The sequence below is a fragment of the Miscanthus floridulus genome, chromosome 9, assembly GCF_019320115.1.
Source record: "Miscanthus floridulus cultivar M001 chromosome 9, ASM1932011v1, whole genome shotgun sequence".
Lineage (NCBI taxonomy): Eukaryota > Viridiplantae > Streptophyta > Magnoliopsida > Poales > Poaceae > Miscanthus > Miscanthus floridulus.
Window position 1 is genome coordinate 59,196,730 of NC_089588.1, and position 71,247 is coordinate 59,267,976.

Consider the following 71,247-nt stretch of genomic DNA (forward strand, 5'->3'; position numbering starts at 1 on the left):
CGTGCTTAAGTCTGTCCACTCGACGATGAAATCGACGAGTGCCTGGGACTTGATTGTAGTACGGCTTGCAAATTCCAAGGAGAAGGGGCATAGCTCCATTGCCTATTTGATGATGCGCCCGTTCGCATCCTTATTGCTAATGATGTCTCGCAGAGGGTACTCAGTCATGACCACCACACGATATCCGTCGAAGTAATGTTTCAACTTTCGGGATGTTATTAGTATGGCATAGATCAACTTCTGAATCTATGGGTACCTAGTCTTGGATTCATTGAGTACCTCACTGATGAAATAGATTGGTTGCTGTACCTTGTAGATGTGGCCGGGCTCATCGCGCTTGACCACCATGGCCGTGGAGACCACTCGATTAGTAGCTGCAATGTAAAGCAGGAGTGTTTCGTCTTCTCTAGGAGCAGTCAGGATCGGAGGTGATGTAAGGTATTGTTTCAGCTATGTGAAGGCAGTGTCTGCTTCCTCCGACCACTCAAACTTTTCGGATGCTTTGAGCCATTTAAAGAATGGTAATCCTTTTTTGCCTAATCTTGATATGAAACGGCTGAGGGCGGCCATGCATCCGGTAAGCTTCTGAACATCCTTCACCTTTTTGGGTGGCTTTATGTCTAAGACAGCTTTGACTTTCTCCGGGTTAGGGCGTATGCCATTGTGGCTGACGACGTTGCCAAGTAGTATGCCAGAAGGAACACCGAAGATACACTTCTTTGGGTTTAATTTCCACTGGAATGTGTTAAGGGCTGCAAAGGTGCGTTCTAGGTTGTCAACAAGGGTATGTGCTTCCTTGGTTTTGACAATTATATCATCAACATAAGCCTCGACGAGGTCGTCTTTTATCTCTTCTTTGAGGCAGGCCTGTATAGCGTGTTGGTAGGTAGCCCCAGCATTCTTGAGCTCGAACGACATGGTCGTGTAGTAGTAGGCGCCGAAAGGCGTAATAAAAGATGTCTTGATCTGGTCGTCCTTTTTGAGAGCAATATGGTGATAACCAGAGTAGCAATCGAGAAAGGAAAGTAGCTCGCAACCGGCGGTTGAATCTATGACCTCGTCTATGTGAGGTAAGCCGAAGGGGTCCTTAGGACAGTGTTTGTTGAGATCAGTGTAATCAACGCACATTCTCCATTCATTATTCTTTTTGTGTACAAGAACCGGGTTGGCTAACCACTCCGGATGATACACTTCTTTGATAAATCCGGCTGCCAAAAGCCACGTAACTTCTACCCTAATCGCCTCCTTTTTGTCGCGAGCGAACCGTCGTAGCTTCTACTTGATAGGTTTGGCCTTGCTGTTGACATTCAAGGAGTGCTCGATCAAGTTCCAAGGTACACCGGGCATGTCAGCAGGTTTCCATGCGAACACACCCACGTTGCTCCTCAAGAACCTGACGAGCGCGTCTTCCTATTTGGGATCCAGGTTGGCCCTGATAAGGGCCATTTTGCTGGGATCACCGTCGACCAGCTGGATCACCTTGTGCTCCTTAGACTTAATGTTCTTGCGTGGAGCCTCGAGCTCTGGGATCTCCAGGTGGTCGGTCGAAGTCTTCTTGGCATCGAGCATGGTCTCGCCCATGCGAATAGAGAGGTCATGAGCCTCTGCTATTTTGAAACTGTCATCCTCGCAGGTATAAGCTGCGTACACATTGCCTCGGAGGGTTAGGACTCCTTTCTCGGTAGGCATCTTGAGCACTAGATACCTGTAATGAGGTATGGCCATGAACTTAGTGAGCGACGGTCGACCAAGAATAGCATGGTAGATGCCGTCGAAGTCAGCGACCACGAAGTTGACATAGTCAGTGCAGAAGTGGTCTGGGGTCCCAAACTGCATAGGTAGCGTGATCTGCCCGAGAGGTGTAGAGCTCTGTCCGGGGAGAACACCCCAGAACTGTGCCTTGTACAGCTTGAGGTCCGCCTGGGTCATCTTCAGGGCGAGCAGACTATTCTTGAATAGTATATCGATGGAGCTGCTGCCTTCGATCAGTACTCTGTCGAATTGAACCTTGTTGATACAAGGATCAAGGACTAGGGGAAAACGTCCTAGCTCAGGTATTGTGGCCCATTGGTCCTTTCTGCTGAAGGAGATTTCGTGGTGAGACCACGGAGGGAGCCGTGGATCGGTGAGGAGGTTGTCGATGTTGGCCATGTTCAAACAAGCGTGGGCGAGCAGCTTTCGTTCTCGTTTGGTCTCAATGGACACTTTGCCTCCGATGATGGTGTGCACGCGATCGGTTGGCTTGACGTACTTGTGACGAGGATCTGCGTCTTTGTCATCGTTATCCTCGTTACGCTGTTCCACTGCGTCGTTAGGCTTGTCGGACGTATCCGGAGCCTGTTGACGCGTGTAGATAGACTTGAGAACGTGGCAATTCTCCATGGTATGGTTTGACTTAGGATGGAGCTAGCAGGGCCCTTTCAATGCTTTGGCATAGTCGTCTTCGTAGTTACGACGTCCGCCACCCTTTTTAACGGTGTTGACCTCGCCGTCGTCTTCCCGAACACGCTTGCCCCTGTAATCGTCATGGCTGTTACGTAGCTGATTACGTTGGTCGCGGTGGTTGCAGGAGTCATTGCGCTGGTTGCGGCGGTCAAAATTGTCGTTCCGACCATGGTTGCCGCGGTAGTCATCGCGGTGTGGGGGGTGGTCGGAGCGTGGAACCCTTGCTGCTTCTTCAATAATTATCTTTTTAGCGTTGTCGGCGTCCGCATATTTCTTAGCGGTGGCCAGGAGCGCTGTGACCGATTCAGGTCTCTTGCGGAGGAGCTTGTCCCCTAGGGCATCGTGGAAGCAGAGGCCAGTGATGAAAGCCTCGATTGCCTCGTTGTCGGAGATTGATGGGACCTTGATGCGCATCTCCGAGAAACACCGGACGTACTCGCGCAGTGGCTCATCTTTTCGATCTCGAATCCATTGTAGATCATATTTGTTGCCGGGTTGCTCGCAAGTAGCAATGAAGTTGTCGATGAAGGCTTGCTTGAGCTCTTGCCAGGAATCAAAGTAGTTCGCCGGCAAGCTGACCAGCCATTGGTGACCTGCATGGCCAACAGCGACTAGGAAGTAGTTAGACATGACGCGCTCATCAGCCATGGCTGATCTGCACGCAGTTTCATAGAGCATGACCCATAATTCGGGGTTCTCCTTGCCGTTGTACTTCTGAAGTTTCTCGAGCTTGAAGTTCTTGGGCCATATGACTTGGCAAAGGTGTGGGGTAAACTGCTTCAAACCCGGCGGGCCATGGGCAGTGTCATATTCCATACGGTGATAACTTTCGTGGGATGCTCGATCATTGGCTCTCTAGTTGATGCGATCGCGCAGATCACGTTCCCCAAGGTAGCGGCGGAGATCGTTATTGCCATCACGGCGATCCCGGTTGCCATCCTGATTAACCCTGCGACCGCGGCGATTGTCATGGTTATCTCGGCGGTTGTCATCCCGAACGTCACGGCGGTTGTCCTCCCGACAGCGATTGTCGTCCCGACCACCATCATGACCACTGTTTCCACCTTGACGGTTGTCTGATGGGTCGTTGTTGCGTGAGCCACGTTGGTTGGGTGGCTGTGAGCGACTTGAGTATTGGCGGCTGTGGCTTGATTCGACTAAAACGGATGGAGCCCGGGCTTGATTCACCATCTCTGCGGTCTGAGCCATAGCAGCTGTCAGATAAGCTTGTATATCATCGTGAACTGCCTGGGTTTCGGGGGTGTTGGGTAGCCGTTGCATTGTCGCCATGGCGATGGCTATGTTGGCGCTTGGAGTCCTAAAGACCTGCTTGTCCCCCACCCTGTCGAAAGCATTGTTGAGGTCGCGTGGCTGGACCCTTATGCGTCGTGCCTCCTCTTCTGCTTCAGCTTCGATTTGCCAGCGATTAAACCGGTCAATATTGCGTGCCTCGCGTGCAATCCTTTCTTGTTCCGTTTCGCCAACCACTGGCGGTTCGTCATTGTTGACAACATTGATCAAATCCCCTCGCCTCGGTGGGAAAGACGGGAATTGCGGGAACCCCGGGGCGTGGTCTAGGATATCCAGATCATATTCAACGTCTTCATCGTCGTGGTGCTGGAGCTTGGTGTGGACGGAGGCATTAGATGCGATGCCAGACAAGGAGCTGGAGTCACCCTCTTGGACCGTGTGGACGGATCCTTCTTGATAATCCTCAATCCGGATCATGTTGACGAAGTTGCTTGGCCTCGGCCGAGGCTGATGTACAAAACACAGATTCGAGCAGCGTTGTATGTTATACGTGTAGTTGGAGGCAGCGTTTCGCAGGCCATAGAGCTGGGCCTGGTAGTTCTCCGTCGAGGCTTCGTACTCGGAGAGCCAAAGACCCATCGCGGACGCTGGCCGGCGACGAGCGGAGCGCCCTTCAGGAGTAGATATGACCACGAGATCTGTACCAAGTCGTGCAGGACGACTGCCCCGAGTTGGTCGGGTAGATCTGTTGTGGGGGGTAGTTACCTGCTCATTAGGTTGACTTTGAATTGTACTTACCAGAGCTAGGGTTTCAGCGAGTTTGGTGCCGACCCGATCGATGGAGTCGAGCAGGTCGGTGTTGTCGATCTGCTTCCCTTTGTAGTGGGGAAGCGGATGACGGGTTGTCAGCGTGGCTGAAGATGATGCAGGCGTGGTCAGAGCCAGATGTACCATGGTCGGAGCCAGATCCATTGTGGTCAGAGCTGTATCCACCGTGGTCAGAGCCGTATCCACCGTGGTCGGAGCCGTAGCCGATGCAGGCGAAGCAGTGGTTGACGCAGATTGAATCCGCGCTTCCTCCGTGGTCATGGCGATGAAGTCGTCGGAGCCGGTGGTCCAGGTGATCTGGCCGATGGTGAACGTGAGGCCGTTCGGCGTAGCCACGGAGCCGGAGATGATGACCATCTTGTTTGCTTGGAGAGCAGTACACACCCCCCCTACATGGCGCGCCACTGTCGATGAAATATGGTCGGCAGTTTACCTAGGGGTATGCCCAAGGTAGTAGATTGTCGGCAGACAGATGCGCAAGTCACAAACAAGACGGTGACGCAAGACAAACACGAGGTTTTATCCAGGTTCGGCCGCCAAGAAGGCGTAATACCTACGTCCTGCGTCTGATTGTATTGCTGTATGTCAATGAGAGATGTTTTTTAGGGGGTCCCCTGCCCGCCTTATATAGTCCGGGGGGCAGGGTTACAGATCTGGAAACTAATCCTAGTCAGTTACAATTGCCATAGGTGACCGGATAAGGATTCCTATTCTAACCGACCAAGATCTTGCTCGATCGCCAAATCTGTCTTGACTCCTTGCGCGGGACTCCGAACAGGTTGGCCGGGCCGCACGTCGTCTTTTGGTGGACCGGACCTACTGATCCGGGCCGGCCTAAGCTTAGCCGTAAGGGTATAGGGGTTAATACCCCCACATGATGTGAGCTGCTCGTGAAGGCACTCGATATCGGCTAAAACAGCCGATTTAGGCATAACGCACAGTTAAAGTCATGCCTTATCAAGAATAGATCTACCGAATAACGATCCCCACTTCACGGTGCTAACAGTGGGGTGTGAGGCAGAATCACATAGGCCGTAATAATGGGCCATGGAACGGTTTTTGCTACCTAATAAATCTACTCAAGACGCAACATGCTTTAACCGCACACTATGTACGATCAAGATTGATGTAAAACAACCGATATAACGTAACTCATCGTTTAATGTACAGATTAGATCAGTTTTAGATTAACAAACGATGGGCTAAACAGGATATAAGGCCGATCTAGATCAATCACAATTGGACAAAGTGATATTGTTGTAATTTAGATAAATAATGAAAGCAAGAAGCAATATCAGTAACTTAATGAATCTACCAAAGACTGTCATTCTAAGGTAGAGCCGATAACTTGACCTTGATCTAGTTCATGCAGTGGGGGTCGACCGGATCGATGCAGCCATACTTGAACTAGGTAAGAATTGATAACAAACTTATATCAGAGTCGCAGTGGAGGTCGATCAGATCGATGCAGCCGTACAAACAGAGGTATAAGCCATGACGGTACTTACAACAAGCAGTGGAGGTCGACCGAATCGATGCAGCCATACTTGCTGAAGAACTCACCGAGATCTACTCCACTCCTACTCCTAAGGGGTGGCCGGAGCCGAAAAAGTAAATGACTTATATATTGGATTGATTGTTGTTTCTTTACAATAGCCAGGGGTTTGATATTTATACCCGGGCTCTGTACATGACTCTTGTCTAAGCACGACTCATTACAATTTTTGAACCTAGAGAAAATATTTCTAATTTAAGACAACTTGAACTCTAATCTTTTCTTTTTTGTAGAGTCCAACATGTCTCGTCCTGGCGCCAATCATAACCTTTGTCATTATCCGCTGGCGCTATCTGAAGAAAGCCGATTTCAGTTTCGCGTTCGAATCAGCTGGTTCCGATCATGCAATTAATTTCTTGATGACATGATCTTTGGAGCTTTCGAGTCCTTGTGACCCTTCTTCCAAATTTTGGTGTAAACAAAACCATACAAATGGATGGACTTGAAAGTAGACTTATTTTTAGTCCAGTCAAATTAGTTTTCAGTCCCTCTCAATAATTTATGTATCTAAAGAATATATATGACTAAACTTTAATCGCCTAAACTTAAGCCATCCAAATTTTTATCTAAAAATTTTAGTTGTACTAACAACCACTCCCTCTATCCCATAATAAATGTACTTATAGAGTTCAAAATTTATATCAAAATAAGTGTACCTTTAGATATGGATCACTAACTCTAATTGTTTTTTTTCTACTTTTTCTCTTCTCAAAGTACAATGATTACATCTTTACAGGGAGCATATGTAATTTCTCATTAATGTTGATCTCTTCATTCAAAATCTAAAAGTGCACTTATTTTTTTTAATAGAAGTGTACTTATTTTAGGGACGAGAGGAGTAATCAACGAGATAAACATGTCCTTTAGTCCCTGGCCCCACATTCAAAAACAAAAAAAAAGAGAGAAAAAACATCAACACCGGCACGGGCCCAGCCCAAAGCGTGCTCGCTCTCCAGCCCAGTACTCCAGTCCCACGCAGCTGCTCTGACCGCGGCGACGGCCACCCCCATGCCGCCGGCGCCCACGCGATGGCGGCGCGGGGGCCGCTCGCCACCGCGTCTCCTTCAGGGAGTCCTCCTCGTGGCCGCCTTCTCCGCTGCGGCCCTCATGCTCCTCATACTACTCCAGCACAGCCACGGCCCTAACCCCCCAAACCCCTCCGCCGCGTCCCGCGCCCGCGACTCCTCGGGGGAGCTCCTCGACGACTCGCCTCCCGCGGAGCGGGATCCGGAGGCTGGTGACTCGGCGGTCGCCGCTGACGGTTCCGCGTGCGCGACGGTGGAGAGGATGGGGGAGGAGGCCGCTGGCGCTGGGCGGGGCTCTCCGGAGCAGGCCAGCCTGCGGGTCCGCGAGATGATCCGGCGCCACTTCGAGCTCCACGGTGCGTTCCGATCACGAAGAGGGACGCCAGCTTGATTTTGATCTCTCTTTTTATTCCCCTGGAAATGCTGCGTGTTGGACCCATTGAATTCTGAGAGATGGTTTGTTAGTCATGCGTCGTGTATGTGAATTAGAATATGATGCCTAAATCGTTTGATGGGATGCCATACGCTGTCAATACAGTAGTTGCTTCTGTGATTTATTAAGGAATTGAATTGGGGACTAGCCTGAAAAGTGATGAAGCTGCCGACAGGTTGGCAATGTCCAAACACTAGTAGGTCGCCGCTTCTATGAACTTTGCAACAACTAATGTATGGTCTAGTTGTCTACTATTATTTTTTACTTTTCTGTCTGGGATGCATTTCTCAAGTGTTTATGTTGCTGGGGGTGGCAGAAATCGACAGTGGTCGAAGTAATGTTCTCATAACCACTTACTTCCATCATTTGCCCCACTACATGTGGTCGTTTCTAGCAATTCGCATTAGGATTGTGTATGACAGAACGTTGAACCAAACTGAATTTTGGTACATAACCAGTCCACTACCATTCTTCTACATTATGCACCATTATATCCATTTGTGACTGCAGTGTCTAGATAGGTTGTTTATTACTCCTTGGGCTTCCAGTCACCAGGGGCGGATCTAGGATGGGGACAAAGGGGGGGCTAAACAATGAAGATTTAGGGCTAGAGCTAGAGATTAATGGTGATTTGAGGTTAAGTAACAGTGATTTAAGGTAGAAAGTCATGCTCAACGAGGGGGGCTGCAGCCCCCCCCGCCCCCCCCCCCCCCCCCCCCCCCCCCCCCCCCCCCCCCCCCCGCCCCGGATCCGCCCCTGCCTGTGACAATATAGTGTCGCTGTGAACATCAACAACTAACAAACAGAACATTCTGTGTATGATCATTTAGACAAAATTGAAAGATGATCGCCTATCTTCTACTACTAGTTTATTGAAGTGTTTGAGGCATTGGTTTACTTGATTCAACAAAATTTCCATTCACATGATACAAACTTGTTCAGGAGAGAGACGGACATAAATTAAAAGCTATCAAGTTTGTGATCTATCACATGCATACGAAATGTAAATTAACATGTGCATCACATAGTTCAGTCATAAGTCAACTGTGATGTCTCCAATAGCTTTGCATGGAGAATTACACTTTGTAGTTATGCACAGGAGCCCAACGTTTACATCTTCAATTAACTTGCCAGGAGCAGAAAGAGTGAGAACGCTTCCTGCCCATGAATTCTGCAAACAAGGCTTTGTGTTGGGGAAAGCATCTGAAGCTGGATTTGGCAATGAAATGTACAAGATCTTAACAGCAGGAGCCTTGAGTGTCATGTTAAACCGATCTTTGATCATCGGGCAAACAAGGCATATGCATTTACACTCAGCTACTTTTCATCTTTATCTTTGATTTGACTACTATGCGATAGGTCGGAAGCACCGAGTTCTATGAAATTGCTTCTTTTCCTGTTTTCATTGCTAAATATACTTGAAATTTTGTGTTGCTTATATAGTGTTGACTTTTTACATGATGTTTAATTGTGATTTTTTGCGTATTATCATGGCTGTGAACCCATGATAAATAGAATCTGTAGTTTAGAAGTAGTGGTGATTGATATTCATTATCCACTTACAAATTTTTGTTCCTCTCTGTCAAACAGGGGACTGTATCCTTTTGGGGAGTACGTTTCTTATACCAACCAGTCATTCACTATTCATGAAATCAAACATTTGTGGAGGAAACATCGTTGTGCTAGGACATACGGTAGAGATCTGAATATCAGAGTGGACATTTTTGACAATCCAGCTGAGACGAATGTTCTGTGTAGTGACTGGAATAGCTGGAAAGATCCAATTATCTGGTTAGTACTACAGTTACAGCCTAGAATAAGTTTTATGTTTTACAATATTTCTCTTGGCATGACCTGCATATGTTATTGATAGGAAGAAGTGCAGAAAATAGTAATGGTGATAAGTTTCCTAATTTACTCTAGAGGCACACTAGATGATAAAGATATCTGTCACATCTTGCACTTACACAAGGCTTAGGGTTTAGACTTTAGAGATCAAGTTCTGTAATGTTAAATTTTTATTTCTTAAGCCTCAGGTGACCACTAACCAGTCATTTCCGTTAGTGTACATTTCTTATGTAACTAATCATTTGCCGTAGTGCATTTATTCTTTCTTGCTTGTTCAATTTTTTACACACTAAGTGCAGTTCATTTGCTTTCTTTCCTTGAGCCATTAGTTTTCATACAAAAGCTATGTGTAAAAAGCATGCTGATTGGTGCTACTTATTTACAATTCTAGGTTCGATGGTGCAACAGATGCAGTTGGGATTCAGTTTTTTCTGAAGAATGTTCATCCTAAAATGAAGGCTGCTGCGTCGGCTGTTTTTGGATTGCCAGACTCATTGTATGCCAGGCCTAATACATTTGGTGAACTTATGCGAGCTATCATATCTCCATCCAGCAAAGTCGAAGAAGCAGTTGACTGGGCTTTGAAGGGTGCGAATCCAGATATTGTTTTGCACACGCGCATGATGGCGAATAGGTATGGCACACTATTTGTGGATGCTTGTGTAAATTGAAGTAACTATATAGATTGTCCCATCAGTTGAAAAAGGCAAAAGTGCAGTATAGTGGAATATTGACATCATGCAATTTCACCTGCCTACATATCTGGTTCATCAGTAGTCACTGAAAATGCTGCTTTGTAGCCGAAATCATTAATGTAACCTAAGTTAGCTTCGCATATTTCTTTTATTTCTGTAATATAATCTTCAAACTTAAGTTTGAATCAGTAATGGTCAATTTCAATATTTACTCAATATCTTTCAGTTTGAGAGTGTCCACCACCTGTATCATGCAGATGTTAGCAGCACTTGCTAGTGTTGTACAACATATCAGCAAGCTAAAGAGCTAATCAGTAATGAGGCGATAGTTGGCTATGCGCCTATGTTTTAGAACAGTCTCTTCTACACTATATGTTTTGAACAGTTGAAGATTAACTCCTATTATTACTATAGGCCAATCCGAGCAAGAAAAGCTGCAGTTCTTTGTATTAAGAGAGCTCTACAGATTAGCCATATCAAGGGTACACCTCTGGTGGCATTGGTCTCAGACACACCAGCATTTGTGAAGGAGATAAAGTCAGACATCAGTGAGTTTGCAGAGGTTAGCTGCTAGATTGAATTGAATACTACAGGGTGAACTTAGCACCATATTTCAAGCAACATGGAGATTGATTATCTATTTGTTGAAATATTAGAAAGTTGGATGTTCATTCTGCAATTGTTTTCAGGTACTTTATTTTGATTACAAGTTGTTTGCCAAGACTTCTGGTCTGGAGATAGTTGGAAGTGATAAGGTATTATTCACTCTCATGGCCCCATAACTGTTACCGTTTCCTCTATAGCTTTCTGAGTTCTGAACCTTATTGGGCTCTTTAGGCGTAATTTTTATGCTATATTTGTGTCAAGGACGTTACAGTTTATATCAGGAAATGAGAAAAAAATACATAATTCCTAAAGTTGCTATGTTAGTAATGCACAACTCTATTTTGCTAGTGTGGAGCTGTCTCTCCAAATTTGGCAGGATTTTCTTTCTTTGTTTTGTTCTCATGTCTATATGTTGTGTTTTCTATTTTGAAGCATTCTTCCATACACATGTGAAATTAAGACAAGCCATACATGTATATACAGTTCTTACAACATCGTAGCAATTCTAGGACAAATATGTAGCCCTCTTTTAACTATAGAGGGATCTTGTGCCTACCATATTTTGAGCCAGGTAGTAGACATTAATAGCAGGTATGTAAGTGATTTGTGCTTTGGTGGAGTTAATTCACCTAGAATACCTTATAATTTGGGACAAATTTGGAATGCTTCAGTGCCTTATATTTTAGGACGGAGGGAGTAGCTCATGCATAAAACCACAAGTACACAACATAATATTTATTATCTTTATAAGAGATTTACCTGTTTTAGAAAACATATAATGCAGTATTCCTTTGCTAATGAATAATAATAGGATTGGCATATGTGCATTACCTGCAAGAGGTGCCTGAGGACAGCCTTAAACTGTGGATGTCTTGTTGAAGTGTTCCACTTACAGTTCAAAACTATCAGTAGGGCACTATTCATTAATGTAAGATTTTGTTTTATTCTAAGAACACAAGTTGTCACTACATTTATTTTGATCAACAACGGGCAACTTATGGCATTTGTGGTATTTCTGTGGATACTTCTGCATCTATCTTGTTTCACATCTTGTTCCCTGAACTCAAGACCGTTTTTTTTGTGTGCAAGCCTTTGGATTTTCGTTCAAGAGACTGGGGATCAGCTCCAAGGTGGGTGGCGTTTGTTGATTTCTTTATAGCTGCACAGGCCAGATATGCAGTTGTCACTGGAGCACACCGTCGTGTGGGGACCACCTACGCACAACTCATTGCAGCATTGGCTGCGGCAAACAGACATGGTACATATGACTTGTCTTTAAACATGTCGTCGCTTTTTGCATTTAGTCCAGTCTTGAACCTTCAACCTAAATCAGCCTACCCTTTTCTTGTATACTTAGGTCGAGAGCCTTCAGGCGCCAACTTCACGTTCCTAAGCAGCGTCCACAGTAACTTGCTGGTCGAGGGGCTCTTGACGCAGGTTGGATGGGGTCATATCTGGAACAGATACGCTGGTCCTCTAAGCTGTCGGCACCAGCCACACCAATGCGCCTTGACCCCGCTCCTCCCTCCTGCTTGGTGGGACGGTCAGTGGCAAAGCCCCATTCCCAGGGATGTGAGGAGGCTACTGGAGTATGGCGTCCGGTTATCGAACACTGGGGAGGTGGACGAGAGGCGCCTCGTGTTGCACTGCAGGTCAAGGAAAGATCATGTAAAGAGGTACCATGTCCTTCCACCATACAAGAACCCGGCATCATCATAGGCTGAGGTCGGCGAGGAACGCCTATCGTCATGCTCTTGGAGAGCTCAGTTTTGCATTAACCACTTACGACGGGTGTAGGTTGAGTGGCCAGGCTTTTAAATTGGCCATGCTGGTAAGTTTTGTGTCGTGCCACAAATGGTCCCAGTTTTGGTATTCTGCTGCACAGGTGTTCAGGTGGTAGTATATCATGCATCATACATTACTGTTGTTGATCCGTGATAAGACCGTAAAGCAGATAGCAAATCCATAGATGGGGAGGCATAGCCTTGCATTGCCCAATGAGTTATGAGCTAGTGGTCTACTCTAATCTGCCATTAAACTGGATAGCAGAGCACCCACCCAGAATGTAGAGTGATTTGCGATCCGTCTACTGATGCGATTTATGTCTTTCGTTCTCCTGTCTACTCGTATGCAATGCTATTCATCACACATGAACACGTGACGTCACGCTTTGGCCTTGTTTGTTTCAGCTTGTGATTGTATTCAGCTGTCTTTTACTACTAGCTTGGGATTGTTTTCAAGGCTGAAACAAAAAGGTTCTTGAAAGATGCGTGGGTGCACGCCAGTTTGGTGCCGAGCCATGCTGCGCAAAGTGGACATCTAGTAGGCCTGTGGCGACTGAGTGACTCAACCTAACGCATGACCAGCGACGGTCGCCCTGCACCTTGGGCAAGCGCTCCGTATCTCTATTTTAAACACTGATAACTATGGTCGAGCAGCCAATTGAAGGCACCATGTTTTACCCATCATATCTCAGATTTGTTTTTTTCATTTTGCTCAATGTTGTCAGGTTTGTGACTTTCGGCTTTTTCGCTACAACTGCCAGGTTTGTGACTTTCGGCTTGTTCGCTACAATTTTCCTTGTTTCTTTAGGTTCTTGTGAGGTGGCACCGAAATCAAAACTAGCGGTACCTCATGTTCTACAAGGAGGGCATGGAAATTTGTACAAACGTTGCCTTCTTTGTTACAAAGTGGTATCAAAATTTACACGAGGTGACTCTCCAACCCAAGTAACTAGAAGAGAACCCATCGCAGCCCCCGTTCCTATCGGGCAACACAACTCGATGCGTTTCCTCGGCTTCCCGCAGGAGAGATTCCTTGGCAACAGAGCACCGCAACCCTGCTGCTCTGCTTCCTTGTCGTCGCCGAAGGGCAAGAAGTCACTCACTCCTACTACCTGTTCTGTTACGTATTTAACTCTCAGCAGCGATCCGGTGGGCGATGCTCACATGGACGAGGGCGAGGCTCATCGTCGTTCTGCTCTGGCCACCGCACGCCACGTAGATACGCTTGACGGATATACTCCTGCATCGCAGTCGCGCATGGCAGGCCGCCGCTGCTCAAGCTAGGCCCTTCTTGCTCGTCGTGCTCGTCTCCACGGCGTCGCTATTGCCTGTGGCTCGCCGGGACATCCACAGAAGCAGCAGCTGCCGGCCGTGGTGTTACGCTACGCGTCGACCCGCGCCAGGTACGAGACAGCAGCCGAGCTTATTACGCTGGCGTGGCACTGCTGGCGCGATGACCGATCGGTTTGGTTGTCCATTGATGATTCGTTCCCGTTCCCAGGTGGTCGTGGACAATGGCGCGGTGCAGGTGGCGCTGTCGGCGCCGGAGGGCCGGATCACCGGCGTCAGCTACAGCGGCGAGCCCAACCTGCTGGAGTACGACGACGGCGACGGAGACTACGGAGGGTAACTGACGAGTGCATGCATATTACAGATTGTCCGTGCTGGCTCTTCTTTTATCTGCGCTCTTCTCTCTGCCATTCAGAATTTGTTCCTTCTCTTGCAGGTACTGGGATTCAGTGTGGAACTATCCCGGCTTCTGGTCTCCCAGGACTGTACAACACGTGAGTGATTGCTGGATTCTGTATTCTTGCCAACCTCATAAGCATTACTCACAACTTGATTAAACTGATACAGATTGGATAGTACAGAGTTCAACGTAGTATCCTCAAGTGAAGATCAAGGGGAGCTTTCGTTCAGGAGTACATATAACCCATCACATCAAAATAGCATTCGGCTAAACATCGACAAGAGGTGCCAAATTCTTCATGTTGTTCAGTTTGTGTAATTACATGTGTTGGCCATTGTTTCCTCGTCTGAGATAGTACCAAACTATCTCGATCCGGATTTTGCTAAGACCACTGGTTCAGGCTTGTGATGCTCAGAGGTAGCTCTGGGTTCTACTGCTATGCCATCTTTGAGCATGACAGGGCCTACCCTGCTCTCAACATCACCGAGGCTCGGCTCGTCTTCAAGCTTAACACGGCAAAGTGAGTATGATTCCTTTTTTTAATTAAATGTTGGAACATAATGGATCATCCCTATGCGGCTTTGCATTGTTTGCCTATGTGAAATCTGTGCTACTAGGTTCAATTACATGGCTATTACAGACGACATACAGAGGTACATGCCCAGTGCGGTGGACAGAGAAGAACCTCGTGCTGTCCCGCTGGCTTACAAGGAGGCTGTTCTGCTGGTTGACCCCAAGGAACCCCAGTTCCGAGGAGAGGTAATATAGAGTAGTAACTTAGCTAATGATAACATACTCGAAAACCAAAATTACCTCCAAATTAATTCATGTGCATTCATGTGCAGGTGGATGACAAGTACCAGTACTCGCTGGATAACGAGGACAACGTTGTTCACGGATGGATTAGCGACAGCGATCCGAACCCCATGGGTTTCTGGGTCATCACTCCCAGCAACGAGTTCAAGAGCGGCGGTCCTCTCAAGCGGGAGCTCACCTCCCACGTCGGCCCTACATCCCTCACCGTAAGCCCCCTCCCAAGCACCATCCAAATCAAAGAGTCTCCATCAGTAGACTGAAAAGTTTGTAAATTATTAATCTGAAAAGTTCATATGATCTTACTATTATTGTTTTCACGCGTCAGATGTTTATGGGGACGCATTATGTCGGGAAAGTACATGTTGGCCAACATCGACGACGGCGAGGAGTGGAAGAAGGTCCTCGGCCCGGTGTTCGTCTACCTCAACTCAGGTCCCAGCAGAGGCGACCTCTGGGAGGACGCCAAGGCGCAGGCGGAGGCCGAGGCGAGGAACTGGCCCTACAGCTTCCTGGCGTCACCGGACTTCCCCAAGTCAGCCGAGAGAGGGTCCGTTGCAGGGAGGCTGTTGGTCAGGGACAGGCACCTGAACAAGAAGCACGACATGCCTTCTGGGACGGCGGCCTACGTCGGCCTGGCCTCGCCCGGCCAGCCGGGCTCCTGGGCGACGGAGAGCAAGGGCTACCAGTTCTGGACGAGGGCCGCGTCCGACGGTACGTTCACCATCGCCAACGTCAGGGAAGGAGTGTACGATCTGTACGCGTTCGTTCCGGGGGTTCTTGGAGACTACGGCCGCTACGGATCGCCGCTGAACCATAGCGCCTGGTCCGTGCCGTCGCCGTCGGTGACCTTGTGTTCGAGCCCCCGAGGTCCGGCCCGACGGTTTGGGAGATTGGCGTCCCCGACCGGACGGCGGCCGACTTCTACGTACCGGACCCGGACCCCATGTACGTCAACAGGCTGTTTGTGGACAGAGACAGGTACCGGCAGTACGGTCTGTGGGAGAGGTACGCCGACTTGTACCCGGACAAGGATCTCGTCTTCACGGTCGGTGAAAGCAACGAGTCCAAGGACTGGTTCTTTGCTCACGTCACAAGGTAATAATGCCGCCTTATATTACTTTAAAAAAAGTAAAACACAAACCAACTTTGGTAATGGTAACTATATATGTTGATCTGCAGAAAGGTTGGCCAGGAAGCCGTGCCAACAACATGGCAGATACAGTTCAGTCTGGACAGCGTCGTGGCAGACGGCGACTACACGCTGCGGATCGCCATTGCAGCTTCTGAAATGTGCAGATTGCAGGTGCAAGTGAACGGGGATGCGAGGAGAGGCGGGGTGTTTACGACGCCCGACATGGGGGACGACAACGCGATCACGCGCCACGGGATACACGGCAGCAGCGGAGCCTCGAGTTCGCGGTCGGTGGCCACCTGCTGCGCCAAGGCGACAACACCATTGGCCTAAAACTCATGCCACAGCAAGGACCGGAAGGTCCGGCCATGGTGGCCGGGGTCATGTATGACTACATCCGCCTAGAAGGGCCGCCGTCCAGCGGCGCTGCCTCACGCGGCGTTCCAACGTGGCCATCCCTTGACCGGATTTTGGTGGAGATTTTGTTTCTGTTGGCCTTCCTAGTCGTCATGTCGTAGTCTAGTTATGTGGCGATATGGCATGTAGTGGAAGCGTAGGATGGATGGAGGTAAGTCACAGCGAGGTGAATAACTACTCTCGCGAGGTCAACCAACAGTGACACCATTTTCTATTTCTTGATATAATACTTCATTATTATAATTAAATAGCGGTTGTTATCTAATATTTTACCTTTGACATTACTACTTATAATGCATTACATATATCTCAATGCCATCACATTTCTCAAAAGATTCAATTAATAAATACTTTACTGTTCTAAATTATAAGATGTTATGACTTTTGTACGTAGGTACATAGTTTTTGTTAGCATCTTGATATATATTGTGCAGCAACAACAACAATAATATAGTCTTTCAGTCCCAAGTAAGTTAGGGTAGGCTAGAATTAAAACCCACCAATAGCTCTAAGTCACGTTTCAGGCACTTCAATAGCTGCTTTCCAAGCACTCATATTCAAACATAGATCTCTAGATATATCTCACGCTTTCAAATATCTTTTTATTGCATCTCTCCATGTCAATTTTGGTCTTTCTCTACCTCTTCTCATATTATTAGTTTGGCTTAGGACTCCACAATGCACTGGTGCCTCTGTAGGTCTCCTTTGGACATAGTCAAACCACCTCAACTGATGTTGGACAAGCTTTTCTTCAATTGTGCTACTCCTAGGCGATCGCATATATCATCGTTTCGAACTCGGTCTATTCTTGTGTGACCATAAATTCATCGCGACATACACATTTCTGCAACACTCAGCTGTTGAACACGTTCGAATCTTTGTAGGCCAATATTCTGTTCCATACAACATAGTTGGTCTAATCGTCGTTCTATAAAACTTGCCTTTTAGCTTTTGTGGTACCCTCTTGTCACAGAGAATGCTAGAAGCTTGTCGCCACTTGATCCACCCTGCTTTGATTCTATGGCTAACGTCCGCATCAATATATCCATCCCTCTATAGCATCGATACCAGATACCTAAAGGTACCCTTCTTAGGCACTACTTGACCTTCCAAACTCACATCTCCCTCCTCCTAGTGCAGCTCTGCCAAAGTCGTATCTCATGTATTCGGTTTTAGTTCTGCTCAATCTAAAACCTTTAGACTCAAGGGTCTACCGCCATAACTCTAGTTTCCTATTTACTCTAGCCTAGCTTTCGTCCACTAATACTACATCATCAGCGAACAACATACATCAAGGGATATTCCCTTGTATGTTCCTGGTAACCACATCCATTACCAAGATAAAGAGATACGGGCTTAAGGTTGACCCTTGATGAAGTCCAATTTTAATCGGGAAGTAATCAGTGTTACCATCGTTTGTTCGAACACTAGTCACAACATTATTGTACATGTCCTTGATGAGGGTCACATACTTTGATGGGACTTTATGTTTGTCCAAAGCCCATCATATAACATTTCTTTGTATCTTGTCATAAGCCTTCTCCATGTCAATGAAAACCATGTGGAGGTACTTCTTCTGCTCTCTAAACCGCTCCATAACTTGTCTTATTAAGAAGATTGCTTCTGTGGTTGATCTTTCGGGCATGAAACCAAATTGGTTTGTTGATATCTGCGTCGTTCCTCGTAGGCGCTTCTCGATGACTCTCTCCCATAGCTTCATAGTGTGGCTCATCAACTTAATTCCCCGATAATTAGTACAACTTTGGATATCTCCCTTGTTCTTGTAGATTGGTACCAATATGCTTCTTCTCTACTCCTCAGGGCATCTTGTTCGATCGAAAGATATTGTTGAACATCTTTGTTAGCCATACTATAGCTATATCCCCGAGACATCTCCACACCTTGATTGGGATACCATCAGGGCCCATCGCTTTGCCCCCTTTTATCCTTTTCAAGGCTTCTCTGATCTCCGATTCTTGAATCCTCCACACAAAGCGCCTACTAGTGTCATCAAATGAGTTGTCCAGCTAAACGGTGGTATTCTCGTTCTCACCATTGAATGATTTATCAAAATACTCTTGCCACCTATGTCTGATCTCATCCTCCTTCACCATGAGCTGCTCCCTCTCATCATTTATGCACTTGACTTGATTGAAGTCCCTTGTCTTCCAATCACGAGCCCTAGCCATCCTATAAATGTCCTTCTCTACTTCCTTCGTACTCAACTGTTAGTAAAGGCCCTCATAGGTCCACCCCTTTGCCTCATTCACCTACTCGTTTTGCAGTCTTCTTTGTCACCTTGTACTTCTCTATGTTGTCTACACACCTGTCATGATACAAGCACTTATAGCACTCCTTTTCCTTAATAGCCATTTTGCACATCTTCATTCCACCACCAAGTGTCTTTTGAGTCGCATCCGCTCCCTTTGGTCACTCCAAGCACCTCTAAAGCAACCTTCTGAATGCATGTTGTCATCTTTTCTGACATGCTGTTTGCATCGCCTTCATCGTTCCAAGGGCCCTCTTCAATGACCTTTTCCTTAAATACCTTTGACGCCTCCCCTTCTAATTTCCACCACTTCAGTTCTAGCAAACCTAGCTTGTTTGTTCCCACGAGCTTGCACCCGAAAGCAGAAGTCAGCCACCAACAGCTTGTGTCGAGCGACCACACATTCTCCAAGTATCACCATACAATCCACGCCTATTCGTTTATCCCTCCTTCTTGTAAGGACAAAGTCGATTTGACTAAAGTAGTGGCCACTACTAAAGGTCACTAAATGGGACTGTGTCTTACGAAAGAAAGTGTTAGCTATCATCAGATCAAAAGCTATAGCAAAGTCTAAGTCTTCCTCTCCCTCCTGTTTCATACTACCATATCCAAAACCCCCATGAACTGCCTCAAAACCTGCAATTGATGTACCTACATGGCCATTAAGATTGCCTCCTATAAAGAGCTTCTCGCTACTAGGGACAGCTCTAACCAAGTGATCTAAGTCTTCCTAGAAAAGCCTCTTAACACTCTCATCATGGCCTACTTGGGGGGTATACACACTAATTATGTTTAAGACCATATCACTAATGACAAGTTTAACTAAGATGATCCTATTCCCTTGCCTTCTCATCTCCACCACACCATCCTTGAGGCTCTTATAAATCAAAACTCCTACTCTATTTTTATTTGAAGTTGTCCCTGTATACCAGAGCTTTAAGCCAGTATTGTCCACCTCCTTTGCCTTCTGCCCCTTCCGTTTAGTCTCTTGGACGTATAAGATATTTACACGCCTCCTAACCGCTGTGTCCACTAACTCTCTGAACTTACCCATAAGGGACCCTACATTCCAGCTACCTAAACAGATCCTAATTGGTTCGATTAGCTTCCTTACCCTTCGCACCAGCCGAGGTAGATGTGAAGACCCTTGCTCATTTTGCACCACATCCAGGCGCCGATGTGGCGCGCCAATAAGGATGCGACGACCCGATCCTTGCTCACTTGACACCATGCCCAGATCGCGACACGACGCGTCACGGGGCTGACGACCCGGCCCTTGCTCATTTAACACCATACCCAGGTTCCGACATGGCGCGTCGCTAAGATGGTTACGCCCCCAACGGGATTCTTTTGGGTTTCATCTCTATAAAAGTGGCTAAGTTTTTACGTTGGCTCGCCGCGCCTAACACAATCCTCCTTCTTTACCAGGACTTGGGACCTGCTATGCTGGAACACCAAAGGCGCCCCACCATAGGCGGAGTTTAGATATATATTGTGCCTCGATATAAAATAAAAGCTATGTATCTGGTTTAAAAAACTAGAATAATTGACAACTTGGAATATAGAGTGTACATTATAATTAGATTAGAAGAAAACCATAATAATTAGAGTGTACATTATAATATAGAGTGTACATTATAATTAAAAGCTATGTATCTGGTTTAAAAAACTAGAATAATTGAAAACTTGGAATATAGAGTGTACATTATAATTAGATTAGAAGAAAACCATAAACAAATACTTAATGCACCTAAATATTCAGCTTGTTGCCGTGTAGTACCTTCCCTTTCAGCTCACTTTGAGTAATCGGCTATGGGGAAAATTTTCAGATATTTCCATAGACAACCGATTGATTTCAAGCGGAGCTACGACAACAAATCCCAGGAACCAACTGACCGCAACTTATATCCACAACAACACGTGGTCAAAGCAATAATCACAAAGGCCTCGAGGCCTTATGCTACAGTAACAAAGGGATGCAATCTGTTTTTTTTTTCGGTCACATGCAGTGTTAATAGGCGAACAAAGATATTAGATTAATTTAAGAAATTGCCTATGCTAACTTCAGCGGCGAGGTAAAGCTGAAATAATTGTTCCTCAGGGGAGTCGTCAAAAGGTGTACTAGTAGGTTTGATTGTGTGCTGTCAATTGGCCATCATCCTTTACATTCACTTACAGAAAACAAAGATTTCGTGATGCTGAAGAATTTTTCATGTGAAATTCCTTTTTTTCTTGAAGGTGCATTAAATCCTATCACGAAAGCTCATTTTCATGAAGGTGCTTCTGAACCCATCATGAAAAAATAGGTTTAGCGTGGTGCTTTTTAAAAACCCTCATAGAAAATTTCTCCCCAGCACGAAATTATGTACCCCACCATTGTTTATCAGCCCTTTGTGTGGGCTATTTTTGGGTTGAAGGCACCAAACCTATCAAAGATATGGGACCGGGGTACCCTCACCGGTCATGTATCTGACCCATCGAGAACGACCGAGGGGGAAGCCCACGAGGACTAGGCGCAACTACCATCTTGGAGATCACGACGTATCGAAGATATATGCCGCCATCGTAGCCATGATAGGATAGAATTGATCTGTTGTAACAAACTAGGAATCCAATCTGTAGCGTTGATCGCCCTCGTTGTAACCCTATCCCTCTGCTTATATAAAGAGGGGTAAGGACCCTACGAATCGTCACGTCCACCACCACACTATTCATCGTTCCAGTCTGCCTCATAGCTAGGAGCAACAACCCCTATAACCGAGCATACGAATACAAGAAGAGCAGCCGCACTACTGGAGTAGGGTTTAGCGCGCTATCGTGCCAAGAACTGGTATAAATCCTTGTGTCCGTGTGCTACCATCTGAATCTATCTATGTGATCACGTTGCTAGGCATTACTGGAGCTAAATAATCCAATAGTTGGCATGCCAGGTAGGGGCCTTTCATGTTCAGATTAATATTATGTTTTAGATGGGAATCGTCATCAACATCGACGACGCCATGGAGAAGATGCAGCCGGGCGAGAGGATCACCTTCGACAGCCTGGATTTCATCGCCGATCGGTTTGGGAACTTGCATCCGCAACAACCTGAACCACCTGTGGACGAGAAGTAGCAGCCTTCCCTGATCCGTGCATTATTTGCCGGGTTGGAGGAACCTATGGATGTTGGGCCCCGCGCTCCTGCCCAACACCTAAACCGCTACGGACACGACGTCTTCACCGAGCTCGGCCGAGAGAGCGATCTTGAGGCCGCCCTCCGACTGTGGGAAGATCCAAACTAGATTCCCCAATCAGATTCTACAATCGCCACCCGATCACTTCCTTCCTGGTTTCTCGATCGGGCTAAGGAAAGCGATGGCAACCTACTCAAGCTGGCTTCGACAAGCCCTGTCAGAACCTGCCAAGCCTCACACTGAGGAATGCCCCATCTATAGTCCAACTCTCTGGAATACTTTGGCAACCTAGTTACCCAGTTCGTCGGGATGGTCGCCAACGGCGACGAAGACATGGCTGACATACCGGAAGATTGGGAACACGTAGAGGACGAAGGTCTCGTCTTCGATTTAGATTAGGACGAGTATGATCAGTTCCTACTCGAAAATCCCAATTGAGAAGAGGAACCACCCAAAGAGGAACGCGCCGAGCCCATGGAGTAGCTCGAGTGCTACATGAACATACAAGATCCCAAGCCACCTCAGGAGGAACTCGAGAAGCTCGAGCTCGGCAGTCCTTCCCCTCCGTTGGGAGATGTTACCATCCCCGACGCTACTTACGAGACTAGCGACGAAGCGCGCCTCTACGTTCTTCGCCAGAATGATGATCCCAAAGTAGAAAATAACCCCTCCAATAGCTCGGCAAGTCTCCTGACACTCAGAAGATCTAGCCCGCGAACACCCACCCAACGGGTGGCTAGAACCTGGTTGACCGACCCTAAGGGACCGTCAGGTTGCTTTAGTTGGCCGCTAGAGTCGAGCAGACGACGCTCCCGATAACTCAGAAGCCACGGCCCAATCAGGAGACTCCCGAGATGCACCGTGAGCCTGTGCCACATGACCGATGGCAATGTCCTCTAGGGATCAGGGGCTGACCAATAGGAGGCCCTAGGGCACATCGTCCCCCCAACCTAATCTATGGTTGGCCAGGGAATGAACAAGGTGCCCACCTGTTGATCAACGTGCCAAAGCAGGAACGTGACACTCATGGCCCCGCGCAATTCTCGACAGACCCTGGGAAGCAGGCTCAGCCGCTGAACAAACTTGGATATACTATCCCGAGGATAGTCCTGAACGCCCGTAAGAAGTAGGCCTACCGGGACATGTTCGAATGGATTATGAACAATCCATGTCAGAACCATGGCTTCGTTGTGACCCACCTTGCTAAAGATTGCATCGCCTATCATCAGCGTGTCGCTCTGGAAGCCTGAAAGGTCCTAATGGCTAGAGGGGGGGGGTGAATAGCCTATTAAAAATTTCTACAACAACACTTAGCAAACCGGTTACACAATTATGAGGCGAAGTAAGTGTTGCGCTAGCCTACTAAAAATGCAAGCCACCTACCACAATTCTAGTTTCTATAGTTTCTAACCACACAATGGCCTTATCACTATACTAAGTTAGTGTGCTCTCAAAGGCTAATTAAAGAGCCACACTAACCAAACTAACAAGCTCTCACAACTAGCTACACTAAAAAGCTTGATAACTAGTTTATGGTAATATAAAGAGAGTGAGCAAGATGGTTATACCGCTGTGTCGAGGAAGGAGGCAATCAATCACAAGAATGAATACCAATGAAGATCAATCACTTTGGAATCAAATGATGACACAATGATTTTTTTCCAAGGTTCACTTGCTTGCCGGCAAGCTAGTCCTCGTTATGGCAATTCACTCACTTGGAGGTTCATGCGCTAATTGGCATCACATGCCAAACCCTCAATAGGGTGCCGCACAACCAACACAAGATGAGGATCACACAAGCCATGAGCAATTCACTAGAGTACCTTTTGGCTCTTCACCAGGGAAAGGTCAAGAACCCCTCACAATCACCACGATCGGAGCCAGAGACAATCACCAACCTCCACTCAATGATCCTCACTGCTCCAAGCCATCTAGGTGGCGGCTACCACCAAGAGTAACAAATGAATCCCATAGCGAAACACAAATGCCAAGTGCCTCTAGATGCAAACACATAAGCAATGCACTTGGATTCACTTCCAATCTCATAAAGATGATGAATCTATGATGGAGATGAGTGGGAGGGCTTTGACTAAGCTCACAAGGTTGCTATATCAATGCAAAATGCTAAGAGAGTAAGCATGAGCCGGCCATGGGGCTTAAATAGAAGCCCCCATGAAATAGAGTCGGTGTACCCCTTCACTGGGCACAACTCAGGGGTGACCGGATGCTCCAGGTCATATCGACCGGACACAGGACCCCAGCGTCTGGTTGTGCGATGCACGCCACGTGTCCCCTCTCTTCAAATACTAAGCGCCCATTCCCGAATGGTCAAGTGATGACCGGACGCGCTGCTGCAAAGTGACCGGACGCAGGACCTTAGCGTTCGATTGTTTCTAGTAAGCATCTAGAAGCGAAAAATCACGACCGGACGCGTCCGGTCATGCTCGATCGGACTCACCCAACGTCCGGTCACTCGACGTCTCATCTATGCACTACCACATTAGTAGGACCGAACACACCCCTCCAGCAGTTCGGTCAGAGACCGACGCCAGTGTCTTCACTGCTTGAACTGACCAGACGCGCCAGTCCTACCGAGACCAGCGGTCCGATCACTTACAGTGACCTCCATCTTTTCAGTAAAGGGCGCTAGTGGCACCGATAGACTATCCGCACTCTATGGACAGACACTCCACCGGTGAAGTTTCTAACCCTTGCTCAAATGTGCCAACCACCAAGTGTATCACCTTGTGCACATGTGTTAGCATATTTTCACAAACATTTTCAAGGGTGTTAGCACTCCACTAGATCCTAAAATGCATATGCAATGAGTTAAAGCATCTAGTGGCACTTTGATAACCACATTTCAATACGAGTTTCACCCCTCTTAATAGTATGGCTATCAATCCTAAATGTGATCACACTCACTAAGTGTCTCAATCGCCAAAACTAAAATGGCTCCTACCATTTATACCTTTGCCTTGAGCCTTTTGTTTTTCTCTTTCTTCTTTTCAAGTCCAAGCACTTGATCATAACCATGGCATCACCATCATCATGTTATGATCTTCATTTGCTTCACCACTTGGAATGTGCTACCTATCTCATAATCACTTTGATAAACTAGGTTAGCACTTAGGGTTTCATCAATTCACCAAAAATCAAACTAGAGCTTTCAAAGCCCTAAAGCGGATAGAGCAAGATGGGTACTCAAGAGATCGTGGGGATGACCATGACATCGATGCAGCTGCTAGGAGCTCCATGCTCATTTTTAGTGAACCCCAAGCATACCAAGGCCGACGGCTGCAGAAGCTTACCCACAGACAGATCTATGTGACCGCACCGATCGCCCACTATACCTATGCTGGTTCAAACGGTCGATTACTTTTGATCGAACTGATCATTCATATTAGGTGGTTGAGGCAGGCCGATCCCCCCCTGGTGGTGACTACAGTCATCGAGAACATTAGGGTCATAAAGATTCTCAAGGACGGAGGCAGTGACATCAACATCCTTTACAAGGATGCCTTCAACAAGCTGAACGTGGACATAAGGAAGTTGCTTGCATCGCAGTCTCCTTTCGACAGCATCAGTCCTGGGCAGCGCATCATGCCCCTAGGCACGATAGACCTCTCTGTGACATTCGGCGATGCGGTACACTACTAGAGGGAGACACTCTCCTTTGAAGTTATCGACTTATAGGGACCATACAGAGTTTGGGAGGCCATGATATGCCAAGTTCATGCCAGTCCCAAACTACGCCTACCTCAAGCTGAAGATGCCAGGACCTGCACGACGTGATTATGATGTCAGGAAACTTCTAGAACACCTATCAATACGAGAGGGATGCTGTCGAGTATGTGGAGGCCAACAACTTGGATTTAGGGGCTCCTAGTCCTCCCCTGCTCAATGCCAGGGAAGAAGCTCCTATCGATGACTCTAGAACAATGGCTCGTCTCCATCCTCGACCTATCATCCTCAGCCCCGATGATGGCTCCGACCCTCGCGGCCATCATCATCGGATCTTGAAGTGGTAGCCGATGACTCACAGTTATGTCGGCACTTTATCTTTCTAAATTTCCGCTATCATTTAAAAGTCTTGCAAAGTACATTTGTTTGTTACATGAATAAATCATGATCTCTCGAGTACCTTATGAAGAACCTCTCTAGGGTCGCTTGAGGGCTAATCTTTGCAGTCGCCGTGTATGCTCTAGTTCAGCACGTTCATATGTTATACTAACTTATCAATGCGCTCAGGGGCTACAATGATAACTACATGCACCAACCACTCATACTTTCTTTTTGATCGATCAATGTCTCATAGGCCTTGAAATGGCATAAGTGACATAACAAGACCTTGCGTGGACTCGATGAAAGTGTCTCATTTTGGTCAAATAATCCCTAGGTAGTTGGTCCAAAGCTTAGCTGATGCGAACTGCTCGTGAAGGCACTCGATATCGGCTAAAACAGTCGATTCAGGCATAGCACATAGTTAAAGTCATGCCTTATCAAGAATAGATCTACCGAATAACGATCCCCACTTCACGTGCTAACGATGGGGTGTGAGGTAGAATCACACGGGCCATGATAACGGGCCATAGAACGGTTTTCCCTACCCAATAAATCTACTCAAGACGCAACATGCTTTAACCGCACACTATGCACGATCAAGATTGATGTAAAACAGTCGATAAAACGTAACTCATCATTTAATGTACAAATTAGATCTGTTTTAGATTAACAAACGATGGGCTAAACAGGATATAAGGCCGATCTAGATCAATCACAATTGGACAAAGTGATATTGTTGTAATTTAGATAAATAATGAAAGCAAGAAGCAATATCAGTAACTTAATGAATCTACCAAAGACTGTCATTCTAAGGTAGAGCCGATAACTTGACCTTGATCTAGTTCATGCAGTGGGGGTCGACCGGATCGATGCAGCCATACTTGAACTAGGTAAGAATTGATAACAAACTTATATCAGAGTCGCAGTGGAGGTCGATCAGATCGATGCAGCCGTACAAACAGAGGTATAAGCCATGACGGTACTTACAACAAGCAGTGGAGGTCGACCGAATCGATGCAGCCATACTTGCTGAAGAACTCACCGAGATCTACTCCACTCCTACTCCTAAGGGGTGGCCGGAGCCGAAAAAGTAAATGACTTATATATTGGATTGATTGTTGTTTCTTTACAATAGCCAGGGTTTGATATTTATACCCGGGCTCTGTACATGACTCTTGTCTAAGCACGACTCATTACAATTTTTGAACCTAGAGAAAACATTCCTAATTTAAGATAACTTGGACTCTAATCTCTTCCTTTTTATAGAGTCCAACATGTCTCGTCCTGGTGCCGATCATAACATTTGTCATTATTCGCTGGCGCTATCTGAAGAAAGCCGATTTTGGTTTCACGTTCAAATTAGCTGGTTCCGATCATGCAATTGATTTCTTAATGACATGATCTTGGGAGTTTTCGAGTCCCTGTGACCCTTCTTCTAAATTTTGGTGTAAACAAAACCATACAAATGGATGGACTTGAAAGTAGACTTATTTTTAGTCCAGTCAAATTAGTTTTCAGTCCCTCTCAATAATTTATGTATCTAAAGAATATATATGACTAAACTTTAATCGCCTAAACTTAAGCCATCCAAATTTTTATCTAAAAATTGTAGTTGTACTAACAACCACTCCCTCTATCCCATAATAAATGTACTTACAGAGTTCATAATTTATATTCAAAATAAGTGTACGTTTAGATATGGGTCCACTAACTCTAATTGTTTTTTTCTACTTTTTCTTTTCTCAAAGTACAATGATTACATCTTTACATGGGGCATATGTAATTTCTCATTAACGTTGATCTCTTTACTCAAAATCTAGAAGTGCACTTATTTTTTTAATAGAAGTTTACTTATTTGGGGACGGAGGGAGTAATCAACGAGATAAACATGTCCTTTAGTCCCTGGCCCCACATTCAAAAACAAAAAAAGAGAGAAAAAAACATCAACACCGGCACGGGCCCAGCCCAAAGCGTGCTCGCTCTCCAGCCCAGTACTCCAGTCCCACGCAGCTGCTCTGACCGCGGCGACGGCCACCCCCATGCCGCCGGCACCCACGCGATGGCGGCGCGGGGGCCGCTCGCCACCGCGTCTCCTTCAGGGAGTCCTCCTCGTGGCCGCCTTCTCCGCTGCGGCCCTCATGCTCCACATACTACTCCAGCACAGCCACGGCCCTAACCCCCCAAACCCCTCCGCCGCGTCCCGCGCCCGCGACTCCTCGGGGGAGCTCCTCGACGACTCGCCTCCCGCGGAGCGGGATCCGGAGGCTGGTGACTCGACGGTCGCCGCTGACGGTTCCGCGTGCGCGACGGTGGAGAGGATGGGGGAGGAGGCCGCTGGCGCTGGGCGGGGCTCTCCGGAGCAGGCCAGCCTGCGGGTCCGCGAGATGATCCGGCGCCACTTCGAGCTCCACGGTGCGTTCCGATCACGAAGAGGACGCCAGCTTGATTTTGATCTCTCTTTTTATTCCCCTGGAAATGCTGCGTGTTGGACCCATTGAATTCTGAGAGATGGTTTGTTAGTCATGCGTCGTGTATGTGAATTAGAATATGATGCCTAAATCGTTTGATTGGATGCCATACGCTGTCAATACAGTAGTTGCTTCTGTGATTTATTCAGGAATTGAATTGGGGACTAGCCTGAAAAGTGATGAAGCTGCCGACAGGTTGGCAATGTCCAAACACTAGTAGGTCGCCGCTTCTATGAACTTTGCAACAACTAATGTATGGTCTAGTTGTCTACTATTATTTTTACTTTTCTGTCTGGGATGCATTTCTCAAGTGTTTATGTTGCTGGGGGTGGCAGAAATCGACAGTGGTCGAAGTAATGTTCTCATAACCACTTACTTCCATCATTTGCCCCACTACATGTGGTCGTTTCTAGCAATTCGCATTAGGATTGTGTATGACAGAATGTTGAACCAAACTGAATTTTGGTACATAACCAGTCCACTGCCATTCTTCTACATTATGCACCATTATATCCATTTGTGACTGCAGTGTCTAGATAGGTTGTTTATTACTCCTTGGGCTTCCTGTCACCAGGGGCGGATCTAGGATGGGGACAAAGGGGGGGCTAAACAATGAAGATTTAGGGCTAGAGCTAGAGATTAATGGTGATTTGAGGTTAAGTAACAGTGATTTAAGGTAGAAAGTCATGCTCAACGAGGGGGGCTGCAGCCCACCCAGCCCCCCCACCCCCCACCCCCCACCCCCCCCCCCCCCCCCCCCCCCCCCCACCCCCGGATCCGCCCCTGCCTGTGACAATATAGTGTCGCTGTGAACATCAACAACTAACAAACAGAACATTCTGTGTATGATCATTTAGACAAAATTGAAAGATGATCGCCTATCTGCTACTACTATTTATTGAAGTGTTTGAGGCATTGGTTTACTTGATTCAACAAAATTTCCATTCACATGATACAAACTTGTTCAGGAGAGAGACGGCATAAATTAAAAGCTATCAAGTTTGTGATCTATCACATGCATACGAAATGTAAATTAACATGTGCATCACATAGTTCAGTCATAAGTCAACTGTGATGTCTCCAATAGCTTTGCATGGAGAATTACACTTTGTAGTTATGCACAGGAGCCCAACGTTTACATCTTCAATTAACTTGCCAGGAGCAGAAAGAGTGAGAACGCTTCCTGCCCATGAATTCTGCAAACAAGGCTTTGTGTTGGGGAAAGCATCTGAAGCTGGATTTGGCAATGAAATGTACAAGATCTTAACAGCAGGAGCCTTGAGTGTCATGTTAAACCGATCTTTGATCATCGGGCAAACAAGGCATATGCATTTACACTCAGCTACTTTTCATCTTTATCTTTGATTTGACTACTATGCGATAGGTCGGAAGCACCGAGTTCTATGAAATTGCTTCTTTTCCTGTTTTCATTGCTAAATATACTTGAAATTTTGTGTTGCTTATATAGTGTTGACTTTTTACATGATGTTTAATTGTGATTTTTTGCGTATTATCATGGCTGTGAACCCATGATAAATAGAATCTGTAGTTTAGAAGTAGTGGTGATTGATATTCATTATCCACTTACAAATTTTTGTTCCTCTCTGTCAAACAGGGGACTGTATCCTTTTGGGGAGTACGTTTCTTATACCAACCAGTCATTCACTATTCATGAAATCAAACATTTGTGGAGGAAACATCGTTGTGCTAGGACATACGGTAGAGATCTGAATATCAGAGTGGACATTTTTGACAATCCAGCTGAGACGAATGTTCTGTGTAGTGACTGGAATAGCTGGAAAGATCCAATTATCTGGTTAGTACTACAGTTACAGCCTAGAATAAGTTTTATGTTTTACAATATTTCTCTTGGCATGACCTGCATATGTTATTGATAGGAAGAAGTGCAGAAAATAGTAATGGTGATAAGTTTCCTAATTTACTCTAGAGGCACACTAGATGATAAAGATATCTGTCACATCTTGCACTTACACAAGGCTTAGGGTTTAGACTTTAGAGATCAAGTTCTGTAATGTTAAATTTTTATTTCTTAAGCCTCAGGTGACCACTAACCAGTCATTTCCGTTAGTGTACATTTCTTATGTAACTAATCATTTGCCGTAGTGCATTTATTCTTTCTTGCTTGTTCAATTTTTTACACACTAAGTGCAGTTCATTTGCTTTCTTTCCTTGAGCCATTAGTTTTCATACAAAAGCTATGTGTAAAAAGCATGCTGATTGGTGCTACTTATTTACAATTCTAGGTTCGATGGTGCAACAGATGCAGTTGGGATTCAGTTTTTTCTGAAGAATGTTCATCCTAAAATGAAGGCTGCTGCGTCGGCTGTTTTTGGATTGCCAGACTCATTGTATGCCAGGCCTAATACATTTGGTGAACTTATGCGAGCTATCATATCTCCATCCAGCAAAGTCGAAAAAGCAGTTGACTGGGCTTTGAAGGGTGCGAATCCAGATATTGTTTTGCACACGCGCATGATGGCGAATAGGTATGGCACACTATTTGTGGATGCTTGTGTAAATTGAAGTAACTATATAGATTGTCCCATCAGTTGAAAAAGCAAAAGTGCAGTATAGTGGAATATTGACATCATGCAATTTCACCTGCCTACATATCTGGTTCATCAGTAGTCACTGAAAATGCTGCTTTGTAGCCGAAATCATTAATGTAACCTAAGTTAGCTTCGCATATTTCTTTTATTTCTGTAATATAATCTTCAAACTTAAGTTTGAATCAGTAATGGTCAATTTCAATATTTACTCAATATCTTTCAGTTTGAGAGTGTCCACCACCTGTATCATGCAGATGTTAGCAGCACTTGCTAGTGTTGTACAACATATCAGCAAGCTAAAGAGCTAATCAGTAATGAGGCGATAGTTGGCTATGCGCCTATGTTTTAGAACAGTCTCTTCTACACTATATGTTTTGAACAGTTGAAGATTAACTCCTATTATTACTATAGGCCAATCCGAGCAAGAAAAGCTGCAGTTCTTTGTATTAAGAGAGCTCTACAGATTAGCCATATCAAGGGTACACCTCTGGTGGCATTGGTCTCAGACACACCAGCATTTGTGAAGGAGATAAAGTCAGACATCAGTGAGTTTGCAGAGGTTAGCTGCTAGATTGAATTGAATACTACAGGGTGAACTTAGCACCATATTTCAAGCAACATGGAGATTGATTATCTATTTGTTGAAATATTAGAAAGTTGGATGTTCATTCTGCAATTGTTTTCAGGTACTTTATTTTGATTACAAGTTGTTTGCCAAGACTTCTGGTCTGGAGATAGTTGGAAGTGATAAGGTATTATTCACTCTCATGGCCCCATAACTGTTACCGTTTCCTCTATAGCTTTCTGAGTTCTGAACCTTATTGGGCTCTTTAGGCGTAATTTTTATGCTATATTTGTGTCAAGGACGTTACAGTTTATATCAGGAAATGAGAAAAAATACATAATTCCTAAAGTTGCTATGTTAGTAATGCACAACTCTATTTTGCTAGTGTGGAGCTGTCTCTCCAAATTTGGCAGGATTTTCTTTCTTTGTTTTGTTCTCATGTCTATATGTTGTGTTTTCTATTTTGAAGCATTCTTCCATACACATGTGAAATTAAGACAAGCCATACATGTATATACAGTTCTTACAACATCGTAGCAATTCTAGGACAAATATGTAGCCCTCTTTTAACTATAGAGGGATCTTGTGCCTACCATATTTTGAGCCAGGTAGTAGACATTAATAGCAGGTATGTAAGTGATTTGTGCTTTGGTGGAGTTAATTCACCTAGAATACCTTATAATTTGGGACAAATTTGGAATGCTTCAGTGCCTTATATTTTAGGACGGAGGGAGTAGCTCATGCATAAAACCACAAGTACACAACATAATATTTATTATCTTTATAAGAGATTTACCTGTTTTAGAAAACATATAATGCAGTATTCCTTTGCTAATGAATAATAATAGGATTGGCATATGTGCATTACCTGCAAGAGGTGCCTGAGACAGCCTTAAACTGTGGATGTCTTGTTGAAGTGTTCCACTTACAGTTCAAAACTATCAGTAGGGCACTATTCATTAATGTAAGATTTTTGTTTTATTCTAAGAACACAAGTTGTCACTACATTTATTTTGATCAACAACGGGCAACTTATGGCATTTGTGGTATTTCTGTGGATACTTCTGCATCTATCTTGTTTCACATCTTGTTCCCTGAACTCAAGACCTTTTTTTTGTGTGCAAGCCTTTGGATTTTCGTTCAAGAGACTGGGGATCAGCTCCAAGGTGGGTGGCGTTTGTTGATTTCTTTATAGCTGCACAGGCCAGATATGCAGTTGTCACTGGAGCACACCGTCGTGTGGGGACCACCTACGCACAACTCATTGCAGCATTGGCTGCGGCAAACAGACATGGTACATATGACTTGTCTTTAAACATGTCGTCGCTTTTTGCATTTAGTCCAGTCTTGAACCTTCAACCTAAATCAGCCTACCCTTTTCTTGTATACTTAGGTCGAGAGCCTTCAGGCGCCAACTTCACGTTCCTAAGCAGCGTCCACAGTAACTTGCTGGTCGAGGGGCTCTTGACGCAGGTTGGATGGGGTCATATCTGGAACAGATACGCTGGTCCTCTAAGCTGTCGGCACCAGCCACACCAATGCGCCTTGACCCCGCTCCTCCCTCCTGCTTGGTGGGACGGTCAGTGGCAAAGCCCCATTCCCAGGGATGTGAGGAGGCTACTGGAGTATGGCGTCCGGTTATCGAACACTGGGGAGGTGGACGAGAGGCGCCTCGTGTTGCACTGCAGGTCAAGGAAAGATCATGTAAAGAGGTACCATGTCCTTCCACCATACAAGAACCCGGCATCATCATAGGCTGAGGTCGGCGAGGAACGCCTAACATCATGCTCTTGGAGAGCTCAGTTTTGCATTAACCACTTACGATGGGTGTAGGTTAGAGTGGCCAGCTTTTAAATTGGCCATGCTGGTAAGTTTTGTGTCGTGCCACAAATGGTCCCAGTTTTGGTATTCTGCTGCACAGGTGTTCAGGTGGTAGTATATCATGCATCATACATTACTGTTGTTGATCCGTGATAAGACCGTAAAGCAGATAGCAAATCCATAGATGGGGAGGCATAGCCTTGCATTGCCCAATGAGTTATGAGCTAGTGGTCTACTCTAATCTGCCATTAAACTGGATAGCAGAGCACCCACCCAGAATGTAGAGTGATTTGCGATCCGTCTACTGATGCGATTTTGTCTTTCGTTCTCCTGTCTACTCGTATGCAATGCTATTCATCACACATGAACACGTGACGTCACGCTTTGGCCTTGTTTGTTTCAGCTTGTGATTGTATTCAGCTGTCTTTTACTACTAGCTTGGGATTGTTTTCAAGGCTGAAACAAAAAGGTTCTTGAAAGATGCGTGGGTGCACGCCAGTTTGGTGCCGAGCCATGCTGCGCAAAGTGGACATCTAGTAGGCCTGTGGCGACTGAGTGACTCAACCTAACGCATGACCAGCGACGGTCGCCCTGCACCTTGGGCAAGCGCTCCGTATCTCTATTTTAAACACTGATAACTATGGTCGAGCAGCCAATTGAAGGCACCATGTTTTACCCATCATATCTCAGATTTGTTTTTTTCATTTTGCTCAATGTTGTCAGGTTTGTGACTTTCGGCTTTTTCGCTACAACTGCCAGGTTTGTGACTTTCGGCTTGTTCGCTACAATTTTCCTTGTTTCTTTAGGTTCTTGTGAGGTGGCACCGAAATCAAAACTAGCGGTACCTCATGTTCTACAAGGAGGGCATGGAAATTTGTACAAACGTTGCCTTCTTTGTTACAAAGTGGTATCAAAATTTACACGAGGTGACTCTCCAACCCAAGTAACTAGAAGAGAACCCATCGCAGCCCCCGTTCCTATCGGGCAACACAACTCGATGCGTTTCCTCGGCTTCCCGCAGGAGAGATTCCTTGGCAACAGAGCACCGCAACCCTGCTGCTCTGCTTCCTTGTCGTCGCCGAAGGGCAAGAGTCACTCACTGCTACTACCTGTTACGTGGGAGTATTTAACTCTCAGCAGCGATCCGGTGAGCGAGGCTCACATGGACGAGGGCGAGGCTCATCGTTCTGCTCCGGCCGCCGCGCGCCGCGTAGATACGTTTCAAGGTATACTCCTGCACAGCACTCGCACATGGCGGCCGCCGCTGCTCAAGCTCGGTCATTCCTCATCCTGCTCGTCGTCACGGCGTCGCTACTGCCACGGCTCGCCGTGGCCTCCGCGCAAGCAGCAGCTGCCGGCCCGTGGTGTTACGCTACGCGTCGACCCGCGCCAGGTAACGACCGTACGAGCCTAGCAGGCGAGCTTACCGCTGACGTGGCATTATTGCTGGCGCGATGATTGATTGGTTTGGTTGCCCATTGATTCGTTTCCAGGTGGTCGTGGACAATGGCGCGGTGCAGGTGGCGCTGTCGGCGCCGGAGGGCCGGATCACCGGTGTCATGTACAGCGGCGAGCCCAACCTGCTGGAGTACGACGACGGCGACGGAGACTACGGAGGGTAATTGACGAGTGCATGCATATTACAGTTGTCCGTGCTGGCTCTTCTTTTATCTGCGCTCTTCTCTCTGCCATTCAGAATTTGTTCCTTCTCTTGCAGGTACTGGGATTCAGTGTGGAACTATCCCGGCTCTGGTCTCCCAGGACTGTACAACACGTGAGTGATTGCTGGATTCTGTATTCTTGCCAACCTCATAAGCATTACTCACAACTTGATTAAACTGATACAGATTGGATAGTACAGAGTTCAACGTAGTATCCTCAAGTGAAGATCAAGGGGAGCTTTCGTTCAGGAGTACATATAACCCATCACATCAAAATAGCATTCGGCTAAACATCGACAAGAGGTGCCAAATTCTTCATGTTGTTCAGTTTGTGTAATTACATGTGTTGGCCATTGTTTCCTCGTCTGAGATAGTACCAAACTATCTCGATCCGGATTTTGCTAAGACCACTGGTTCAGGCTTGTGATGCTCAGAGGTAGCTCTGGGTTCTACTGCTATGCCATCTTTGAGCATGACAGGGCCTACCCTGCTCTCAACATCACCGAGGCTCGGCTCGTCTTCAAGCTTAACACGGCAAAGTGAGTATGATTCCTTTTTTTAATTAAATGTTGGAACATAATGGATCATCCCTTTGCGGCTTTGCATTGTTTGCCTATGTGAAATCTGTGCTACTAGGTTCAATTACATGGCTATTACAGACGACATACAGAGGTACATGCCCAGTGCGGTGGACAGAGAAGAACCTCGTGCTGTCCCGCTGGCTTACAAGGAGGCTGTTCTGCTGGTTGACCCCAAGGAACCCCAGTTCCGAGGAGAGGTAATATAGAGTAGTAACTTAGCTAATGATAACATACTCGAAAACCAAAATTACCTCCAAATTAATTCATGTGCATTCATGTGCAGGTGGATGACAAGTACCAGTACTCGCTGGATAACGAGGACAACGTTGTTCACGGATGGATTAGCGACAGCGATCCGAACCCCATGGGTTTCTGGGTCATCACTCCCAGCAACGAGTTCAAGAGCGGCGGTCCTCTCAAGCGGGAGCTCACCTCCCACGTCGGCCCTACATCCCTCACCGTAAGCCCCCTCCCAAGCACCATCCAAATCAAAGAGTCTCCATCAGTAGACTGAAAAGTTTGTAAATTATTAATCTGAAAAGTTCATATGATCTTACTATTATTGTTTTCACGCGTCAGATGTTTATGGGGACGCATTATGTCGGGAAATACATGTTGGCCAACATCGACGACGGCGAGGAGTGGAAGAAGGTCCTCGGCCCGGTGTTCGTCTACCTCAACTCAGGTCCCAGCAGAGGCGACCTCTGGGAGGACGCCAAGGCGCAGGCGGAGGCCGAGGCGAGGAACTGGCCCTACAGCTTCCTGGCGTCACCGGACTTCCCCAAGTCAGCCGAGAGAGGGTCCGTTGCAGGGAGGCTGTTGGTCAGGGACAGGCACCTGAACAAGAAGCACGACATGCCTTCTGGGACGGCGGCCTACGTCGGCCTGGCCTCGCCCGGCCAGCCGGGCTCCTGGGCGACGGAGAGCAAGGGCTACCAGTTCTGGACGAGGGCCGCGTCCGACGGTACGTTCACCATCGCCAACGTCAGGGAAGGAGTGTACGATCTGTACGCGTTCGTTCCGGGGGTTCTTGGAGACTACGGCCGCTACGGATCGCCGCTAACCATAGCGCCTGGTCGTGCCGTCGCCGTCGGTGACCTTGTGTTCGAGCCCCCGAGGTCCGGCCCGACGGTTTGGGAGATTGGCGTCCCCGACCGGACGGCGGCCGAGTTCTACGTACCGGACCCGGACCCCATGTACGTCAACAGGCTGTTTGTGGACAGAGACAGGTACCGGCAGTACGGTCTGTGGGAGAGGTACGCCGACTTGTACCCGGACAAGGATCTCGTCTTCACGGTCGGTGAAAGCAACGAGTCCAAGGACTGGTTCTTTGCTCACGTCACCAGGTAATAATGCCGCCTTATATTACTTTAAAAAAAGTAAAACACAAACCAACTTTGGTAATGGTAACTATATATGTTGATCTGCAGAAAGGTTGGCCAGGAAGCCGTGCCAACAACATGGCAGATACAGTTCAGTCTGGACAGCGTCGTGGCAGACGGCGACTACACGCTGCGGATCGCCATTGCAGCTTCTGAAATGTGCAGATTGCAGGTGCAAGTGAACGGGGATGCGAGGAGAGGCGGGGTGTTTACGACGCCCGACATGGGGGACGACAATGCGATCACGCGCCACGGGATACACGGCAAGCAGCGGAGCCTCGAGTTCGCGGTCGGTGGCCACCTGCTGCGCCAAGGCGACAACACCATTGGCCTAAAACTCATGCCACAGCAAGGACCGGAAGGTCCGGCCTTGGTGGCCGGGGTCATGTATGACTACATCCGCCTAGAAGGGCCGCCGTCCAGCGGCGCTGCCTCACGCGGCGTTCCAACGTGGCCATCCCTTGACCGGATTTTGGTGGAGATTTTGTTTCTGTTGGCCTTCCTAGTCGTCATGTCGTAGTCTAGTTATGTGGCGATATGGCATGTAGTGGAAGCGTAGGATGGATGGAGGTAAGTCAGAGCGAGGTGAATAACTACTCTCGCGAGGTCAACCAACAGTGACACCATTTTCTATTTCTTGATATAATACTTCATTATTATAATTAAATAGCGGTTGTTATCTAATATTTTACCTTTGACATTACTACTTATAATGCATTACATATATCTCAATGCCATCACATTTCTCAAAAGATTCAATAATAAATACTTTACTGTTCTAAATTATAAGATGTTATGACTTTTGTACGTAGGTACATAGTTTTTGTTAGCATCTTGATATATATTGTGCAGCAACAACAACAATAATATAGTCTTTCAGTCCCAAGTAAGTTAGGGTAGGCTAGAATTAAAACCCACCAATAGCTCCAAGTCACGTTTCAGGCACTTCAATAGCTGCTTTCCAAGCACTCATATTCAAACATAGATCTCTAGATATATCTCACGCTTTCAAATCTCTTTTTATTGCATCTCTCCATGTCAATTTTGGTCTTTCTCTACCTCTTCTCATATTATTAGTTTGGCTTAGGACTCCACAATGCACTGGTGCCTCTGTAGGTCTCCTTTGGACATAGTCAAACCACCTCAACTGATGTTGGACAAGCTTTTCTTCAATTGTGCTACTCCTAGGCGATCGCATATATCATCGTTTCGAACTCGGTCTATTCTTGTGTGACCATAAATTCATCGCGACATACACATTTCTGCAACACTCAGCTGTTGAACACGTCGAATCTTTGTAGGCCAATATTCTGTTCCATACAACATAGTTGGTCTAATCGTCGTTCTATAAAACTTGCCTTTTAGCTTTTGTGGTACCCTCTTGTCACAGAGAATGCTAGAAGCTTGTCGCCACTTGATCCACCCTGCTTTGATTCTATGGCTAACGTCCGCATCAATATATCCATCCCTCTATAGCATCGATACCAGATACCTAAAGGTACCCTTCTTAGGCACTACTTGACCTTCCAAACTCACATCTCCCTCCTCCTATGCAGCTCTGCCAAAGTCGTATCTCATGTATTCGGTTTTAGTTCTGCTCAATCTAAAACCTTTAGACTCAAGGGTCTACCGCCATAACTCTAGTTTCCTATTTACTCTAGCCTAGCTTTCGTCCACTAATACTACATCATCAGCGAACAACATACATCAAGGGATATTCCCTTGTATGTTCCTGGTAACCACATCCATTACCAAGATAAAGAGATACGGGCTTAAGGTTGACCCTTGATGAAGTCCAATTTTAATCGGGAAGTAATCAGTGTTACCATCGTTTGTTCGAACACTAGTCACAACATTATTGTACATGTCCTTGATGAGGGTCACATACTTTGATGGGACTTTATGTTTGTCCAAAGCCCATCATATAACATTTCTTTGTATCTTGTCATAAGCCTTCTCCATGTCAATGAAAACCATGTGGAGGTACTTCTTCTGCTCTCTAAACCGCTCCATAACTTGTCTTATTAAGAAGATTGCTTCTGTGGTTGATCTTTCGGGCATGAAACCAAATTGGTTTGTTGATATCTGCGTCGTTCCTCGTAGGCGCTTCTCGATGACTCTCTCCCATAGCTTCATAGTGTGGCTCATCAACTTAATTCCCCGATAATTAGTACAACTTTGGATATCTCCCTTGTTCTTGTAGATTGGTACCAATATGCTTCTTCTCTACTCCTCGGGCATCTTGTTCGATCGAAAGATATTGTTGAACATCTTTGTTAGCCATACTATAGCTATATCCCCGAGACATCTCCACACCTTGATTGGGATACCATTAGGGCCCATCGCTTTGCCCCCTTTTATCCTTTTCAAGGCTTCTCTGATCTCCGATTCTTGAATCCTCCACACAAAGCGCCTACTAGTGTCATCAAATGAGTTGTCCAGCTAAACGGTGGTATTCTCGTTCTCACCATTGAATGATTTATCAAAATACTCTTGCCATCTATGTCTGATCTCATCCTCCTTCACCATGAGCTGCTCCCTCTCATCATTTATGCACTTGACTTTATTGAAGTCCCTTGTCTTCCAATCACGAGCCCTAGCCATCCTATAAATGTCCTTCTCTACTTCCTTCGTACTCAACTGTTGGTAAAGGCCCTCATAGGTCCACCCCTTTGCCTCATTCACCACTCGTTTTGCAGTCTTCTTTGTCACCTTGTACTTCTCTATGTTGTCTACACACCTGTCATGATACAAGCACTTATAGCACTCCTTTTCCTTAATAGCCTTTTGCACATCTTTATTCCACCACCAAGTGTCTTTTGAGTCGCATCCGCTCCCTTTGGTCACTCCAAGCACCTCTAAAGCAACCTTCTGAATGCATGTTGTCATCTTTTCTGACATGCTGTTTGCATCGCCTTCATCGTTCCAAGGGCCCTCTTCAATGACCTTTTCCTTAAATACCTTTGACGCCTCCCCTTCTAATTTCCACCACTTCATTCTAGCAAACCTAGCTTGTTTGTTCCCACGAGCTTGCACCCGAAAGCAGAAGTCAGCCACCAACAGCTTGTGTCGAGCGACCACACATTCTCCAAGTATCACCATACAATCCACGCCTATTCGTTTATCCCTCCTTCTTGTAAGGACAAAGTCGATTTGACTAAAGTAGTGGCCACTACTAAAGGTCACTAAATGGGACTGTGTCTTACGAAAGAAAGTGTTAGCTATCATCAGATCAAAAGCTATAGCAAAGTCTAAGTCTTCCTCTCCCTCCTGTTTCATACTACCATATCCAAAACCCCCATGAACTGCCTCAAAACCTGCAATTGATGTACCTACATGGCCATTAAGATTGCCTCCTATAAAGAGCTTCTCGCTACTAGGGACAGCTCTAACCAAGTGATCTAAGTCTTCCTAGAAAAGCCTCTTAACACTCTCATCATGGCCTACTTGGGGGGTATACACACTAATTATGTTTAAGACCATATCACTAATGACAAGTTTAACTAAGATGATCCTATTCCCTTGCCTTCTCATCTCCACCACACCATCCTTGAGGCTCTTATAAATCAAAACTCCTACTCTATTTTTATTTGAAGTTGTCCCTGTATACCAGAGCTTTAAGCCAGTATTGTCCACCTCCTTTGCCTTCTGCCCCTTCCGTTTAGTCTCTTGGACGTATAAGATATTTACACGCCTCCTAACCGCTGTGTCCACTAACTCTCTGAACTTACCCATAAGGGACCCTACATTCCAGCTACCTAAACAGATCCTAATTGGTTCGACTAGCTTCCTTACCCTTCGCACCAGCCGAGGTAGATGTGAAGACCCTTGCTCATTTTGCACCACATCCAGGCGCCGATGTGGCGCGCCAATAAGGATGCGACGACCCGATCCTTGCTCACTTGACACCATGCCCAGATCGCGACACGACGCGTCACGGGGCTGACGACCCGGCCCTTGCTCATTTAACACCATACCCAGGTTCCGACATGGCGCGTCGCTAAGAGGGTTACGCCCCCAACGGGATTCTTTTGGGTTTCATCTCTATAAAAGTGGCTAAGTTTTTACGTTGGCTCGCCGCGCCTAACACAATCCTCCTTCTTTACCAGGACTTGGGACCTGCTATGCTGGAACACCAAAGGCGCCCCCCCATAGGCGGAGTTTAGATATATATTGTGCCTCGATATAAAATAAAAGCTATGTATCTGGTTTAAAAAACTAGAATAATTGACAACTTGGAATATAGAGTGTACATTATAATTAGATTAGAAGAAAACCATAATAATTAGAGTGTACATTATAATATAGAGTGTACATTATAATTAAAAGCTATGTATCTGGTTTAAAAAACTAGAATAATTGAAAACTTGGAATATAGAGTGTACATTATAATTAGATTAGAAGAAAACCATAAACAAATACTTAATGCACCTAAATATTCAGCTTGTTGCCGTGTAGTACCTTCCCTTTCAGCTCACTTTGAGTAATCGGCTATGGGGAAAATTTTCAGATATTTCCATAGACAACCGATTGATTTCAAGCGGAGCTACGACAACAAATCCCAGGAACCAACTGACCGCAACTTATATCCACAACAACACGTGGTCAAAGCAATAATCACAAAGGCCTCGAGGCCTTATGCTACAGTAACAAAGGGATGCAATCTGTTTTTTTTTTTCGGTCACATGCAGTGTTAATAGGCGAACAAAGATATTAGATTAATTTAAGAAATTGCCTATGCTAACTTCAGCGGCGAGGTAAAGCTGAAATAATTGTTCCTCAGGGGAGTCGTCAAAAGGTGTACTAGTAGGTTTGATTGTGTGCTGTCAATTGGCCATCATCCTTTACATTCACTTACAGAAAACAAAGATTTCGTGATGCTGAAGAATTTTTCATGTGAAATTCCTTTTTTTCTTGAAGGTGCATTAAATCCTATCACGAAAGCTCATTTTCATGAAGGTGCTTCTGAACCCATCATGAAAAAATAGGTTTAGCGTGGTGCTTTTTAAAAACCCTCATAGAAAATTTCTCCCCAGCACGAAATTATGTACCCCACCATTGTTTATCAGCCCTTTGTGTGGGCTATTTTTGGGTTGAAGGCACCAAACCTATCAAAGATATGGGACCGGGGTACCCTCACCGGTCATGTATCTGACCCATCGAGAACGACCGAGGGGGAAGCCCACGAGGACTAGGCGCAACTACCATCTTGGAGATCACGACGTATCGAAGATATATGCCGCCATCGTAGCCATGATAGGATAGAATTGATCTGTTGTAACAAACTAGGAATCCAATCTGTAGCGTTGATCGCCCTCGTTGTAACCCTATCCCTCTGCTTATATAAAGAGGGGTAAGGACCCTACGATCGTCACGTCCACCACCACACTATTCATCGTTCCAGTCTGCCTCATAGCTAGGAGCAACAACCCCTATAACCGAGCATACGAATACAAGAAGAGCAGCCGCACTACTGGAGTAGGGTTTAGCGCGCTATCGTGCCAAGAACTGGTATAAATCCTTGTGTCCGTGTGCTACCATCTGAATCTATCTATGTGATCACGTTGCTAGGCATTACTGGAGCTAAATAATCCAATAGTTTGCATGCCAGGTAGGGGCCTTTCATGTTCAGATTAATATTATGTTTTAGATGGGAATCGTCATCAACATCGACGACGCCATGGAGAAGATGCAGCCGGGCGAGAGGATCACCTTCGACAGCCTGGATTTCATCGCCGATCGGTTTGGGAACTTGCATCCGCAACAACCTGAACCACCTGTGGACGAGAAGTAGCAGCCTTCCCTGATCCGTGCATTATTTGCCGGGTTGGAGGAACCTATGGATGTTGGGCCCCGCGCTCCTGCCCAACACCTAAACCGCTACGGACACGACGTCTTCACCGAGCTCGGCCGAGAGAGCGATCTTGAGGCCGCCCTCCGACTGTGGGAAGATCCAAACTAGATTCCCCAATCAGTTCTACAATCGCCACCCGATCACTTCCTTCCTGGTTTCTCGATCGGGCTAAGGAAAGCGATGGCAACCTACTCAAGCTGGCTTTGACAAGCCCTGTCAGAACCTGCCAAGCCTCACACTGAGGAATGCCCCATCTATAGTCCAACTCTCTGGAATACTTTGGCAACCTAGTTACCCAGTTCGTCGGGATGGTCGCCAACGGCGACGAAGACATGGCTGACATACCGGAAGATTGGGAACACGTAGAGGACGAAGGTCTCGTCTTCGATTTAGATTAGGACGAGTATGATCAGTTCCTACTCGAAAATCCCAATTGAGAAGAGGAACCACCCAAAGAGGAACGCGCCGAGCCCATGGAGTAGCTCGAGTGCTACATGAACATACAAGATCCCAAGCCACCTCAGGAGGAACTCGAGAAGCTCGAGCTCGGCAGTCCTTCCCCTCCGTTGGGAGATGTTACCATCCCCGACGCTACTTACGAGACTAGCGACGAAGCGCGCCTCTACGTTCTTCGCCAGAATGATGATCCCAAAGTAGAAAATAACCCCTCCAATAGCTCGGCAAGTCTCCTGACACTCAGAAGATCTAGCCCGCGAACACCCACCCAACGGGTGGCTAGAACCTGGTTGACCGACCCTAAGGGACCGTCAGGTTGCTTTAGTTGGCCGCTAGAGTCGAGCAGACGACGCTCCCGATAACTCAGAAGCCACGGCCCAATCAGGAGACTCCCGAGATGCACCGTGAGCCTGTGCCACATGACCGATGGCAATGTCCTCTAGGGATCAGGGGCTGACCAATAGGAGGCCCTAGGGCACATCGTCCCCCCAACCTAATCTATGGTTGGCCAGGGAATGAACAAGGTGCCCACCTGTTGATCAACGTGCCAAAGCAGGAACGTGACACTCATGGCCCCGCGCAATTCTCGACAGACCCTGGGAAGCAGGCTCAGCCGCTGAACAAACTTGGATATACTATCCCGAGGATAGTCCTGAACGCCCGTAAGAAGTAGGCCTACCGGGACATGTTCGAATGGATTATGAACAATCCATGTCAGAACCATGGCTTCGTTGTGACCCACCTTGCTAAAGATTGCATCGCCTATCATCAGCGTGTCGCTCTGGAAGCCTGAAAGGTCCTAATGGCTAGAGGGGGGGGGTGAATAGCCTATTAAAAATTTCTACAACAACACTTAGCAAACCGGTTACACAATTATGAGGCGAAGTAAGTGTTGCGCTAGCCTACTAAAAATGCAAGCCACCTACCACAATTCTAGTTTCTATAGTTTCTAACCACACAATGGCCTTATCACTATACTAAGTTAGTGTGCTCTCAAAGGCTAATTAAAGAGCCACACTAACCAAACTAACAAGCTCTCACAACTAGCTACACTAAAAAGCTTGATAACTAGTTTATGGTAATATAAAGAGAGTGAGCAAGATGGTTATACCGCTGTGTCGAGGAAGGAGGCAATCAATCACAAGAATGAATACCAATGAAGATCAATCACTTTGGAATCAAATGATGACACAATGATTTTTTTCCAAGGTTCACTTGCTTGCCGGCAAGCTAGTCCTCGTTATGGCAATTCACTCACTTGGAGGTTCATGCGCTAATTGGCATCACATGCCAAACCCTCAATAGGGTGCCGCACAACCAACACAAGATGAGGATCACACAAGCCATGAGCAATTCACTAGAGTACCTTTTGGCTCTTCACCAGGGAAAGGTCAAGAACCCCTCACAATCACCACGATCGGAGCCAGAGACAATCACCAACCTCCACTCAATGATCCTCACTGCTCCAAGCCATCTAGGTGGCGGCTACCACCAAGAGTAACAAATGAATCCCACAACGAAACACAAATGCCAAGTGCCTCTAGATGCAAACACATAAGCAATGCACTTGGATTCACTTCCAATCTCATAAAGATGATGAATCTATGATGGAGATGAGTGGGAGGGCTTTGACTAAGCTCACAAGGTTGCTATATCAATGCAAAATGCTAAGAGAGTAAGCATGAGCCGGCCATGGGGCTTAAATAGAAGCCCCCATGAAATAGAGTCGGTGTACCCCTTCACTGGGCACAACTCAGGGTGACCGGATGCTCCAGTCATATCGACCGGACACAGGACCCCAGCGTCTGGTTGTGCGATGCACGCCACGTGTCCCCTCTCTTCAAATACTAAGCGCCCATTCCCAATGGTCAAGTGATGACCGGACGCGCTGCTGCAAAGTGACCGGACGCAGGACCTTAGCGTTCGATTGTTTCTAGTAAGCATCTAGAAGCGAAAAATCACGACCGGACGCGTCCGGTCATGCTCGATCGGACTCACCCAACGTCCGGTCACTCGGCGTCTCATCTATGCACTACCACATTAGTAGGACCGAACACACCCCTCCAGCATTCGGTCAGAGACCGACGCCAGTGTCTTCACTGCTTGAACTAACCAGACGCGCCAGTCCTACCGAGACCAGCGGTCCGATCACTTACAGTGACCTCCATCTTTTCAGTAAAGGGCGCTAGTGGCACCGATAGACTATCCGCACTCTATGGACAGACACTCCACCGGTGAAGGTTTCTAACCCTTGCTCAAATGTGCCAACCACCAAGTGTATCACCTTGTGCACATGTGTTAGCATATTTTCACAAACATTTTCAAGGGTGTTAGCACTCCACTAGATCCTAAAATGCATATGCAATGAGTTAAAGCATCTAGTGGCACTTTGATAACCACATTTCAATACGAGTTTCACCCCTCTTAATAGTATGGCTATCAATCCTAAATGTGATCACACTCACTAAGTGTCTCAATCGCCAAAACTAAAATGGCTCCTACCATTTATACCTTTGCCTTGAGCCTTTTGTTTTTCTCTTTCTTCTTTTCAAGTCCAAGCACTTGATCATAACCATGGCATCACCATCATCATGTTATGATCTTCATTTGCTTCACCACTTGGAATGTGCTACCTATCTCATAATCACTTTGATAAACTAGGTTAGCACTTAGGGTTTCATCAATTCACCAAAAATCAAACTAGAGCTTTCAAAGCCCTAAAGCGGATAGAGCAAGATGGGTACTCAAGAGATCGTGGGGATGACCATGACATCGATGCAGCTGCTAGGAGCTCCATGCTCATTTTTAGTGAACCCCAAGCATACCAAGGCCGACGGCTGCAGAAGCTTACCCACAGACAGATCTATGTGACCGCACCGATCGCCCACTATACCTATGCTGGTTCAAACGGTCGATTACTTTTGATCGAACTGATCATTCATATTAGGTGGTTGAGGCAGGCCGATCCCCCCCTGGTGGTGACTACAGTCATCGAGAACATTAGGGTCATAAAGATTCTCAAGGACGGAGGCAGTGACATCAACATCCTTTACAAGGATGCCTTCAACAAGCTGAACGTGGACATAAGGAAGTTGCTTGCATCGCAGTCTCCTTTCGACAGCATCAGTCCTGGGCAGCGCATCATGCCCCTAGGCACGATAGACCTCTCTGTGACATTCGGCGATGCGGTACACTACTAGAGGGAGACACTCTCCTTTGAAGTTATCGACTTATAGGGACCATACAGAGTTTGGGAGGCCATGATATGCCAAGTTCATGCCAGTCCCAAACTACGCCTACCTCAAGCTGAAGATGCCAGGACCTGCACGACGTGATTATGATGTCAGGAAACTTCTAGAACACCTATCAATACGAGAGGGATGCTGTCGAGTATGTGGAGGCCAACAACTTGGATTTAGGGGCTCCTAGTCCTCCCCTGCTCAATGCCAGGGAAGAAGCTCCTATCGATGACTCTAGAACAATGGCTCGTCTCCATCCTCGACCTATCATCCTCAGCCCCGATGATGGCTCCGACCCTCGCGGCCATCATCATCGGATCTTGAAGTGGTAGCCGATGACTCACAGTTATGTCGGCACTTTATCTTTCTAAATTTCCGCTATCATTTAAAAGTCTTGCAAAGTACATTTGTTTGTTACATGAATAAATCATGATCTCTCGAGTACCTTATGAAGAACCTCTCTGGGTCGCTTGAGGGCTAATCTTTGCAGTCGCCGTGTATGCTCTAGTTCAGCACGTTCATATGTTATACTAACTTATCAATGCGCTCAGGGGCTACAATGATAACTACATGCACCAACCACTCATACTTTCTTTTTGATCGATCAATGTCTCATAGGCCTTGAAATGGCATAAGTGACATAACAAGACCTTGCGTGGACTCGATGAAAGTGTCTCATTTTGGTCAAATAATCCCTAGGTAGTTGGTCCAAAGCTTAGCCTGCATCAAATACTAAAGACAATGAGAGATAGGGTACATAAAGTCGGATGTAGCACATTACAAGACAGCCTCAAGCACCGCCCAAATCTTCTGATGAGTCAGGCACACTGCCTTGCACTATCACGAAGAGATCTACATCACGAATTATGGCCTCGAAGGGTTCTATGGTCTGTTGTTGAATCCGACAGTACAATAAGGGGTCTGTGTCAATGGGTTTCCCCCTAATGGAGCTGATGTTCAGATCGGTGTAGATTGTCCCGACGGTCACCATCGCCATGTGCGCCCTGTGGATAAGCCATACTAGGCAACTTCCTCTAGGCGCCTTTGGGATCCCCCCTTAGCTAGGAAGCCACCTCTGACGAAGAGGCAGGGACTGCTGGCTGAGCATAGGCTGCCTAGCAGGCAGTGTGGCTAGCCGCAACTACACCCTAGAGCTCGTCTTCAAGGGATGACTCCTGAGATACATATTTCGCCTCTATGTTCAAAAGGGTCTCTATGTGTAGCCATTCAGCCTTAGCAGCCATGGCCTCTAGGTTCGCATAATCAGACTTACACTCAGCAAGCTCATTTTTAAGGTGACTTGCCTTAGCCAACTCTGTTGTTAATAGAAGTGTCTGTCGAAAAACCCACATACAATCATGACACAATTCATTGCTAGAAAAACACACACTGTAGATCTGCTTCAGAAGCTTCTCTATCTCCTCCTGAGCAAGCGCTCGATTCTGCCTCTCCCTCCAATACACGGAGCCTGAGACACGAAGGGCAGCCTTCTCTCGAGATAACCTGACAATGGCTTCAGTAGTGGTTGAAAGGGAAACAAAGGTTTTACAAACCTCATCAAACACAAAGGAGAAAGGTCTTAGCAGGAGCCCTACCCTAGACCTCGTCCCGATGGTGCTTTAGGACCACAACCTCCTTCTCCAACTCGGCTATCCGTGCCTTTGCCTCGTTGTCCAGCTAAGAGAAGCTCTCCTAGATGAACGCGGACTTGGCCAAAGAGTTCTTCTAAAGATACTACAAGCGCGAGATGGCATAAGTCTTAGCTACATTCAGAATGAATCAACCAAAGACTTGGGGTCTAGACCCATTGAGACCATTGCTTGGCCTCGAGTGCATTCCAAGGGCAACGCCCACCTGGTGCAACTACCAAGCGGACGCTGGGGGGCTAGAGCTCCCAACGTGGATCATACCTCTAGGGTAGCGCTAAGGAAATCCACAGCCGAGATGCTCTTGGTCTTCATGGCGTTGGCCAAGGATCACAGCACGGCAAGCAAACTATCCGTGTGCTTCACCATCCTATCTAGCTCTTAAAAGCTGGAGACAAGTTAACACCACTCCTCAACATCGTCGAACAAGATCTCACCTTCGGTGCCGAAAGCTTGCAGCAACAGACCTCCCCCTACTCGTTTGATCCAAGACCCGAGAGGGACTTGGCGAACAATGTCCACCTACAGAGGAGAATCAACCCTCAACAACACCCTCTCAAGGTCATCCTATAGAAGAGTCCCTAGGGACGACCCTGACGGGTCAAGCCTGTGAACTAACTCAATGGCATGCTCTTTCACTTGGGCATCCACACTAAGAGCCCAAGCTGGTTTGCCCTACACAGGCTCTACCTAGATCACCGGAGAAACATCTTCCCAAACATCCTCCAAAGGTATTAGCAACCCAAATCTTCTCTGAAATACTCAAATCCTCACTCTCATTCGAACAAACTCCTAGAGCTATGATCTCACTAGCATTATCTAGCACGATCGCCTTGGGCAACCTCTCGGTTGATAAGGTCTTTGACCAGGAGTTGCGCCCAAAAACTAAGAATCAAGAGCTCATCGCTCATCAAAGCCATGAGATGAAGGAATTGAACTTACATGTTCTCATCACTAGGAACATCCAGTAACATAGGCTTCTTCAACTACCTATATGGCACCTTCGGGCGAAAGTTGCCTACCGAGACCGTCCCAGTTGATGGTTGTCAACGGCAAGCCTAGGTGACCCTAAATCCCTCGGCACTATGAACAACTCACGATAAGCCAAATCAACATACACCGAGGCCACAACTGGCCGAGGATAACCGACGTACTTGTCACCACTAATGCTTGTGCTCGGCGTTGCCTATTCTTCTTCCTCCCAAGGGCTCTGTCCCCCTCATTGGTGCTTGTAGACTCTACCGCAGCTCTATGCCTCCTCGTTTGCACGCCTAAACCCAACACACTACGACCGACATAGCTCAGGCGAGGAGCAGGGACAATGGTACTCAACTCCTCCTAAAGTACATACATCTCACCATTACTAGTGGATGTCTCCGCACCATCGATCCTCCTCTCCTAGACCCTATCCAGAGAGGCCATAGAGCAGTAGTTCTGACGATCCTACAAAACAGAGTAAGTTACACAAGGAAATCGGGAAGGGCTATCAACTAATCATCGAACAACTGACACCTTACTGAGTTCTTGTGGCCTCTCAGCTTCGAGCTTAGGGGCTCCACCAGACGGTCTTTGCCTATGAGCTGGGATTTTGGACCCAGCACCTTGTTGGTAACAACAAGCACCTGAAGCCCCTTCATTGGACTAACAATGTCAGGAGAGTCACACATCAGGGACGCACGTTCCCTTAGGGGGCTAGATCCACCTCCAAAAAGAAGGCTGCCAGGCAAGCTAGACTGGTAACCCCTCTCCTCTTGTGATAATCCTATAGGTCACTCTAAAGTTTGTCTGCTTCTTTCAGCTCGGACTCAACAACTTCTTCTTTCTCTGCCACTGGTTGAGGGGGTGGGAGCTTGTAGGAAAAGGCTAGAGCCGAGTAGTCATAAACATAAACCCACTTCGTCATCACCTTTTAGAGGACTGAGATCGATGTGAAAGAATGGAGATTTGTTGGCTGCCTTGATCCAAAGGCTGCCGGTGACCTTTCAGTCCGACTGAGGAAGAACGTCGAAGCAGCAGTAGAAAAAGACCTAGTGGGGTTCGATCCCCGTGAAGTCCTCGCAATAGGAAATGAACATCACCAGAAGCACAATCCCATTCAAGGTCAGGTGATGTACCTGTGCATTGTGGTATCAGAGGAGATCATGTATGATCCAATGGATGGGCACCCCGAATCCATGGTGAAAGAAGTCAATGAAGACTACGATCTCATTGGAATTAGGGGCGGGCACATCCTAGCCAAGGGCACATCAGCAACCTAAAAGCTCCCTCGCCACTAGGAATCCCCCAACCACAAGATTCTTGATGTCCTCCCTCATCGCCATCGACACCTCCCATGAAGAACTAGGGATGGGACTTCGCCCCCTTGCTCTTCGAGCTCATGTCTTCTTCACCTACTGAACTAATAGTTTTGGTTTTCTTGGCCAGGTTCTTTCTTGGCGCCATCACTATGACTGTCCGAAGTGGGATCTAGATGTAGCGACATCGCTAGGTCAAGGTAAGCAAAGGAGTGAGCACTACTCCTTTTGTTGGTGGCGGCAAAGGGACAGACTGTCTTCACCCTGGACTACTTAAAAGGGTGGCTAATACTAATCGAAACCCTTACGGACCCTAGGCCCAAGACCCAAAATTGCTGGTGGAACTGGGTGGACCAACAGTTGGGCCCCACCAAAGCCCGACGTAGCCCACCAAAGCGGCAGGCGTAGTCAGTGGTTTTGGCCTAGAACTGTGAAAGATGAACCCTGCCATCTCTAGAGTGAGGGGGATGCTTGGGAGGGTCGCTAACCGATCCTAAAATCTCTAGCCACGAGGCTACGTAAATCTCTCGAATGTTCAAACTAGCTTGAAGTACCTTGTTTCAGCGAATGTGTGCCCCTTTGTGGGAAACTGGAAAACTAGTCAGCCCATGGCTGCAACCAAAGTACAAGCTCCTAGAATCTAGGAAAAGAGTTTAATGACGTGCCCTAGCTGGTCAAGCTTTGTCCTACCGCTTCCGGATAGCGGACGATAACCTATTCTACCCATTATTAACTTGATAGAATAGCATATGCTACAACCCCAGAGGTTTATGTGTTCGCTATTTGCCCAAGTGATCCTTGAGCATTCAGGATCACCGGCTTCTAGAGCCACGAACAACTACACTTTGTCGGAGTAAATTTTCAGATCGAATCACCTGCATAACCCGTAGTTATACTAACTACCCATCGGGTTAGGAAGGAAGGCCCATAAAAAGCAAGGTCGGTTCGACTGAACAAAAATCATCAAATTACCTGATTAAATCAAGACACAGGTAGCACTGTTCAAAATCAATAAAAGTCATTCTTTTTCGATTAAACTCTGCTGCATTTTATATTAACATGTTTACAATAACCAAAATCTATTAGAAACTGCTATAGTTATGATATCCTTATGAGCGCAGGATCTGCTATTGGCACTCAAGCGATGGACATCTTATGAAGCGGAGAAGTCGAACGAAGGCGCATGGCGACCTTCACCTCGCCTTCGAGCCTTCATGAGCATGGATGACTCCTAGAAGATGCCTCAGGGAGTTCCACCTCGTGGACCTTCCTCTAACATCAAAGAGGAGGAGCTCTGAGAGGAGGACAGACCACACCATCTTCTGCGATGTCGAGGAGGAGCAAACGGTGATGAATCAGTGGCTCCAAGCCTTTGAATCGATACACGAGAGCACCTAGGTCAAGATCTATGGGGCAAAGGGTTTTCCGACCATAGCAAGCCACCCTTTGCCCTCTAGGATTTCCTACAGATATTCTAACCTAGAAAACCCCCGTGCACCGGTGAGCCCGGCCACCACGTCTTCGGTGACTTGGGCCACCAATGGTATTGTTCCTCCCCATTTTCGCGGGACTTCCTCTAAGACCCAAGGAGAATGGCCACCACTAGGCTACCATGGAACCCGATCTTGAAAGCCTTCTCCTAGTGATGGCATGACCGTCGTGGACCATGGCACGTGGGTTGAATCGCCACTCTTGCACTCAGTCTAAGGCTAGGGTATTTGGGGAAGAAAGGAGGGGTGAGACTCACTGGCCTCCCTATCCTCTGCTTAAATAAGCACCCCCAAGATGGTAGTGTGGGGGAGGGGTTTGGTGGTTAGCATTAAAGACAGACTCAGGCATTGGGAGAGTTCCACAAAGTAAAAGCCTAGGGAACAAAACGGTTCGAGTCCCCAGGCACCTCCATCCTTATCTTTCACATGATTCAATGACGTGCAAATGATGCATTCAAACAGGCCAGAGACTTCCACCCACATGGTTCTCGAGACTTGGGAAGGCATTACTACTAGCAAGTGTGAAGCTCACAGTCGTCCTGATACTCGAGGCCACTCAGGCCGTATTCAAACATCTCGGCACCCGAGAGATGCTCATCGGGACCTATGGTACCCGAAGACTACAGGGATTCATGGCACCCAAGGATTGTACAGCTCCATGAGCCCATCATTAAATCTTGCGGGGGCTACTGTCAGACATATGGGCCCGGGGTATCCTCACCGGCCATGTATCTGGCCCATGGAGGACGACCAAGGGGGAAGCCCGTGAGGACTAGGCGCAACAACCATCATGGAGATCACGACGTATCAAAGATATCAACCGCCATCGTAGCCATCATAGGATAGAATTGATCTATTGTAACAAACTAGGAATCCAATTTGTAGCGTCGATCGCCCTCGCTGTAACCGTACCCCTCTGCCTATATAAAGAGGGGTAAGGACCCTACGATCGTCATGCCCACCACAACACCATCCACCTTCCAATCTACCTCATAGGAGCAACAACACCTATAACCGAGCATACGAATAAAAGAAGAGCAGCCGCACCACTGGAGTTGGGTTTAGCATGCTACCGTGCCCTGAACCAGTATAAATCTTTGTGTCCCGTGTGCTACCACCTAGATCTATCTACGCGATCACATTATTAGACGTTGCCGGAAGTAAATAATTCGACAAAACCATTGGCCCTCGTTTAGCTGTTCACGGACAATAGTAGAGAGGTCCGCACTAGTTTTCACTTGGCCCACCAAAGGAGAGAGAGAGAGCGGCCAGTCTATTGGTTGCCACATAGAGCCAACACTCCACGCTCTAGAGATGAAACCAGATCAGATACACAGGCAGTGATCCTACATTTTATTCTATATTCTACACTCTCTGACCTCAGAACTAGATACAGATAATCTCAGATATTCATATCTATCTCATATATATATATATATATATATCAAAAATCCAATTTTAAGTATTTGAATTTAGCAGGCGTACAAATATTAAATGTTCGGATTCAGATACTGACTACCCGTATGTTTGACTGCTTTGGAAAGGACGAATCGAAAAACATCGATCACATTTTCTTCCCTATTAGGTTCCTTCAGCCGCATCTAAACCAAAAGAAATCCCCTAAACCAAACAGCCGCCGCTAGCAACCTTTGCCTCCACACCGCCTCCACTGCTCGCGACCCTGCCTGTGCGACGTCCCCACACGCGACCCCTGCCTGCGCGACCCCCCCCCTTACGCGCTGCTTCTGCCGCTCACAACCCCACCTACGTGGCGTCCCAACGCAAGCTACATCAAATATTTGAACAAGCACCCAAACATAACATTCAGCAAAAATGGACAGCCAGTTCCATCTTGCAACATTCTGTAAACATTTAATTGAAACAAGAACAGAACACACCACAAACAGCTTATTTGGAGACGTGTTGTTGAACTAAACTTACCCTATGAGTGGGGCACATGTAGAAGACTTCCCAAAGCCCAGTTTCAAAAAAAGAAGACTTCCGCAAGCGACCGTGGCTGCTTCGGATTTAACTCGACCACTTGCCTGCACTTGCAATCTAGGCACGTAATCAATGGCGGCTTCCCACTTGGCCTGCGCCTAAGCGAAGACGATGAGCTCGACTCCCCTTCCATTTACCCCAATCTAGGAATGTGGGATGAAGGCTTTGGACTGAGGATGTCGATTTGGGGCAAGAGGGACGGGATCGGCCATTCGATTTGGGGGCTAGGGTTTGGGCGACGTGGAGTCGGGGACAAACTGGGAGGGAGGAAGAACAGAGACAGCCAAATGGCTCAATGAAAAGTGCAGGGTATTTTCGCTTATTTTCGTACCTGCCCTCGTCCTCACGTGCGTGGCACATGCCTATTCAGCCGACGTGGAGTACCAGATCAGCCACTGGCCGGGGTGCGTGGCTAATTTGGATCGGGATGGAACACTAAAATAGATTATGGAGCCTAAACTGCAGTCTCATAAATCTGGGACCAGGATGAAACCTCAACAATAGTTTAGGATTGGCCAAGTAATTTACTCTATATATTATAACCCTCAATGCACATTTTTGTTATGTATTGCCACTATTCATCATTGTACTATATGAGATGCCAATGTATACTATGGGTCTATTTGGGATAGCTCCAGCTCAAAAAAAAAAAGTGCATCTGGATCTAGGATTCACTACGTGAAAAATAGTTTGTAGCAACGGAATAAATTTTTTGTAGGGGCGGCTGGTAATGGAGCTACCCCTACAGTGGCGTGCTCAGAAGCCACTATATCAGCCGCCCCTACAAATGACACAGTAGGGACGGCTAATAATACGAGCCGCCCCTACAAATAAGATCGATTTGTAGGGGCGGCTCACTCAACAGCCGCTCCTAGTGTTACGATTTATAGAGGTGGCTCGATCACCAGCCGCCCCTATAAACACAACAAATATCTCCCACCTCTCGGCTGCCACCCAGTCCGTTCGCCTGATCCTTTCCCCCCTCTCTCTCTCTCTCTCTCTCTCCCGTCTCCGCCGTCGCCACCTCCCCTACACCTACGCCGCCGCCGCACCTCCCCTCTTCCTCTCCGCCGCCACCATCCCTCCCCATTCCCCAACCACGACGGCTCCACGGAGGCCGAGATCTAGGCACGGTCCCTCCACCTGTTCCCCTCCGGTGGCGTTGCCAGATCTAGTGAGGAGGAGGCCAGCCGGAGAGCGGGCGCTGGGCACGCCACTCGACGGATCCAGCTTGCATCGAGGTCCGCGGCAGTGGTCCGGCGAGCGCGTGCGGAGGAAGATCCATGGAGCTCCCCTCCCCTGCCTCAGCGCAAGGCACGTCGCCTTGTCTCCTCCATGCCACACACTCCGCGCTCACCCCTGCCTTCCCTTCCCTTCCCTTCTCCGACGACCCGGATCCCATGTCTGCGGCGCCAGCGAGCACCCCCGACGAGTCCTCTGCCTCCTGGAGCTCAGCACGCAGGTGGGTCCAGTGAGTTGTGCAGAGGGCCTGGTTGTGCGTGTGCCCGCTGGCGTCGTGGGGGCAGATCCATGGAGCGGCTGCTGTCTTAGGTTTGGATTCCTGTCCCTAGATGAATTTCTCGTTCCTACAAGTCATGTCCTTGCAAGCTACACCTTCTAGGAATTTGCTGCAGTTTCGCTAAACTGGCTTGCCTACTCTCGATGATTATTTTAGATTGTTCTCTATCAAGTGTCTACAGAGTAGTTTCATATTTTGATCACGTTTCTCCTTGTACAGAGGCATGCGTGTCACCAGTTCTCAAATGGGGAAAAGTTTGGATCAGGGACCTATTACAAATCTAGATAGATCTGTCACTTTGATTTTTAGTGTCTGCTATATGTGGCTAGTTTAGCACCAGTATTGTTGCCTCTCGAATGTGAATATGTGTTATTTCAAGTCAAATACCTACTGTTTAGACCCTGAACCAATTCTGTTCATTGATCCCTTCCTATCAATTTCATGTGTAAACAACTTAATTGGCTTTAACAACAATCATTCTTGGTATATAGCTCTACCATTTTGGTTTAAGGTTTCAGGTCTAACTCTCAATGGTTCAGGAGATAAAAGGTCCTAAAGTTTGATAATTTTGATCCCTAACTCAGAGTTCAGATTCAGATTTTTGTTTCAGCAGTGTCTATTCTATGATCATTTTCTTCTAATTTATTTAGTATATAACTAATTCATTTGGCCTCGAGAAAATAGCTTACTGAATCATAGAATTTGGTGCACATGTGCACATACTCAAATGTTTTTCCAGATAACGGAATAAAAAAAGTATCCCAGTTTGTCCTTAAAGAATATAGTTTGCAATAGGAAATGTTTGTGTGACAATTTTTTCTTATATAGCTGTGCTGGGAATGTTTCATTAGGGCGAGGATGCCGCACCACCACAAACGTACGCCGGCGGCCTCTCTCCCCCTGTCCCTCCAAACGCCGTCGCAAGAACTGCCTCCCACATCAGCCTCAAGTACCACGATCCAGATCCCAAAGTCGCTACTGCACCACCATGCCTAATCCCTTGTCGCTACTGCACCACCATGCCTAATCCCTTGTCGCTACTGCACCACCATGCCTAATCCAGATCCCAAGCTCATCTCCCGGCGGTTGACGATGCATCCCCCTCGACCTTGCTCCTCATCCCACGTCGATGGCGGCAGGCCGGCCCCACGAGCAGATCCGGCCCGGTGACACATCTACGGCTCATCCCTGTACCGGTGTCCTCCATTTGTCCCCAAGAGTCCCAAGACCCCAAGGTATAATCCTAACACCTCTGGTGATGGACATAACCAGCAACTTGTTGCATGCCGTGTACTTCCATTCCTAGGTATTCTTTGCATTGCTATCTTGTTCATTTGCTGATTGATGAGAAGTGATTTAGCTACTGCCACTCATGTTATATCATTTATCCCCCCAATCATTACCTGATCTCCAGTTTCTGCAAAAGGTTTCATGTAGTGTTAACTAGTACCAATTGCAACTGATGGGATCTATCATTTGTTTATTCACTCACATCTTTCTTGAACATGCATATCTCAGTATTTAATAGTTTGGCATCTGCATAGCTGTCCATACTTAGTCTGAAATTTGACATATTATAAATAAAAATCCAGTTGAAAACTGTAGTCAACTTCCTTGGCATCAATGGCATGAGCATGCAAAGTAGGCTATGCTAATAAACTATTTAGTAGCAAAAAACATGTGTAATAATATTTGAGAGACTGATTTCAGATTTGTAAACTAGATGAGTAAGAATTGATTTGAAGTAGTACAGGTTTGCTCCTCAAATAGGAATATATTTTATGCCACATACTCTTATGTATCCTCATAGTTACTTATCTAGCTGAGCTCTGATTCTTGCTTTGTTTCTCATTGTCTTGCACTCTTATGTATCCAATGATTACTGCTCTGATTCTTTCTTTTCATTCATATGCTTAATTCCTCGCTGCTACCAACTAAAGGTGTCTATGCTCTATACTGGGATCAACAGTGACTTTCCATTTCTGAACCAATACTGCTCTCGCTTTTTTGTACATAAACTTTGCTTTTTCCCTAAAGTTTACTCATGCAACCGGTTTCTTCCAACATTCTTTGTTCAAATCCATACCTATCTGAGGACCTTATGGCATCACTTTCTCTTTTTTTCTTGAACACTGTTTGGTGCCTGTGTAGCATTAGTTTCTGTTCTGAGAAAACAATGTTCTTCCATGATAGATATTGTGCTTTATCTTTGCGAAAGAGGGCATGTTGAGGGTGGTATGGTATTCCAGCGGTTAGAAGACCTAACTGAAATGTCAACAATCAAAGACTGCAAAGATATCTTTAGGTATATTGAGAGCCAACAAGATGTACTGGGGAAGGTAATTGTGATCCTTATTCTATTTGGTTAGTTCTGGTTAAGTACAGAAGATGCATGTTTGTAACTTTGCTGATCGATTATCGTTTTGGGTTGTTTGTAGCAAGAACTTTTTGGACGTGGAAAACTAGTTATGCTAAGGACTTGCAACCAACTTCTTCGTAGACTATCGAAGGTTAGGTTCAGTTGTTTTGTTGTGTCTACTCTTTGAAGTTTAGATTTACTGTTGTTCCCACATCCGGTGCTGCTGTTTATGCAGGTGGAGACAATTAGGTTTACTGAGTCATTGTCTTGTACATTCTCAAGAATTGTTGCGGTGTGTCTTGTTCTCTCTTGTGTTACTTGCATCGAGCGAAGATTGGTTTTCACAATACTTTTCATATACCTATGTGCAGTCTCATAGTTTAAATGAACAGCAAGCACAATAATTTGCACCGTGTATTGTCATGGAATATTTGTTATAATCTGGTATAAATAAATGTTCTGGTCGAATTTGAATTGTAAATTTAAATTTTTTTTGGCGGAAAAATGATTTGTAGGGGCGGTTGGTACTGTAGCCACCCCTACAAATCGATTTGTAGGGGCGGCTAGTGTTCCCAGACCGCCCCTATAAATCGATTTGTAGGGGCGGCTACAGTACCAACCGCCCCTACAAATCGATTTGTAGGGGCGGTCTGGGAACCGTCCCTACAAATACATGATTTGTAGAGACCCTTGCGTAGGGGCGGCTGGCCGAACCGCCCCTACAAATGCTTATTAGCCGCCCCTAAAAACCATATCTGACGTAGTGATTCACCGTGGAGCAACTCCACTAGTTGATATGACATCCATCGTGGATTTATCAGGAACCGTTTGGCTACACATCTAGCTCCAGATCTAGGCAAGGGTATTTTGGTGGGATGGCCAGATTTGCCCTTGGTATAGGCCCTACGTGTAAATGACCGAAAAAGCTTCCATCTCCATCTTCTCTTTCCCCTTCCTCCCTTCTTCCTACGAGGTGGCCTCCAAGTGGGCGCGCGATGTGGCACCCAGGCAGGCATGGCCACAGCCGGGTGCGACTGACTCCAGGCAAGGCACGCGGCTGGCCATCCTCTAGGGCACAGGCACGCCCGGTCACCAGGGATCACGCGGCCGTCAGGGGTGGGGGAAGGAGTGCCGGCGTCCGGGGGTAGGGAAAGGAGCGCCATTGGCTGGAGGTGGGCGAAGAAGCGCCGCCATCCGGGGTGGGGTAAGCAGCGCAGGGCGGTTGAGGTGGCAACGCGAGCAGGAAGCGGCCAGTGGCCGCGCGGTTCTTATTTTTTCCGTCGGGTCTAGTGGGAAAGAGGGAAGAAACGTGAATAGAACGAACCGGTACATAGGGGGTAGGGTGTATAACCGGTGGCAAATGGTGGGTAATTTCCCCAGCTTCACCAATTTGCGTTTGGTGGAGCACCCCTTGAGGAGATCCACCATTTTTTGTGAATCTGGCCCTCAGACTTCTAGTGTTTGGTGGAGCTAGACTGTTTGGCAAGCTTTTCGTGGAGTGGAGCTATTTTTGATGAATCTAGAGTTGGGGGAGCTGTCCAAACATGTTCCTATATTAAAGTTACTTCTTTAAGTTCTCTTTTGTTTACATATAAAAATTCATGTTTAAAAATCCTGCAGCAACGTGTGTGACGAGTAGCTAGTTGCAGTTCTTTTTTACCCAGGAAAAGGCGTCTTACAGAGTAGCAGTTTTTTTTCGACAGGAGGGATAAAGCTTTACTCCTATTTTTATTAAAATTAAAAGAAGAAAATACAAAGACAGGTGCCAGTAGCAATAGCCAATAGTGCAGATACTCTCTAGCTAGCTAGTCTTTTAGAGTTGCAGTACCAGAGGCAATAGTGGAGATACTCACTGGCCAGTATTTTGTTTGTTTCCTTATGTTTGATCCATCAAACCCTGCTTTCTCAAAAATATTGTATCCCGTATTTTCTCTTCCGTCATCTGGGCAAAAAAAAAAAAAAATTAAGATCAGTATTTTTGTTATTATTTACTTATTTTTCTTGATTTTCATAGTATAAAGGAGTGAGACGTATATACAGTAATAAAATTTGTAGCAGCGGAGGAAGGCAGCTGGCGACAGCCGCACCTGGGGCTGCAGCTTGACGGCGTGGTGAGCTTTGCCGGCGCACAGAGCTCGAGCAGGGCCAGGGGCAGCGCCGTGAGCGAGTAGGCGGCGAGGAGGATGACGAGGCTCTCGAAGTAGAGGCAATAGTCCGGCATGAAGCCCGAATGCCGGAACCATGCAGCCTCCGCCGCCGTCAGGGCTCGCCCGAGCGCCGCCTCCGCCGCCTCAACCGTCGCGTACGGGATCATCTCTCCCGATCTCCGGCCAACGCGAATACTAGACGAGCCTGGGTGCTACACTTTGTCTTGCCCAAATGTGAAAAGATGGATTGGGCACTGCTGGGCTTCCTCTTTCAGGTCTTTTATAGACGATGATGATTGGCTCTCTGACTTGTGGGCCAAACACAGATTGCAGTTATGAGGATGCGGCGGTACTTTTACACATCACAAAGTATATAATCTATTTGGGTTTGTAATTTGTCAAACTTACTTTTTTTTGCGCATAGTCAAACCTACCTTTTGTTGGCTAGCAATATCACAAAATGCAGCATCTCAAATTAATTAAAAGAGATACTCCATCCGTTTCAAACTACATGTATTTGGTTTCAATCGTCTGACAATACTTGAAATAATAACTACTCCTTAAATTTGTCATAAGTATTTTCTAATCATAAGCAAGTATTTTTTAATATGAATAATTGTTTGTCAAAAACTTGTCCTTATGAAACAAAATACACATTGTAATTTCAAATGGAAGGAGTAGAAAAGTTTCTTTTAATAAAAAATATAGTCTTGTCAATCTTGTATTAATTGTCCATGTTTATGGAATTTTCTATATTTGAAGGACTGCACTAGGCGATCAGAGAGGGGGGGGGGGGGGGGGGGTGTGGGTTTGTGAATGGGAGCCAAATCAAAGCTTCTTTCTAAATGACCACCGTCCCAAAATCACCACCAAAAACACCAAACACGCAAACATGATGTCCTCGAGCCAACCTGTGGCAGAACAAAATCACCACCAAAAACACCAAACACGCAAACGTGATGTCCTCAAGCCAACCTGTGGCAGAACCGCCTAATCTAATGCCTCCCAGGAGTGCTCGTCTTCCATTAGACACTAAACACTCAAGGAAGGGCACCAAATTACTGGGTTCCGTCGGGTACATCCCAGGGGAGAACAAAAAAATCCATATTTTCCATCAGGATCACAAATGAGAGAATAAAGCTTACATCATTCTTAACTATTTCTTACATCACTTTTAATACAACATCAGAGTATACTATCTATTATTATAACAGCGGAATGTAATCATATTATTAGAGTTATGAACAATTTAATTGAACAGCCGAATTAAACATTTATTCATGACATGATGAAGCATTGATATGCACACTATAACAACAGATTATAAAACTTTTATTTAGAAAAACATATGGTGAGAGTTATAATTAAAAACTATGATCGCAGCGTAAAGCAATCCCCTCTGAGCCCACCAGGAGGAATCCACACACAAGGGTTAGGTCTAGCACCACCTGTCACCTGCAACAGGGGAAAATAAAACCCTGAGTACTCAATTGTACTCAGCAAGACTTACCCGACATGAGGAAAGAAAAGACTCCAAGGATATGCAAGACTATCTGGCTTGTGGGTTTGTTACATCTACAGGAAACTTTACTAAGCGTGAGTCCTTATACTTGATTTTTTATTAACAACCGCGTTAGTTCATTAACCAACCATTCTATGTAAGCACCTATGATACTTTCAAGAAGGTGGTAAGCAATCAGATTTCCTTTTTTCATCTTTTATCCTTCAGTTATTACTATGGTGCTAGATCTAAAACAAGCTATACCGGATCGCCCGACGATTCGCGAATCAGTGCCCCCAGCTGGGTACCCCAAAAACACACGCCCCACTTGTACCCTAGGCACAAGCAGGACCAACCCACTACCCTCCTGTCATGGGGTCTAGGTCCCCCTCCAAACTGGGACTCCAAGCCCCCGCCCCTGAGTCCCAGACTCAGTGCGGTGCAAGGACCTCCTAACCCAAAAACCACCATGATAGTCGGTCCGGAAAGAGCCGGAACCCATGACAAGAGAGTAACAAGTCTTCCAAGTGCCCATACACAAATATGTGCTCAGGATAATAAATCTATGACTTGCCTCGAGACTTATGCAAAGGCCGGTCCTTAACCGACACAGATAAGGAAAAACAGTGTAACCAAGCCATGCCCCGTTGGCCGCGGGACATAACCCCTTACATCCACCAATACCCAAACCATATCCCTCCCCGGTCACCATTTTTCCTTTCCACCATTTATATTTTCCAAGTGATAATAATACAGTAATAATTCCTATCTCTCGCGAGTGACAGGCAATTACTCGACTTCTACCGGAGTCCTATAGCATAGCAATCTACACGATCCAGACATACTAGTAAGACTCATGGGATAAGATGTATATATGCAAGTGGGTTTCAATCAACTCCTTAAAACTTAATGCACAAATAAAATTTAAAGTGCAGAAAAGTAGGGGTTATGCACCGGGGTTTGCCTGGGTAAGATTTAATCAGAAGTTAGCTTTCCATCATGGTGACACGATCTCCAAAAGTACCATTCTCTAGCAACTCCCGATGGCTCCATGATCCATCAACGTCCCTATTATGATATGCAATGCGATGCAATGCAAAGACGTAATTAATCACTGCAATCATGACTTGTAAAAATACGATTTACACTTCTGAAAGGATCTAACAATGCCTAGAGGGGGGGGTGAATAGGCGTATCTAAAAATTTACTGCAAATGCTAAGTTCAAATCTGTCAGTCACTGTCGGAAGTCCCGGCATTTGGGTCGGAACTCCCAACGTTTATAGAAGTTTTGGCGCAAACGTCAGCAGTTCCGACACCTACGTGAACTACAAAAGCAGTGCCAAATTTAACTTTGCAGATAAATAATCTTACAACCTCACTTCCTAGTGGTTTGGTGAAGATATTGGGTCACTCCCTTGACGCCGTAATGCCTCCAAACCGTAGATCGAATCCAAAACCTAAAATGGAAAGTTGGGAGACAAGAAGACAAACACATACAAGTAATTTCTAACAATCACAACAACAAGCACACGGGACACAAGAATTTATCCCGAGGTTCGGCATCCCCACTAAGGTGTTCCTATGTCCTTGTTGTTGAGGTGGCCACCAAGGTCAGAGTCTTTTCCACCTCCTAGCATCTCTCAAAGCGACCACAAAGGTCACTTGAGCTTTCCACTAAGAAATCGAAGGGTGATACAAACTTCCCAAGGCTCTTTCACAAGATGGAAGCTCTTGGGCAACGCCTAGCCGGCTAGGGGCAAAGCCCCAAGAGTGATAGATGCAAAATCAACCGGCTTGATGAAGAAATCAAGTGCTCAAGCTATCCAAAGTGAGTCTCTCACTTAATCCACTCTCCTTTCACTCAAACCCTAAAGGAATTGAAGATTGGAGCAAAAAGGGGGAAGGTGAGGGGTGCTTTTGTTGCTTGGGAGCTGTTGAGCACGAAGTGGGTTAGCTGTTAATGAGTCCATGTAACACCCAAAATTTTTACCACAAATTAGCAATTAATTCTTAGCATTTATTATATTTTCTAGGTATTTTTAACTTAGGCCAAATAATAAATATTGAATAAATAAAATAAACTATAAGTTTAGAAACTTGTTTGTTGCATTCATGCCGAGTCATATGGGTTTTGATTGAGTGTAGGGCTAGATGATTTGAAATTTATATTCAAAACTTATTTGAATTTGGCTTAAAAATGAAAATGGAGAAAATAGAATTTGATAAACATTTGATTTGAAAAAAAGGGAGAAAGACACCTTCTGGCCCAGCTAGCCCGGCCCTCTTCCTCCTCCTCCCGCTGGCTTGTCTCGGCGGCCTGTCACGCCGGCCCGCACCGCACGCGGCCCGCATCGGCATGCTGGCCCGCACCCCACGCGGCCCAGCTGGCCACCCGTGCGCGCGCACCAACTCGGCGGCCCAGCTGCTGCTTCGCTGTGGCCTGCTTGGCTTCACCCGCGAGCGCATTGCCTTCTCTCTCTCTTGCTGCGCGTCTGGACCCACTCGTTAGCCGCGTCGTCCACCTTTCTTCCCCGGCGGTCCCCTTCCTTCTTTTGCCCGGCCATGGCGCGTCACCGATGGAAAGTCACCGGCGCCGTTTGGAAGGTGCCGAGCCCCTCCCTGCTTCCCTTCCTTATTTCCGCGCACCACCCGGCCTATAAAACCCCGAGCCGACCCCGCCTTCTCTCCCCACCTTTGCCCGCTACCGAGAGCCACCGCCGCCGGTGAGATCCTCCCCCTTCCGAGCGCGAACGCCGACGCCAAGGCCACCCAAAGCATCGCCGGATCTTCCCGCGCCCGTAGGTACATCCCATTTCTCATTTTGGCGTTGTTTTGCCCGGCTACACCCTCACCCACGCTCTCTCTCTCCCTCCAGTTCGCGGCCGCCGTCGACGACCATCCTCGGAGCCTTCCCGGACGCCGCGTTCCCCTCCAGGCGACTCACGGTGAGCCCCTCCACCTTCCCGTGCCCTCAGATTTCGTTTTGGTGCCCTAGGAAGCCGTAGCCCAAGGTCTCAGCGCACCGGCCATGGCGCCGCCAGCCTCCCTTTTCTTCCCCGGCGATCCCTCCGTGCCTACGAACCAGCGCCGTTAGATCTTAGGTGAACGGCTGAGATTAAAACGTACATGTTCAGTGCATGACCGGTCCACCGTGGACCCACGGACCTAGTCCACGGTGCCGCGTCAGAGCTGGCCCACGCCACATGGTGCATCGCGCCAACCAGTCACCGCCACGTGTCGACCCGTCAGCATCCCCAGTCAACCCGCAGTCAACATCCGGTCAGCCGTGCATGTTTTGCAGAAAAGCCCCCGCTTTTTCCAGAAATCAACCCGCGGTCCAGTCCAGTTCAAACTAATTTTTATTTAGTCCTGTTTTTATTCATTCAAGTCCCTGAAGTTTCTAGAAATAGTAAGCCCGGTCCAGATTTCATTTAAATTCAGATTTTTAATTATTTTAATTCAAAAATAGGTTAGTTTATTTATAGAATTGCCATTACATCTTATTTCATGCATAACTTTCACGTTTTAAGTCCGATTTGAGTGATTCTTTCGCTCATGTGTTCGTAGAAATGCGTAGAACAGATCTGTAAGCTTTTCAACATATGTTTTCACTATTTGGTGTACTGTTCTAATAGAGTTCTATCTTGTATGCATGTAATGATTGGAATGATGCTTGATTGATGATTGGATCACGATTAGAGGGTGAGCCATTCGAGGTGACTAAGGACCCCCAGCAGGATCAGCAGTATTCCCAGGACGACTTTGAGGAAGGCAAGTATACCAAAGGCCCCTTGTTACCTATGAACTACTACCACTTACATTCATGCATGAGTTTAATTTGAATTGCCTTTAAGGACTTTACCTAGATGATTCATTGTACCACATATCTTGATACCTGGGTTTATTGGGTAGGCATTTTGGATAGATGCTGCAGCGCTTAACATGAAGTAATTGTTAAACATATTTAAAGACTATATGCAATGTGAGAAAATGGAGCTTTTTAGCAATAAATAGGGGGCTGGAGTACGGGGTTGAGTACTCTAGTGCCTCTCCATAAGGACTTTATCCTGAAGCGGCAACCCAGGAGGGACCATACAACCCTGAGTGTCAAATGGCTCTGACTTTAACCTATTATCTAGTTTGTACTAGCTCGTCTGTAGCTCCAGTAAGGGGTAAGAGGGTATCTTTCCTTTTTCTGTTAGGGTGTGCACCGTGCTGCGATGCCCACGTGTGCCATTCCTTTGTAGCTACGATTTGTTAGTGCAACTAGCTAAGGGTTTCATAGTGAAACTCTGCCACACTTCCTGGGAAGAGGTGTAGTGGGTCTCGCGAACCCTGGCATTGGGAATCACGGCTCGGTGGGTAAAGATGTACAATTTCTGCAGAAATAATTAACCTATTATAACAGCCGTGCTCACAGATACGAGCGGTGTAGATCCTTCGAGATTAGTGGTTACTGTGGATGATGGATGGTTGGGAATTGAGACAAAGCTGGATGATACTTTAATACCACTTGGGAATTGGGACTGTTCATTAAAGTAGTAATTCAGGTTGCTAAAAATTGATCAACTAAAATTGCGAACCGCAGTCAAACAGTGTCAAGCCTATTTGAGCCTCATAGATCCCTTTGTTATACTTGCTAAGCATGGTGAGCTTACACTTGCTTTACATCAAATGAAATTCCCGGATGGGTAACAGATAATGCATATGAAGAGTTTCCGGAGGATGTCCAGGACTACTAGGAAGACGTTCACCAGTTGGAGTCCCTGTGGTAGTTGGGCTAGTTTTTCCACTGTGTTTGTAATAATATTGCCTTCGAGCAAACTTTGTATTTAACTTTATGATGAGATATGCGATGTAATAAGTACTTTACTTTGATACTACTGCAATTTGTGATATATGTGTGTGTTTGGACATCCTGGGCGCACATATATGAGTACTTCGTTTTGCTTTGCAAAATTGGGTGCGACAAATTGGTATCAGAGCTATAACTGACTGTAGGAACGAACAACCTAGTTAGAAATGGACGTTTCTAGGATCACATTATCTTTATTTTACTACTTTAATTTGCTATAAAATTTTTGCTTATATTCTGTTCTTTATCTATTGCCAAAAATTATTTTGTTCTAATACTCAACCTTTTCATTCTTATAGATGGCCCGTACCAAGCTGACTGCGCGCAAGAGGACCATTCCGATGCCCACCAGGAGGACCAGGTTCACTTTGGGCAAGCGTGTCCTGGCACATCTGGTGGAAGCTCTGAGGAACCAGGAGGAGGAACCACCTGTGGAGGTGCCCATGGGGGAACCTCTGGAGGACTTGCTGGAGGATCCAATGGATGAAGAAACAGAAGAGGTGCCTATGTTCGAGGAGCCCATTGAGATCGAGGATTCTGAGGAGGATCCTATGGAGGAGCATGAACAAGGTGGCCAGGAGGGAGCTTGTGACCCCGACGATGGAGATGGTTCTGATGATTCTGATGCTGATGGAGGTGATGATGGTAATGGTGGAGATGGTGGAGACGGTGGAGACGATGGAGACGGTGATGGGGATGATGACAATGATGATGATCACAATGCACCGTTGGCTCAGGGATGGACTGCGGAGATCCACTACGACTTGGAGGGTGATGGCTACTACCACCCTAGGCTTCTCGCACTTGTGCATCGCTACCACCCTGGAGGCACTGTTCAGTACAGGACGGAGCATTGGATCCACCCCGACTACACCGGCTTCTGGGAGACAGAAGTGTACATCCGAGAGGGGACTCGGGTGCGCTACATCCACCGCGCCACCACTACACGGCTCACACGTGTGGCCGTCATCAGAGATGTAGCTCGACAGGCGTTGATGGTCAACCGTGACCGTCACTTCGACAACATCGCCTGGGAGGATGACCGCTATCTTCCCCGCCGTCGGAGCGGACAGCCTACGTGCAACATCGCTACACCACTTGGAGAGGCGAACCTGAGGCTGAGGCCTACCCTGTTGTGCTTGGCTGAGACCCACACTGACTTGGATCAGGCCCTGGATGAGCTCGATGTCATGGGGAGGGCCTACATGCAGCTGGCTCGTGAGAACGCTACACTGAAGCAACAGCTAGGAGGTCCAGATGTGGAAGATTCAGGAGTACCCGCTCAGTCACCCCCGAGGACCAGAGGAGAGTCTGGAGACCCCAGCACCAGCAGCACCATTGACCCGTACCCATAGGAGAGTCTTAAAAATATGTAATAAGCACGCGTAGCTACGCGAGAGAGTATTTAGTTTCTTTCTTTTAATGGTTGGACAAGTGTTAGTTGCATGGTTGGATGTTTATCATTATGAATAATGTTTGATTTGGGTCTTTGATATGATTGTGATGATTTGTGGGCATGTCCACGGTCATTAGTTAAGGTTAAGGTTTAGGGATATTATGAATAAATAGTTGGGTTTCGTTTTATCATGCTGTCCATTCTGTATCTTTCGGAACAGTCTGTCTTTATCAGTTCATATCTCATAAACTAGATACTCAAAGGTCATGAAATTTTTATGGAGATAAGTAGACTTCAACATCTTTCTTCTGGCTCTGGAATCACCTCAATAGCTATTATAAATTGTGAGATACAACTGTTGTAAGTCGAGGTTTCTATGCTGTCAGGATTCCGGAACAGTACTTCTTATCGTCTGAATTTGACTAAGTAAACGTTGGAATCTGAAAAAGTATTCTAAACGAAAGTTGTAGAGAATTTCATAAGCTTTCCAGAAAGGTATGCTACGCAATCATATGATAAACAGAGACTGAGATATGCTCTGTTTTACAGCACTGCTGCTATCCAACTCGCTGGAAAAAAATTCAGAACAAATATCTTCTTGCATACCCTACATAAATCTCTTGTCTACACCTACTCTTGTTACACCAGTATCTTGTAAGAGTTATATGCTTGGACATGTGAGACTTATATGATGCCTCTACAGATGGTGAACACCAGGAGAAACAACCAGGGAGGCGAGGAACCGCCACCACCACCCCAGTCTCCATGGAGCAGCTGATGATGATGCAGACCCAGTTGCTTCAGCAGATGGCCCAGAACATGCAGAACATGGGGCAAGGGAATGGAAATGCACCCCCTCATGTCAGGGATAAGAGGGGAGAGTTTCTGAAAGGACACCCACCTGTATTCAAGCACTCTGCCGATCCACTCCAAGCTGATGATTGGCTACGTGCCATTGAGAGGCAACTGGAGATTGCCCAATGTGATGATAGGGAGAAAGTTTTATATGCTTCTGGACAGTTGCAGGGAGCTGCACAGGATTGGTGGGACTCATTCCGCTTCGGCCGCACCAAAGCTAATCCCATCACTTGGGCTGAGTTCCGCAGTGCCTTTCGCACTCATCACGTGCCTGCAGGACTGATGAAGCTGAAGAAGAAGGAGTTCTTGGCTCTCAAGCAGGGGGGCATGACTGTTGCTGAATATCGTGACAAGTTTATACAATTGTCACGGTATGCACCTACTGAGGTAGACGAGGATGGAAAGAGGCAGGAGCTGTTTATGGAGGGCTTGAATGATGGTCTCCAGTACCAGCTGTTGTCCCATACCTTTGCTAACTTCCAGCAGCTGGTGGACAAAGCTTTAGTGATTGAGAACAAGCGCCGCCAGATGGAGGACAAGAAGAGAAAATTTCAAGGACAAGCAATCTGGGAGCAACTCTCGCTTCCGTACCAACCCTCAACAAACTCAACCTCAGCAGCGCTATCAAGGTCAGACAGGTCTCAACCGCAACCAGCAGCAGCAGCGTGCACAGCAGCAGCAACAGCAGTACAAGGCACCAGCTCAGCGCCAGTAGCAACCCAACAATGTACTAGTGAGGAATAATGCCCCCAATGCTCCGTAGAGGAATGGCACACCAAAAGCGCCAAATGCAGTTAATGACAACAAGTGCTTCAATTGTGGAGAGCCGGGACATTACTCTAATAGATGCCCCAAGAAGACTAACTCACAGCAGAACTACATTCGGGGAAAGGTGAACCATGTTACTGCTGAAACAGCTTAGGAGGCACCGGATGTGGTGATCGGTACGTTTCCGGTCAACTCAAACTCAGCTACAGTACTTTTTGATTCTGGTGCTTCGCATTCCTTCATAACATATACATTCATAAAGAAGCATGGTATTCCAGTAAGTGTTATGAAGAAACACATGTTAGTAAGCTCACCTGGTGGGGTAATGAAAGCAGAGTGGATATGCTTAGCTGCTAGTCTCAGCATAAGGGGGGTAGAATTTCAAGCAAATCTTGTAGTCATAAATTCCACCGGTATCGATGTCATCTTGGGTATGGATTGGCTAAGGTTGCAGAAAGCAGTTATTAATTGTGGTAATAGCTCGGTGAATCTTATCACTTCAACTGGAGAAGAAGTGGTGTTTGTGGCAACTCAGTCTGCTACAGAAATCTGTCGGGTTAATCAGTTGGAGGGCACAACCTTAGAAGATATAAGGATAGCAAATGAGTACCCGGATGTCTTTCCTGAGGAATTGCCAGGTATGCCACCTGACCGAGACATCGAGTTTATAATTGAACTTTTACCTGGAACTGCACCCATAGCTAAGAGACCCTATAGAATGGGAGTGAATGAATTAGCAGAACTTAAGAAACAACTAAGGGAATTGCTAGATAAGGGTTATGTTCAACCTAGTTCATCACCATGGGGTGCACCAGTACTGTTTGTAGAAAAGAAGGATGGTACACAAAGGATATGCATAGACTACAGGTCACTTAATGAGGTCACAATTAAGAACAAGTACCCATTGCCTAGAATTGATGACCTATTTGACCAATTGAAAGGGGCTTGTGTGTTTTCCAAGATTGATCTTTCGATCTGGATACCATCAGTTGAGGATAAGGTGTACTGACATCCCCAAGACCGCCTTTGTGACCCGCTATGGACTGTATGAGTTCACAGTCATGTCTTTTGGCCTGACTAATGCACCTGCCTACTTCATGTATTTGATGAACAAAGTATTCATGGAGTACCTTGATAAGTTTGTCGTCATGTTCATTGATGACATACTAGTGTATTCTAAGAATAAAGAAGAACATGAAGGGCATTTGAGATTGGTGTTGCAAAAGCTTAGAGAACATCAACTTTATGCCAAGTTCAGCAAATGTGAGTTCTGGTTAAAAGAAGTATCTTTCCTTGGTCACATAATCTCTAATGGAGGAGTAGCAGTAGATCCCAAGAAGGTTAGAGATGTGTTGAGTTGGAAGCCACCTAAGGATGTTAGTGAGATTTGGAGTTTTCTAGGTATGGCTGGGTATTATAGGAGGTTCATCGAGGGATTCTCTAAGTTAGCTAAGCCCATGACAGCGTTGTTGGAGAAGAATGCCAAATTTGTATGGACTAAACAATGTCAGGACAGTTTTGAGGAGTTGAAGAAGAGACTGACTTCTGCTCCAGTGCTCATCTTACCTGATCTCACCAAAAGTTTCTCTATCTATTGTGATGCCTCACAGCAAGGTCTAGGAGGTGTTCTTATGCAAGAAGGCAGAGTTGTTGCCTACGCATCTAGACAGCTGAGAAAACATGAGCTAAATTATCCGACTCATGATCTAGAATTGGCAGCTGTGGTGCATGCTCTTAAGATATGGAGGCACTACCTGATTGGTCATAAGTGTGAGATTTATAC

The 71,247-nt window shown here is 46.5% G+C and overlaps 3 protein-coding genes and 2 pseudogenes across 9 annotated transcripts; all 5 read left to right on the forward strand.

The window, feature by feature from the left end:
* Positions 1 to 7,028: 7,028 nt before the first annotated feature.
* LOC136481995 (uncharacterized) lies at positions 7,029 to 12,873 on the forward strand. 2 transcript variants are annotated; one of them, XM_066479252.1, is made up of 8 exons: positions 7,029 to 7,460; positions 8,678 to 8,834; positions 9,128 to 9,328; positions 9,777 to 10,019; positions 10,495 to 10,642; positions 10,770 to 10,835; positions 11,776 to 11,944; positions 12,044 to 12,873. In XM_066479252.1, the coding sequence occupies exons 1-8, from the start codon at positions 7,088 to 7,090 to the stop codon at positions 12,403 to 12,405; spliced, it is 1,719 nt and encodes a 572-aa protein (XP_066335349.1). In that variant the 5' UTR covers positions 7,029 to 7,087; the 3' UTR covers positions 12,406 to 12,873. The 2 variants fall into 2 exon arrangements, with proteins under 2 accessions (XP_066335349.1, XP_066335348.1); XM_066479251.1 differs by having other exon boundaries at positions 8,672 to 8,834; positions 12,044 to 12,872.
* An 829-nt stretch (positions 12,874 to 13,702) lies between these two features.
* Positions 13,703 to 16,651, forward strand: LOC136479984 (uncharacterized; annotated as a pseudogene).
* An 11,350-nt stretch (positions 16,652 to 28,001) lies between these two features.
* On the forward strand, positions 28,002 to 33,778 carry LOC136481996 (uncharacterized). 2 transcript variants are annotated; one of them, XM_066479253.1, is made up of 8 exons: positions 28,002 to 28,444; positions 29,660 to 29,822; positions 30,116 to 30,316; positions 30,765 to 31,007; positions 31,482 to 31,629; positions 31,757 to 31,822; positions 32,761 to 32,929; positions 33,029 to 33,778. In XM_066479253.1, the coding sequence occupies exons 1-8, from the start codon at positions 28,072 to 28,074 to the stop codon at positions 33,388 to 33,390; spliced, it is 1,725 nt and encodes a 574-aa protein (XP_066335350.1). In that variant the 5' UTR covers positions 28,002 to 28,071; the 3' UTR covers positions 33,391 to 33,778. The 2 variants fall into 2 exon arrangements, with proteins under 2 accessions (XP_066335350.1, XP_066335351.1); XM_066479254.1 differs by having other exon boundaries at positions 29,666 to 29,822.
* A 929-nt stretch (positions 33,779 to 34,707) lies between these two features.
* LOC136481998 (uncharacterized) lies at positions 34,708 to 37,625 on the forward strand (annotated as a pseudogene).
* A 17,389-nt stretch (positions 37,626 to 55,014) lies between these two features.
* On the forward strand, positions 55,015 to 60,633 carry LOC136483746 (THO complex subunit 1-like). Of its 5 annotated transcripts, none has more exons than XR_010765605.1 (6): positions 55,015 to 55,611; positions 56,408 to 56,528; positions 56,643 to 56,814; positions 57,773 to 57,918; positions 58,018 to 58,089; positions 59,979 to 60,633. XR_010765605.1 is itself a non-coding variant. In XM_066480903.1 (6 exons), the coding sequence occupies exons 3-6, from the start codon at positions 56,709 to 56,711 to the stop codon at positions 58,315 to 58,317; spliced, it is 468 nt and encodes a 155-aa protein (XP_066337000.1). In that variant the 5' UTR covers positions 55,015 to 55,611; positions 56,408 to 56,528; positions 56,643 to 56,708; the 3' UTR covers positions 58,318 to 58,419. The 5 variants fall into 5 exon arrangements, 2 of the variants coding, with proteins under 2 accessions (XP_066337000.1, XP_066337001.1); XR_010765606.1 differs by having other exon boundaries at positions 59,994 to 60,632; XR_010765607.1 differs by having other exon boundaries at positions 59,997 to 60,632.
* The last annotated feature ends 10,614 nt before the right edge of the window (positions 60,634 to 71,247 follow it).

What these genes read in the sequence shown, in the direction of transcription:
- LOC136481995 (XM_066479251.1), top strand. Translation starts at nt 7,088, where the DNA reads ATGCCGCCGGCGCCCACGCGATGGCGGCGCGGGGGCCGCTCGCCACCG. An exon ending in TTGATCATCGGGCAAACAAG is followed by an intron (nt 8,835 to 9,127) that starts GCATATGCATTT and finishes TCTGTCAAACAG; the next exon opens with GGGACTGTATCCTTTTGGGG. An exon ending in GGCTGCGGCAAACAGACATG is followed by an intron (nt 11,945 to 12,043) that starts GTACATATGACT and finishes TTGTATACTTAG; the next exon opens with GTCGAGAGCCTTCAGGCGCC.
- LOC136481996 (XM_066479253.1), top strand. Translation starts at nt 28,072, where the DNA reads ATGCCGCCGGCACCCACGCGATGGCGGCGCGGGGGCCGCTCGCCACCG. An exon ending in TTGATCATCGGGCAAACAAG is followed by an intron (nt 29,823 to 30,115) that starts GCATATGCATTT and finishes TCTGTCAAACAG; the next exon opens with GGGACTGTATCCTTTTGGGG. An exon ending in AGATAGTTGGAAGTGATAAG is followed by an intron (nt 31,823 to 32,760) that starts GTATTATTCACT and finishes TTTGTGTGCAAG; the next exon opens with CCTTTGGATTTTCGTTCAAG.
- LOC136483746 (XM_066480903.1), top strand. Translation starts at nt 56,709, where the DNA reads ATGGCGGCAGGCCGGCCCCACGAGCAGATCCGGCCCGGTGACACATCT. An exon ending in AAGAGTCCCAAGACCCCAAG is followed by an intron (nt 56,815 to 57,772) that starts GTATAATCCTAA and finishes CTTCCATGATAG; the next exon opens with ATATTGTGCTTTATCTTTGC. An exon ending in TTCTTCGTAGACTATCGAAG is followed by an intron (nt 58,090 to 58,173) that starts GTTAGGTTCAGT and finishes CTGTTTATGCAG; the next exon opens with GTGGAGACAATTAGGTTTAC.